This window comes from Eucalyptus grandis, chromosome 4 (assembly GCF_016545825.1).
Source record: "Eucalyptus grandis isolate ANBG69807.140 chromosome 4, ASM1654582v1, whole genome shotgun sequence".
Lineage (NCBI taxonomy): Eukaryota > Viridiplantae > Streptophyta > Magnoliopsida > Myrtales > Myrtaceae > Eucalyptus > Eucalyptus grandis.
Window position 1 is genome coordinate 30,950,010 of NC_052615.1, and position 60,948 is coordinate 31,010,957.

The 60,948-nt window shown below is 40.2% G+C and overlaps 5 protein-coding genes and 2 non-coding genes across 9 annotated transcripts; 5 read left to right on the forward strand and 2 right to left on the reverse strand.

Annotated features, from left to right (window-relative positions):
• The first annotated feature begins 2,323 nt into the window (after positions 1-2,323).
• Positions 2,324-3,527, forward strand: LOC104443140 (ethylene-responsive transcription factor ERF025). The gene has a single exon (XM_010056487.3). The coding sequence runs from the start codon at positions 2,418-2,420 to the stop codon at positions 3,210-3,212; it is 795 nt and encodes a 264-aa protein (XP_010054789.1). The 5' UTR covers positions 2,324-2,417; the 3' UTR covers positions 3,213-3,527.
• Positions 3,528-8,620: 5,093 nt separating this feature from the next.
• On the reverse strand, positions 8,621-8,736 carry LOC120293057. The gene has a single exon (XR_005550716.1). It is a non-coding gene; the product is annotated as a small nucleolar RNA snoR100 (small nucleolar RNA).
• A 13,008-nt stretch (positions 8,737-21,744) lies between these two features.
• LOC104443141 (dehydration-responsive element-binding protein 1D) lies at positions 21,745-22,806 on the forward strand. Its single transcript, XM_018872747.2, has one exon. It carries the CDS (start codon positions 21,810-21,812, stop codon positions 22,530-22,532), a length of 723 nt encoding a protein of 240 aa, XP_018728292.2. The 5' UTR covers positions 21,745-21,809; the 3' UTR covers positions 22,533-22,806.
• An 8,397-nt stretch (positions 22,807-31,203) lies between these two features.
• LOC104441802 (UDP-galactose/UDP-glucose transporter 2) lies at positions 31,204-34,940 on the forward strand. Its single transcript, XM_010055035.3, has 7 exons — positions 31,204-31,877; positions 32,337-32,365; positions 32,456-32,657; positions 32,836-33,078; positions 33,178-33,279; positions 33,869-33,976; positions 34,215-34,940. Exons 1-7 carry the CDS (start codon positions 31,752-31,754, stop codon positions 34,467-34,469), a joined length of 1,065 nt encoding a protein of 354 aa, XP_010053337.1. The 5' UTR covers positions 31,204-31,751; the 3' UTR covers positions 34,470-34,940.
• Positions 34,941-36,475: 1,535 nt separating this feature from the next.
• LOC104441803 lies at positions 36,476-42,076 on the forward strand. Its single transcript, XM_010055036.3, has 9 exons — positions 36,476-36,673; positions 37,357-37,508; positions 37,703-37,790; positions 38,802-39,189; positions 39,581-39,634; positions 40,007-40,104; positions 41,194-41,319; positions 41,466-41,555; positions 41,782-42,076. The coding sequence occupies exons 1-9, from the start codon at positions 36,617-36,619 to the stop codon at positions 41,896-41,898; spliced, it is 1,170 nt and encodes a 389-aa protein (XP_010053338.2). The 5' UTR covers positions 36,476-36,616; the 3' UTR covers positions 41,899-42,076.
• Positions 42,077-43,323: 1,247 nt separating this feature from the next.
• TRNAG-UCC lies at positions 43,324-43,395 on the forward strand. The gene has a single exon. It is a non-coding gene; the product is annotated as a tRNA-Gly (tRNA).
• Positions 43,396-45,827: 2,432 nt separating this feature from the next.
• On the reverse strand, positions 45,828-49,650 carry LOC104441804 (calcium-dependent protein kinase 26). 3 transcript variants are annotated; one of them, XM_010055039.3, is made up of 5 exons: positions 49,429-49,650; positions 48,194-49,209; positions 47,799-48,095; positions 46,615-47,052; positions 45,828-46,522 (listed from the first exon to the last, which is right to left on the reverse strand). In XM_010055039.3, the coding sequence occupies exons 2-5, from the start codon at positions 48,789-48,791 to the stop codon at positions 46,260-46,262; spliced, it is 1,596 nt and encodes a 531-aa protein (XP_010053341.2). In that variant the 5' UTR covers positions 48,792-49,209; positions 49,429-49,650; the 3' UTR covers positions 45,828-46,259. The 3 variants fall into 3 exon arrangements, with proteins under 3 accessions (XP_010053341.2, XP_010053340.2, XP_010053342.2); XM_010055038.3 differs by having other exon boundaries at positions 49,424-49,650; XM_010055040.3 differs by having other exon boundaries at positions 45,828-46,516; positions 49,424-49,647.
• Between the last annotated feature and the right edge of the window lie 11,298 nt (positions 49,651-60,948).

The window sequence follows — 60,948 nt, forward strand, 5'->3', positions numbered from 1 at the left end:
CTCCTCAAGTATCGAAACAAAGGCAGAAGTCAAGATGTGGTTTTGGGCGAGTAAGTGAGTCGATGGGAGCAAGAGAGTGGACCCAAAAGCAGTTGCTATAGTTAGGACTAAGCCTACTTCTTTTAAGCACCCATGTGGTGATTGAGTGCCACATCATAGTCCCTAGTCAAAAAAAATAGTTCGTGGGTTTGGCTTGGGCCCTAACCTACTTCTTGCTACCAACACACCCAACCTTTAGGTGCTCAAAACCAATAATAGGAACTATCTCATTTATGCCTATATAAAGTGGTTTAATGTAGCATGTACATATGTTTAGTCTCAAACCCAATCATGTGCTGGATTGACCAGACTCTATGTTAGCAATACACGATTTTCTTTTCCAGTTCGTCCAGTCCCTTGATGACCAAGCCATGCTAATTCAGGGAATATCTTGACCTGGATCGAGTAATAATATCCTGGGCAGTGCTCTCGATTCCGGGTCATCATTGCACTGGTTCTCCACATGAAGGGCAAGGGAGGGGACACCATCTGAGCTTGTCTTGACACGTCTGCGCTGATGCATGTGCTTCCGATCCATCCGGGGGCTCGAGATAACAAAGCAGTTTAATCAAGAAAGATAGCCCCCGAGCTCAATTGTTTAGTTACTATCACTAACCGGCCTAGTTTCTTTGAAGCCTAGCCGCAGCTGCTTTTGGAACAGGGAAAACCCTTGAAATGAACCAATGAGCACGAGGTAAAGAGAGGCATGTCGATTATGGAATTATTAGGCATTATTAAATATGATCCGGCCGATCCGACCAGTGAAGGATTTTGTGATTTTTCATTCGCCACTAATGGAGTACTCGTTTTCTTTCGCAAGTGGTAGTAAATCAATGACCCGCTTGTCTCACAATTCATGAAGTGACTAATCAATCATGTCCATGCCGCAAGAGAGGTGATAAGTGTTTTTTTTTTTTTTTTTTTTGTTAGGTGATTCGCAGTCATAATTGCAGAAGTAGTGTGATTATGTTATGACCTGTTGGAGTTATCAATATCGTGCGCGGTTATGAATGCCATTCTAATTGGCCCCCATGAATAGAGGAGGTTCTCACCGATCAACCCATGACTTGTGATCCCAATCATATCCAACGTATCCGCTATTTGCACAGTGGCATCACAACCCCTTTGCGGGCTTCTTAGCAAGAAATTGATGCGTTCCATTAAAGACAGCCCGTCGTATAAATTGTTTTGGATGAGTAAATCAATCATGATCCAACATTAATCCCCTCCAAGTTACTATCGAAAACTCATCAATTCGCGTCAAAGGAACGGCCCCATATCCTTTGACTTCCATGTAAAAGGACACGACCGGCCGACGTTAAAAAAATCGACGGATGAGTTGTGGTCCAAGGTGCAATGCCAACCAAAACATACTCACATAGAGACTTCGATCCAAAATTCGAATGTCTTAATATCTTTAATGTTAAGTTGGTTCTTCGATACCAACTCCTCTAATGACCACGCTTGTCCCTCTCCTCCTGCCCCTCGGGCCCCACTCTCTCTCTCTCTCTCTCTCAAGAACAAAACAGCAAGCGAGATGACGATTAACTGAATTATGCTTGCCAGTGAATTCAATCCATAAATTAACTGTTGAGCGGTCTCCCCTATACCATGAGCGATTTGGTATTGAGTTGACATATTCTTGACACTAAATAGAGAGAGCCAAGTGCTAAGGATGACCCTAGCGGGGTTCCACCGCGCTCTAGTCATCGAGCACCCACCAAGAATTTGACAAAAACCGTACCTTCCCCTCACTGTGGAAAATATCAAAACCGCGGCTTTATACGATAAAATTAATACCATAAGATAATCAAGTAATACAATCAATCGATACAGCGAAGTCGATCGAAAGGAACCCCCGCAAAATGGGTGCCCTTCGGATTACAGCTAATCCCCCGTATCGAACTCGATCCTAATGTGTGCTCAATGCGCGTGCCGCTCACTATCGGGGCCGTCGTCCTTCCAATCGCCCACGATGCAAAGAACCCCCACAAAGAAAGAAACACACACACACACATCACTCGGCAAATCAAGTTCTTTCAGAAAAGGCAAATCAAATTGGGGGATTTAAAACAAGTAAAAGAAACATGTGAGAAAAAAGCTTAAGGAGGACCGGCTAGCTTTCTGAGTGACTGGGCGTCACGATTTGGGGAGTGTCCCGCGAATTCCCCACGCTTTTAATTGCCCTTTTTGACTAACAACAACATATATATATAACATATATAGAGTTATATATATAGATATAACTATATTCACCTTCGCTCACTTGACCTACCCTCTCCAGGTCATCCCTTTCCTGATCTCTGTCCTCCTCTCCTTCTCTCGCTCTCTCGCGGTCGCTCTATCTCCCTCTCTCCTTCTACCTTAATTATATCCATATGTCGGACCCTAGTTCTCCTAAGTATGAGGCCCATGTGGTCCAATCATCAGCGGAGCTAGACCCTCCACCGCCGCAGCCGCTTCCGTCGCCATCACCGCCGCCGCCTCCTCCTCTTGCACTGCACGCGCTAGACCAAACCCCGCATTCCCTTCCTGCTTACGCGGGCGATGCTCCGTCCCCTAAGGGCAAATCCCCCTCCCCCAGGCATCTGCAGAGGTCGTCCCCGAGGAGCAACCCCTCCGGCTCGGCCTCCTCTGGCGGGAAGCACCCGTTCTACCGTGGCATCCGGAGCCGGAGCGGCAAGTGGGTGTCGGAGATCCGGGAGCCACGCAAGACGACCCGCGTGTGGCTGGGCACCTACCCCACCCCGGAGATGGCCGCTGCCGCCTACGACGTGGCTGCCCTGGCCCTCAAAGGCGGGGACGCGGTCCTCAACTTCCCGCACTTGGTGAAGTCGTACCCGGTCCCCGCATCCACCGCGCCCACCGACGTGCGAAGGGCAGCAGCTGCCGCCGCTGCCTCGAGGAAGGCGGAAACGAGCGGCGGCACCGATGATACAGCATTGTTAGGTCAGGAAGGCGATGAGGGCAAGACTAGGAAAGATCATCGTCCTGATTTAAGCTCAAAACCACCGGAAGCCGAATTCATCGACGAAGAGGCACTGTTCGATATGCCAAACTTGTTGGTGGACATGGCGGAGGGAATGATGGTGTCGCCGCCGAGAATAAGCTCGCCCCCCTCGGACGACTCGCCTGACAACTCCGACATGGAAAGCTTGTGGAGCTACCCTTAAAATTGTTTCCCCAGTTGCGTGTTTCAAAAACTTCCTCAACCAAATTAAACATCTCCAACGACACGAAAAATTTCACAGATGATTAAGAGGGCTTGTGAGTGTGTGTGTGTGTGTGTGTGTGTGTGTGTGTGTGTGTGTGTGTGTGTATGTGTGTGTGTGTGTGTGGACTAAAACGACAGTGATCAATATTCAATACTAGATAGCCAGGACATGATTGTTCCTGGAAACTACATTGAGCAAAAGAGGTGGGGAAGAAAAAGGAGAAAAATTACAGGGCATGGGAGAAATTGTCGCAGTGCAGTGATAAATTTTGATGGTAGCAGCTGAAGGAGGAAGCTTTCAAAGGAAAGTTAAAGAGCTAGGGTTTGGGTTTGGCGTTTTATGAACATTTTCTTTTGCGGTAGCTTGTGCTGCTTTGCAGTTCTCTCTCTCTCTCTTCTTTCTTTATTTGTCTTCCTTTACATATGCGGCTATGATATTCCGAACTAGTTTCCTCGCTGAAGTTTTCTTCTTTCCTCATGTGGAGTCTGCTGGTGATGACGATCGTATGTCTGCCTTCTGAGTGCGACCCATGTGTGTTTTTCAAGAGAACGCTCGTGGAAGCTTCATGGGAAACTAGAATCTTGTCTGAATGAAGACGTGAAGAACTTTAATTTATTTTTTACGGAACAAAGAACCACTTCAAGAATAGCAATTTAACACTAGTTCATACAGAGAGAAACGATGTCGCCTAATTGGGTTCTGGGTGTTCTCTCTCTCTCTCGCGCGCGCACGGAATGGAAGATAACAATACCAACGTGACGACGAAATTTTGCATTCTCTCCGGAATTTGGGAACTATCATGAGTCAAATCTCTCAAGAATGGTCCCATTAGACCATGAAAAAACGTTAAGAGTTTTTTTTTTCCTTAAAAGAATGGATGTAGGGATGTCAGGGACTGAGATTTAAACGATGCATATAATGTCCTGATCATCAATGATTGAACTTTTCTCTCATCGTTTGTCTAAGAAGACGTCGCGGCGGATTTCTCTCCAACCTTTCTTTTCCATCTGTCTTTGGGTATGTTATTATGAAGCTTTTATCTTCTCCCCACACCCCGGAATTTCTCTGGGTCTTTTCAAGGACTCGTGCTAATAATGGTAAGTTAGCTCATCTTTTAGACCAACTTGCAATATGGCAAGATTAATTATTAACTTTACCTTGAAATTGTCACAACTTTATGATCAAAAACTTGAATCAGTTGACCCAAAGCAAAATGCGGAAGATTAATCATCATAATCCCCTTCTTCTTTTCATCCGATGTTGGTACTCCTCAGACAGAATTGGAAGAGGATCATTGACACCTTTCTTGGGATTCATAAACCACAATTCATCTCTGACACGTTCAACTTCTTATGTTGAACCTGATGATCATGAGTCGCTGGAGAAAAACATTCAAACGAGGACCTACACGAAGCAAGTTCTTTCTTTCTATTTTTCCTTTTTGCTCCTGTTTTTTCATGGAGACAAAAAACATCTTCCTCTCTTACTTTAGTAGGCCCTCATGGAAACGTGCACAGCACTCCGCTTGTGGTGTTGTTCTTTATTTTCTTTCGGGCCAAAGAAAAAGAAAAAGGGTCCGTCGAAAAATTGACTCCTGTTTACGTCTAGATACGCAAATCACCAGAAGGGGTCGTATATACGGGTATATTCTGCACGTAGAGAGAGCTCATCGAATCGTCTGAAATGATCAGCAACTTGTTCCCCCTCTTGGCCAAAAGAAAGGATCCGCACGTTGACAAATAACTGTTCCATTGACCAGAAATATTATTTTCCCTCTTGCTCAAATGAACCACGAAGTCAGAGGTTCTTGTATGAAAGATCCCAACTTATGAGCTTCACAAATGACTGATGCAAAGAGAGCCGCCCTGAGATATGCCTGATTTTCTTGATTTTAAAGCCAAGACTACATTACGTGTATTTTACTGTAAAGGTGATAAGGTGATACCTGCCCTCAATTTGAATATAATCAGATTTATTAAGACGGAAAGTATGTAAAAGTATATGCGTCGAACAATTCACGATATTATCATCACATAAAGTGCTCATTAAAGCTAGAGATAAAAGTTAGAGGATCGACATATGAATTCAAGAACAAGTCCAAATCAAAACTCATAAACAATCCGCATACTAGGAAAAATTATTATGATCCTTCCTCACAGAGTGCAAACGGAAGAAAAGCGTTTGAGACAATCTTGTCTCGTGTGAAGAATAGAAAAAAATTAGAGAAATAAGTCAAGACATAAGAGTGATTTCATACTTAATAATCCAAAAGTAGTGATATTGACTTAATGGGGTGTAAAGGAGTTGTACCGAATCTATGCATTGTACTGCTGAAATCTCACCAGGGTACGGTAGTCAAATATCGGATGCAAGCCTTGATTTAGTTTGATCTCCCGAGCTTTATTCAACCCAATTTGATTGGATTTTCCATGAAGAAGAAAATCTAAACGTGCCCCTTTGAGTATAAAGAGAAATGTCCATGCTCCTCATCTACATAATGCCAATTCGCTCTCGGCTTTGCGATTTTAGAGTCGTGCCGATTTCAAAATCTTTGGAACACTCCAAACAGTTGTAAACCTCCTACGACACGAGAAAAGGAATTTGAATTTCGGCCAGTAGTTTTCATATTCCCTGTCCGGTTGCGGGGAAAAACAATTTCGGCACATTTCTGAAGAAGGGTGGAAAAGACGGTCGCAGGTCGGCCAAGGAACTGGTGGTGATGGGGCCTCTCAAAGGTTGACAAAAAGTCGTTGGACGCCTTTATATGTGCCTTTGTTTTCTAATGAGTACCGTCATACTATTCAAGAAATCAAAAAAGGCAAGGCCTTTTTGTCTGACGAGGCATAATATATGCATACATTTGTTGCGGCCAAAATCTTCATCTAGCTTTGAATCATTATGTGAGGTTTGACCGTGGAGAGACCGCCAACCTGGCCGACATCGTCCCCTCTCTCTCTCTCTAACTGTACGACGGGCGCCGTTCTCTAGTAGTCTAAAACTTTTAAAACAAACGGCCGCGCATCAAACTAATCCGAGTGCTGAAGTCAAAAATGTCAAAGTTCGGCGGCATACCCCTCCATTTTTGGAGCAGATGTTTCGAGCATCAGGAATTTGCAAATCAGAACTTAAAGTCGTCTATTCATATATTACCGACATCGTGTAAACTGTTATGAATCAATATCAAAGATTTAGACTTAACCGGTTCATAATCTTATAGGATGGGGCCTCTAAGATTGCGTACTTAAATTATAAAATGAAAAATTCGGCTTTCATATTTTGAATTTTGAGATTTTGAACTTCATAAGTGTGTACGAGTGTAAACTGTTATGAGTTGATATCAAATGTTTAGATTTAACCGACTCGTGATCTTACAAGGTGAAACCTCTAGTTCACACATTTAGATTATAAAAAGGAAAATTCAACTTCGTACTTTGAATTTTGAGATTTTGAACTTCATAAGTGCGTATGATATTTTGAAGCTTATTCACATCGGGCTAATCATACATTAAAAAACTATGAAAGAGGTACATGTCTTATAGTTAAAATTGAGGTGTCATTGCTTTTTATATTTGAGTATAATTAATTCACTTTATACAATAGAATAGGTGTGATTAATAATCTTTCGGATATTGAAAGATGACGTGATTCGTGATCATGCATGAATAATCGTCAGAAAACAATGTCTCAGAAGCCGCTACGGAGCAAAATAACTTTTATTTTCTCACAACCAACAACCGTTACGTAACAAGAATAAAATTATCAGTAGGATCAACTGTATATCTGTGTGATTGGCCAGAACTTTTTCAAGAGCAACCAACTTGCTAGGGTTTTCATTGTGCTTTTTCTATACGCGGAGCGCTGCTTTCGATGTACAAAAGGCTGGTGCATATGTTTTGTTTATGTCTCTCTTGCAGATTCTACTTTCCAGAAAGGGAGATAAAGAAGATCACGTTGCCTTCGATTTGTCGAATTGATTAATTTGAGGCATACCCTATTTAGAGTAATCGAAGATACCGCCTCACCTGCCATTGACCCACATATAGACATCGCGTAGAGAGGGACAGAGAGAGTATTGCTTCGTCATCAAGCAGCGAGCGCTTCATCTAATCGGGTGCGAGTTCTTTAGTTAGTATCTCGTCAGAATCCGGCTGAGCACATGCGTTGTCGACCTCAAGGTTCAACCTAGGGCAAAGTGCGTCTCCGGTTTTAACCTACCTTATCATGCAGCGTCTGGTGGATACGAGAAAGAATGAGACTTTAGCGAGGACGCCAAATTGAATCGATGTACCTCATGTCTGCGACCACGTATGCGTCGTCACCATCAAATGTCCCAGTGTGTGTACCATCATAGTACCACTATTATTGCTGGCAATAGTAATTGGCGTGGACCATCAGGACTCATGAAGACTGACAAGGTAAGAAAATAGAAACTCCCAGTCTTTTCATGGAATCTAAAACGTGGATGCCCGGATTGGCGTAAGATATGTCGTCAAACAAAGAAATTATGCAGTTGGGTTTGGTTCCTTGGGGATCTATGTTGCTCAAGAGCTTTCACTTGCGTAAGTGCTTGCACCAAAAATTGGTCAGGTCGACGATGTGGAAAAACATGGGACTAAAGTGTGGAGTATTAAGTATGTGACCCATTGTCGATGACAGCGAGAATTATTGTGGATATTAGCATACATCGATGACCATTATTGACTGGTTGCGATAAATGATGACAAATGGTTAACAATAGTCGACAAAACTATCGATTAAAAGAGACCACATATTAGATTATTGGTTAAGGGAGTTGAACGCATAAAGGGCATCAGGATGTAGTTACAATAGTTGCTAGAGAATAGAGCAACTAGCACGGGATTTTAAAGGAACAACCATTTGAAGACAAAATCATGACATCATGAGAGTATGGCCACAAAACTTTTGGAGTTGAGGGAAATGGCTACAAGTACAAGTGGACTGCTCAAAGACGATTATGACACAACCATTACAAATACTATCGTTTGTTTAATGGAGACTGCACACCAACAAACAAATTTACTATATTTCAATAATCTTAACTTTCCTACATTATACTTTCATTTTCCAAACTCATGTTGTCAATTATATTCTGACGTGTTTCTTAATTATAATTTCCAAATTCGCATCATTGATAAAATTTCAGCATATATCTTTATCTCGAGTGTTACACCATCAATTAAATTACGATATTTTATCTTTGTGTGCTCAAGTGCTTTGTCAATAAATTTAGACAAAGTTTGCGTTTGTATAGTTTTATTTGAAATAAATTTATTATTATTTCTTGTCCATCTGTAATTTTATTTTATTTTTTTGGTGAAAAGGTAAGTACAAATCATATGTTTACAAAATGTAGGTCGCAACCAGGCCCTCAAATCAGAGCCTCAGAGACATCAGGGAGAGCAGACAAGTTGTCCATCTGTAATATTTTATATTTGGAGTCGTCACAAAAGTTATTTCCTATAATAATACAAAAAACGATTTTCAGTATAAAATATATCAAAGCTTCTGACATGATAAGAACTAGGGTTTCCCGTCTTTTATACGACTAACATTCATAAAGAAACGAATTCTATTGTCCAACAGATAAGGTAAATAAACTAATCCTTAAGTGACCAGATTGTGTGAATTCAGCGTTGGAGAACATCCATCGATATCATCATGTGAGAACGCGAGCAGACATTACGGCTGGTGGGGCATGCTATCGAATCTCCTTTCGATTTTATTTTTTTTCTTTTTGAGTTGTACAAACAAGAAAGTGATGTGAATTTCAAAAAAAAAAGAAATACAAAAAGGTACTAATAATATAAAAACGATAATTATAAAAGATGAAAAGACACACCCTTTCTCCCCTCTGGTCTTACAGGGCCCCTCCTCAAGGGCAAGATGATAGGAGGGTTTCAAAAGTTCAAAACCAGACGAGTGGACCACCAAAGATGTCTCCCGGCCCCCTCAATTATCCATATCATTATTGCTCCATTTGGTTTCCCCCTCGTTTAGCATGAGTATACAAGTATAATTGAGCATTAAACGTAAATATGTACGTATATATTCTTTGTTCCTAGACAAATAAACCGTTTCACCAAATTTTCACTTATTAGACAAGAGGCTATTGCTATGCACATTTTGCAGCTAAGCGGCTCGCTATACTAAGAAAATACCGAGTCAGTTTACAAAAGAATTTGACACACTTATGTGATTATATATGTTAATACTTAATGGAAGCAGCTAAGAGGAATCTCTATCACACTCCTTTATAAATCAATATATAGTGTATCAGTTTTAGCATTTCTAGCTAGCACTATTCAAATTTAAGACAGAAATTACGATTATTTTGAAAGAGGCACTTTTGCTTTCATTTTTAAGGTTCGTGGCAAGGATCTTGCAGTTGTATGCCTTATAGTTGCTTTTAGAAAATTGTGTAGTATTGAGATGCATATGCAAGTTGTATTAAAAGAAAAGTCCCACATCGAGGAAATTTTGTGGTTTTGCATGGTTAATCTATCCAAGTTAGCCATTAACTATTAACTTAAATTTTTAAATGAATATGAGTCCAACTAAGGGAAAGCATTAGATTTCATTTGCATGCTCCAGCAATAGTTATCACAACAGATGATGGATTGGTGGACCCCCAATCTGTTCCGATGTTTGGTGAATATCTTAATGAAGGAATCCCATGATCAACAAATTCACAACGGATTCAAGCTAAGATATGTTGATCCAAAAATACACCCAAATCGAAGGAGAGACTATTCAGATGTACGTTTGTGTTATGCTAAAAAAAAGTCTCATACCACATAAAATTTAAACTTTTGAATGAATGTAGATCCAACCAGAAATGTTGATTGATTCAAACTTTGGCTTTCTCTCGACGATCTCTTCTAGGTAAAAGTATAAGTTTTCTATTGCACGATCCCACCATGTTTCTCACTTGTAAAATGTCAATGTCTTTAAAAAAGAGAGTGCCATCAACCACATGATGTGTTAATACAGCAAAATAGACCCCTGTTAGATTATGGGTCCCCTACGCCTATGACTAGCTTGGACCAATCCGAGTAGCACTAGCCGTTAAACTACCCTTAACTGCCTAAATCCAGTACATTAAGTAGACTGCAAACTAAGATTATGGACATGATATAGATACGGATGTGGTTAAGATGATGATATAGAAACTTGTCCTGCACGCTGATGTGTATGTGAGGAAAAAGAAAGATAGCAAGCATCTTGATTCTATCTGCTCCCTAGTCAAGTGGCTCACATTATTCATTCATGTGCGCCAAATTTCTTGGACAACCCCAATCACGAGAGACAAAAAGACGATTTTTTAGGGCAAAAGGAAGGAGGGAGGGAGGGAGGGAGGGAGAGAACATTATCATAGCTTAAAAGTACATTTTCGAAAGAAAGCAAATTTTGTCCGTACCCTTTTTTATGGGAACGATGAAAAAGGCCTACTCGATTTAGCCAATATCAAGAAGTTTCTGAATCTGATCATGTCAACATATGAGTTCCATCTGCATTAGCCGCGAGCAAGATTGACTGACCAACAAAGATTTGACTGATTCAATCAATTTTGCCGAAGGTCAATCGAGCGCCAAGACCAATTTGAATACACGATCATTGAGGCTCATGCAGAATCATTCCGAACTTGAAGAAAAGCAATCTTCCTTTATTTTCCTCACCTTCAGTCAAAAGACTGAGAATCTTTTAAAAGGAGGAGCATGATGGGGCAATCTTGGTTATGAAACTTTTCCCCAATTAAGCTTCAATTAGCCAAGGACGAGAGGAGTCATCATTGTAATTGAATTCACTGTCATTACCTTTGGAATAGTCGATTGCGTTGCTAAAGTTACCTGAATTCAGCATTATTGTACCTTTGGGATTCAACATTGATTTGAATGCTTTTCGTCATTCTAGAATTTACTCAATAACTTGAGAGAAAGGATGTTGGACCCCTTTAGTACCGCCCATAACATAAATAATTGCTGCGGTCGTCCTTTTTAATGCATCCAGGACCAAATTGTCACGGCTACATGCAACTTAAGATGTGCTACTGACTATTTTGACCAAACTTGTCATTGTCAAACCCTAAGTACTGTACTGATCAAGACCTAAATATAATATAGACTTGGAAAATCTTAAAAAGGATTTACATGTATTCTACATGGTTTTGGAGAAAATAAAACAAAGGAATTTCTAAGAGTCCATTTGTTTCATGGAAAACATGCTATCGGAAAACATTTTCCCCATTTGGAGGTATTTAGATTGCTTTAGAAAATTAGTCAATAGAATATTTAGGGTCCGTTCATTTTGCAAAAAACAATTTCCGGGAAAACATTTTCTGGAATTTCCAGTGTTTGGATAGCGGAAAATAAACGGTCAAATAAAATGTTTTCCAATCAATGGAAAATCTCCTCCTAAGATTGTGGAAAATGATTTCCTCTTTTGAGAAGATGAAAACATTTTCCATAACTTATTCCACCTTATTTCTTTTCTCACACATTTATGCTTTCTTTTTCTTTTTTGTTTTTTTTAAATCGAGTTTTTAATTCTTTTCTTTTCTTTTTTTCCATTTCATCTTCTTCCTTAGTGGCCGGTCACCAGCCACGGCGGCAACCGGCGACCAGCCACGAGCCAACTCGAGCCTCGCCCCAGGCCGACGAGGCTCCGCCTAGCCCGATCTGGCAAAGCTGAGCTTGGGCCTCGCCAGATCGGGCGAGGCAGAGCCTCGCCGGCCTAAGGCGAAGCTCGGGCCTCACTAGATTCGGCGAGCTGGGCGAGGCTCAAGCCTCGCTCGAGCTCGCCAAAGATTCGCCGAGCTCCCGGGATCAGGAGCCCGAGCTCTACCACCAGATCCGACGAGCTCAGGCGAGATCGGCCGAGCCTCGAGCTCGCCAGATCTAGCGATTGGGTCTTGGTCGGCCGCCAGGTAGCCAGCCATCATCAAGCATGCAACGGCAGAGGAAGGAGGAGGAAGAAGGAGGAGGAAGGAAAAGAAAAAGGAAAAGAAAGAAATAATAAAAATAATAAAATTTTGATTTTTTAAAAATACAAATCGTTAAAAATTCATTTTGTAAAAAAATATAAAGAAAATAAAACTATTTTTTTGGTCAATTAAAAATATTAAAATTCAATTTTTGATAATTTTTTCAAAACAATTAAATTAGCTAACGAACGGTGGAAAATATTTTCCACTGGAAGCTTAAGTTTCGCCGAACATCGAAAAATAGAGTCATTTTCCTGAAAAATGACTTCTAGAAAAATGTTTTCCGGAAACATGATATTTTCCGCAAAACGAACAGGCCCTTAAACTTAAATTCAGAAAAATGACTTCCTCTTTCAAAATTAAAAATCTTCTCATATACAATTAGACCTCAATGCTTGGACTTTAGACCTTGGTGCTTGGGCATAAGGACCCTGATGATAATGACTAGTCCATAGCGGTTGGGCCTGGGTCCACAAGAGGCTAAACCCGATTCTCTTAAGGTTGGGTCTAAGACGCCAATGCCCGTGCCCAAGTTCCAAGTGGCCGTACTTGGGACAATCCCCACGTCCAAGTCACCGATGCTCAATCTTGCATCCACCACTGCTGAGCCTAAGTCCTTGGCGCCTATGCTTAGGTTCCTAGTAGTTGGCCTAAGAAACCCTAGCTACCACGGTCAAGTCTGAGTCCTTGTAGGTTGAGGTGTAGTCCGTTATGCCCGAGTTGGGGTTCTCAACACCTAGGCTCGAGGCCCAAGGCGGTTGAGCCCGGGTCCCTTAAGGTTAGGCCCAAGTCCATAGTGCTCATGTTCAAGTCTTCAACAAGAGTGCCAAAGTCCCATGCTTGTAGGCCTAAGTCCCTTACACGTGGGCTCAAGACCCTAACAGTCGAGTTCAGGTCCCCCGTGGCTAAGTCTAGTGTGACATCTGGAAAATTCCTACATTTATTAATACATAAGAATTTGGTTGTGATCAATTAATATGACTGTTATGTTTGAGGATGAGTTAGAAATTTACTAAGTTAATTATTTATTTATGTTTGGGAAATTTTGCCAAATGTTTTGACAGGTTCAAAAGTAAATTATTAACTTATGTTTGGAAATTTTTGCTAAACGTTTTGACAAGTTCAAAATATTTTTTGGATTTATCAATATTTAAAACAAACACTGATTTTCTTATTTACGTATTGATTCCCATAATTCTTAAGTGTTCCAACCGTAAAGGCTAGTTTGAAAATTTAATCTTTTGGCTCATTCTTCCATTGGTAAGTGAGACCTTGAACCCTATATTTATTTCCTTTCCTTCGTCGGCAGGTTGAAACATTGAACTTAGCTTTGTTGATGTCATGCGTATTTAATCTATGTTAATTTCTAGTTCATTAGTGCAAGTGGTGACTCACACACTTACTTGGCCAAAGGAAATAAATCTCTCCTGAATATCTCTTCTCTTGGCTTATGAGGATGTGCCATGTGCCTAAGCTATTCATTTAGGGGCCACATAACCCTTTTGATTGGAACCTCTCTACTCTTTGATTCAATGATTTCAACCTATGAGCATTTAATTCTCTAATCATGGTTAACCCATCTCCTCTTTTATTTTTCGTTATGGCTGTATATAAAATTAAGAGGTAGAGAATTTCCAATATAATGCCCAATTTCATTACTTCACCAATCACTCTCTTCTTTTATTTCAACTTTCACTTTCAATTTCAAGAGTAAAAGCAAAAGATCTCACGTGCTTATTATATTTAAGTCTTGAGTTTGCTTCTAGGTTTGAATGAGGTAAACTCATTTATTTCCTCTACTCCTCATAAATGGAATTGTTGTTTTCAAGACAAAAATCATTGATTTTGGTTTTGTTTTACTTTTAAAAAAAGGACTAAGGCTTTGTCTTACTCAAGCTATTATTGAGGTAAGTGAAAACTCTAGGTGCTAAGTTAGGTTATTCTAATGAGTACCTGACTTAGTTGCTTAGTGGGTGTTTACTTTAAGTGGGTTTTATGAGCATGTGTGAAAAAATTGGTGATAGCATGTTGGGTTTCTCACTTGTGTGAATTTTGATAAGTATGAGCTAATTCTTTTGATGGTTGGTGGTATTTTGGTGAATAAAGAGTGTAAAAAGAGCAAAAAATTTATGAAGTTACCGATTCCAATGGGTTACCAAAAATGGTAGTTACCGATTATCGATTATGACAAGTTACCTAATATATCAGTTACCAATTACCAATTACTGATTATAGTGGTTTACCTAATCGAGAAAGTTATCAATAATAAAAAATAAAAATAATTAATATTTTTTTAAATCATTTTCTCATGCTTTCTGTTTTATGGATATCTTAGTCATTCATTTTTTTAGCATCATTATTTAACAATTACTTATCCATTTTATTTAGGGAAAATATGTATGGAATGTTGATATGGAATATGTTAAATCGGTGATGGTTAAGTGAAACGATATAGTGCATTGAATGCTAATGTTGATCATCTTCATGTGCATTAAAGTTGCATAATAACATTGAATATTGAAAAGGAAAAGTATCATTGTCTACATAAGGGTGGCCATGTTGCCTCATGTGTCGAGATGTCTTAGAGAGTGTTTCGAAATGCCCCACATTTAAGATTATATATGAGTATGGCAGGATGCCCCGTGAGTGAATGTTGTGGGATGTCTCGAAGTTGAGATACCCCGAGTATTAGGATACTTTGAGAGTGTTTGGGAGGTGGAGTAAATAAGATTATACATGCTCATGAATATACATATATGTATGTTGATAAAGTACCAAATGATACTAAAAAAGCTATATAACATACGAGTGCATTGAATGGATCGTGCCACTATGACATTTGGATTTTTGCTCGACAAAATTGCAAGCCCCGAATGTTTGACGGTCCACACTACGTTGGCGAGCTCGCCATCGGACTACACCATTCACATCCTCACGGTGTCGTCAACGAGTGACCCCATTTCCACTTCATCCAAGGACGCGTCTACATCACCAAGCCGCCGCATCCTTTACATCAACAATCTTGAATTTTTCCCCATTATTGCCGATGAAAACTTCTAAATTATCCTCCATCATTTGCGGATTCTTGAACCATCCCCTCACCGTCACATTTGCTACAAAAGGGATAAGGATCCAGCTAGCCAAGGGATGGGATAAATAGTCAACAATTGTTGCTACACAAGATAGGGACTATGGCGGTGGAAGGGGCAGCGAATGAATGAGATGGGGGGGCTGCTTTTTACTGGGGAACACATGCCACTCTTCATTTTTAGTCCACCGACAAATTCCCCACGCCCCCCTCCTCACTTTATTCTCTCAGGCTAGTTGCTGCCAACAAACCAGCAGCGGAAGAGACAAACAGCTTCAATGTCTTCATTGCTCGCCCTTAGAAGAACATCGGGCCAGCAACAAGCCATCTCCGTCGACTCGAGACCGTCATACACGAGAACTCGAGGCAAGTGGATGTCCTCCATTCTATTTTATATTAATCGTTTGTCATGTGACGAGAATAATTTCATAGAAATCCAAGAACATTGTTGAGATTTTCGTTAAATCAAAGTTTCAACTACATTATTCGTTTAATCAGAAGTTTTGATTATGTTACATAGCTACGTTATCAAGTTCGAAATAGTTGAGCTTGTGGTTAGGTCATAGAGGCATGGATAGTTGATATATGGTACATGCAAGGGCCGGAACAGCAAAAACTTTGAAGGAAAGCCGTGATTGGGCTGAGGGCGGGTTCAGTTCTAGCCCAACCCAGAAATTTGGTAATTTTGTACCGACTTATCTGGTGAAAATTTCATGGGGTGTTCATCACAAGAGTTGTCCCTTATTGACTGTTCTACAACATACTTTAATTTTAGAATTCTTGGAATTCATGTGACAAAAACATATTTGAAAAACTTCAGGATTCAAAATCTGTTTTTGGGTTGCTGGACCAACCTCTTTCTACTTTTCATTTTCTACATATTTCTCGATCCAGAATTATAAAATATGTTATTCACAAAAGTTGTAGAGAACATCTCAAGATACCACATATTAAATTTTCATAAATTTTCAGTCTCATTTGATCAGTGAAATATTTATTTATCTACTCAATTTTGTTCTGGAGATTTTGACTGTTTTGAGCCCGGCTTGCAGAAATTATTCAGAACTGTATGAACTGAACCGGCTTTCAAGTTCTTCACAAAAGATTTTCCTTTAGGTCTTATCCACCTCATACTAAAGTTTCATAATTTTTGAAGACCGATTACCTAGAAAATAGCCATCGAATCTAAAGATATGCGGGACGCCTTATGAGGCTAGTTTAGGCCTAGAATGTGGGACCTTCCCCACAGTTCACTTAATATATATATATATGGATGAGTTTGTATTAGCCTAAGGAATGAAAATGAATGATGATCCATTAGATGCATGCTTGAATCTTTGAATGGTAATGGTGTTAACGTACTTTTGATTGAATTATAAAATTGATGCATCATAGTGTGAATGAGCGACTGAGAATGCCGTCGGTCCTTGGGACGATGATGCCTCAGATTGTAGTAAGGATGCCTAAAGGGGCAATTGGGTTCCTCCATATGCCTGTGGGGTGTAACACGGTTCCCCCAATGCCTAGCGATGCCAGATGGGTGCAAGATGCCCGGGGGGTAACGAGGTTCCCTAGAAATGGTAGCATGAAAATATATTGATTATGACTTTGTTATTTCTAAATCGAACTATTGGTCATTTGCTGGGAAAATTTATGACTTATATTAATCAATCATGTAATTTGAAAAGGTTCTCAAGCAAGCTGCTGTGCATGTGATTTATGAAACTTTCTCTTGAGATTTTCTTTGTCATACGATGATCGATTTGTATGGTATAGGCCAGTGGACCTTGTACTTGCTCAGTTGTGACTCACTGGTTGTTGACTTCATCTTTTCAGATCATTAGAATGTTGACCCCACTTACCTCCTCAATGATTTGCTCCGAGGTGCCGATGGACTTCACTTGGGAGGAGGATAGGTTCGCAGACCCCGATTTTCCGAATATTGTCTTCTTTCAGATCAAGTCAAATATGGTCATTGATGTAGGACCCTTGACGGAACAGGTTACTCTTGAGTTCGTTAGGATGTATGCTTGCGTTAACGATGGGTCCACTCCCATTGTCCTTTGAAGGGTAAGGAGGCGAAGACAGCCCGGCAACATAGGAAGGAGGTAAGAGAGGACAAAAATTTTGGAGTTCGAAAGATTTTGATGACATCAAGGGCCACTGTTAGGCGACGCTTGTACAGTTAGGTGGGGAGGGGTAACTGATCTAGAGTCCAGTATAGTCAATTTAGTACTGACCTTTTATACTTCCCCATAGCACCCCACCTGTCATCCGATGTATATGTATAAATAAATAAGAAATGAAGTTGCCATGTTTATAGAAAATCGCTTATACCCCATAATTTTCTTTAGTCCCTCATGCTTCCGCATGCTTTAGAAAATTAAAAAGAAGAAGATATTGGCAATAGTAGTTCTACAATAACCGTGACGTGCTAGGATCGTCACAACCATGCATTCGTGTAAGGTATTTGGAAAAAAGGTTAGGCGTATGCTTATGCATTGACCATATTGCCTCAAATGTTTGTGATTATTATGCTATGGCAGGTGCGAAGGTGAACTCCTACTTTAGACTTAGAGATATCACTTACTAGGTTTCGGTTCATTCCTTTATTTTTCATAAACGTAAGATGACTCCTCCGCCACCGCTACTTTTTGGAACCCTAGCACATATAGAGTATGAGTATGAGGAGGTTGTGTTGTGTGATATGGTTTTTACGTATATCAAGTGTACTACTATAATATGGATCGGCGTAGGACTTGCTGAGTGGATTACCCATCAATATGTAACTCGGTACGCAATCTTCGATGGTGACTGATTAGGACCGCTTAAAGGTTTTGATGGTCCTCCTAGTTACATTGTCAAGGAGCCATCATTGTGGAAGGTTATCGATCCTTAGATGTTAGGTCGATGTTGTACAATTTGCAAAATGCAGCCAAACATGGGACAATCAATTTCATTAAAACTAAGCTCCTTTGAAAATAATTTCCAACAAAGTTCATTTTTGGTCAAATGAACAAACGGAGCCTAAATTAAAAAAAAAAAAATGGCTAAAAGGAACCTCTGAACTTTTCTTAAATAGATCTAGCTCCCCTCAAAAGTTTAAGTGAATAGGAAATAAGTCTGCAATGTGTCCATCCAACATATTACGTAACTTCCTCCTTCACTAATCACCTCGAAAAGATAACCAAGGGATAGAAAAATCACGGAGATGGAAGCGAGATCCATTGGCCTAGGCATCGGCGATCTCTCGTTTCCGGGATCTCTAAGGCACTGTTTGATAACCATCCAAACAAAGTGCCTAATTATGATTTTTTGTTCCCGGGATCAGTTTGAGAACAGAATCGCGTTTAGTAAAAATTTTGTTCCCAGGAACAAATTTCTATTTTTTTCTTCCCGGAAGTAGATTTGAAACAAAATCAAAAATAAATAAATAAAAAAGTTTATTCTTGTTCCAAGAACAAATCTAAGAATTTTTGCTCCACGCGTTTCCCTCTCGGGTGATTAGCCGTTTCTAGTCCGACCTTTTTTGGTTGTCATGTCGTCGTGCTTGTCTGGCGGTTGTTCATGCTGTCTGGACCTCCTTCTTTTCTTTCCTTGCGCTTGCCACTTGGCCTCTTTCTCGGCTTCCTTCCACTCATAATGAGCCTGTTCATCTTGAGTGCAAGTTTTTGAAGTCGGTTCGTTTTGTTCTTTTTGGTCTCCCCATTTATATATTGTTTGCTTTACCAAAAAAAAAAAAAAAAAAACAAATCTAAGAATCAAAACTAATTCTTCTCCTTCCATTTTCTCTTCTTCTTCTCTTTCCTTCTTCTTCATCGACTGCCATCCCACAGTTGCCATCCGTCACCGTCCGCTGCCACTCACCGCCATTGCCGCCGTCCACCATCCACCACTGCTAGTTGCCACCGTCCACCGTCGGCCGCCGGAACTGGGCTCGCGAGCTCGCCAAGGGCAAGACCCGGCCCACCTATGAGCTCACCGAAGGCCGTCCTAGCCACTGGCAAGGCTAGGCGAGCCTCGTCGGTGGCCAAGTGGGCCTCGCCCAGCCCCGACGAGGCTCGCCCAGCCCCACTGGTGGCCAAGCGAGCCTTGCCCAGCTGCCAGCGAGGCTTGGCTGACGAGAGCCGGCAATGCTCCGATGAGGTCGCCGGCTACTGGAAGAAGAAAAAGATGAGAGAGAAAGGAAGAAAAGAAAAGAAAAAAAGAAAAAAATTATTTAAAAATTAAAAGAAATTGAATTTAGAGCAGAATCAATAAGTACAGTACCAAACGCAATTTTATTCCAAAATCAGAAATTTTATATTGTTATCAAACGGTTTAAAATGCTTAGAAATTATCCCCGGGAACAGAATAAAAAATAATTATTTATGGTCGGAATCTATTTCCGGAAACAAAATCGTTACCAAAAACGCCCTAAAAACTTTACCCAACGCAAGAACCAACAAAAAAAAAGTAAAAACTAAAGAGCGAAAAAAAAAAAGAAAAGAAAAGGGGCATGGAATCCTGAGCTTGAGGAACCTTTGGGAGGCACATTTGACAATGCTTTTTCCGCTCGGTCTCCCGCGCGGACCCGGAACCGGCAAAACGTGAAAAAGGAATCGAACCACTCCCACTTTCAAAGCCGTGTCTCTTTAGCCGGCCCAGCAAAGCAGGGTCGATAGTCTCTGCTCAAATTCTAAAGGGCCCCCCGCGAGCAAAACCCCCGTGGGCGTGGCGGTTACTCCCCTGCAGCGCCGCCGTACACGCGCAGTCAACGCTGCTAAGCAACCCCGGTCCACCCGGCTTGACGGTTCCGGGGCTCCGTCTCTCTCTCTCTGGGCTCTCGGAGCTCCGTTCACACTTCACACTTACTGTTCCGTCCTCGCGCCCCCACGCAGTGACGTCAGACGGCGTCACTCCCTTCCTCAACTGGCCCAAGCCGAATTCTGGTACTCACGCACTCTGCCCACGGAGATCGCACGGACGCGGGGCCCCACCTCATTTAATTTCCAAAGCTGATGAGATTTTTTTTTTTTTATTGCTTGCCTTTCCTTCCTAATTAAGAAATACATGCCGGGCAAGAAAAATTAATTTTTTGAGCGCGTGAAAAAAGGATAATATTTTTTTTCGGGATGAGAGAAAATTCATATTTTGAAAAACATTTTTGTAAAAATGATTAGTTATATTATTTAGAATAATTAGCCAACAAAAACGTTTCGCTACATATACCATTTCATGCATATATATTTTTGTAAGCTATGCAAGCGATAATTCTTAGAAAAATATTATCTAAACAATTTATTTTTGGCAAAATAAAAGAAGTTTAAATAGCAATTGAGATCATTTTTTACCTAGCTTGATCGATTATTCGACGCAATGACGCACCTAATTTTCTCAACACCATGCCACGTCTAGATAGTGGTCGCATGCATTAATTGCAAAACTACGAGGAAAGTACAAGACTAGCATATGAATGATGGTTGGTATCAAGAATGATTCACCAAATGAAACGAATTGAGTCCCATTTAATTGTTGGAAAATCGGCATTCGTTCGAAGGCATAGTTCTAGTAACCAACTTGATCAACTAATTTCATGGCATATCTAATCTTAATTTTAGTATTGTGCAATTGGAATCGAAATGTAATAAACCGTTTACAATTGTGAAGTTCACGAGAATTTAGTAATCACAATAAATTTTAATGTCATAAAATATATATATATATACATATATTTGGGTACATATATCACCGTAGTCATAGTTTATGATTTTTTGTGACTTTTTTTCTAAAATTTATTCACCGAAGTCTCGAAGTCTCACGAACATTCCAATCCACAAAAATATGGATTACGTGGGTAAAACGTTTTTTAATTGATCATTCGATAAATTCCAGAAACTTTCGGCAACGACAATCCCAGAATTAAAAAAATAATTAGCCACGTGATACTTCCGACGGGAAGAGACGAATCCGATCTTTTACCGTCACCTCATTGGTCCAGCGCGAGCGGGGGACAGCGAGTGAGTCACTTTCGCGCGGTCCTTCCGACCAATCAATCAGTTCCTCTCGTCAGGATCCCAGCTGGGCCGCGACACGCGCAAACCACACGTGCTGTCTCTGGCTGGTGCCTCGCCACGTCGCCACTAGGAAAGCACGTGGTAAATGCCCCGAGCTCGCGCTGCGCTCATACTCATTGCTAAGCAGAGCGCTTTAAAGTTTAAACCACTTAAGCACTCTCGGAATGAAGGGAACATCGTAGTTTATCCGCTGGAAGAACCGTGGGCTCCAGCCTGGCAGTTCCTTAATATCCCCCATCCCGTGTGCGTGTGCAGTGCGTGCCACGTGCCGACTCCTCAATCTCCACGCGCAAACCTATAAATACTCTCTCCCCTCACTCGTTTCGCGGCTCAACAACCCAGCGAAAGAAGCCGAAACCCGAGACCCGAGACCCGACAAAAGCTTCGAACTTTTTTCGATCCCTTCTCTGATGGACGTTTGGGGGCGATTCTTGGATCCCGCCACCGCCGCCGGCCCGTCCTCCCCTCCCTTCTCCGGCTCGTCCCAGCGGCGTGCCCACTCCGACGAGGATATCGCGCTCGCCTCCAGCAACCCGAAGAAGCGGGCCGGGCGGGTCGTGTTCAAGGAGACCCGCCACCCCGTGTACCGGGGGGTCCGGCGCAGGAACAACGGCAAGTGGGTGTGCGAGCTCCGGGAGCCCAACAAGAAGACCCGGATATGGCTCGGGACGTACCCGACCCCCGAGATGGCCGCCCGGGCCCACGACGTGGCTGCGCTGGCGCTCCGCGGGCGGGGCGCGTGCCTCAATTTCGCCGACTCGGCATGGCGGCTCCGCGTGCCGGGGTCCACGGACGCAGCAGAGATACAGGCAGCGGCGGCAGAGGCGGCGAGGGCGTTTGGCAATGGGGAAGCAGGGGAGGAAGTGGAGGAGGCCGAGGGGGCAGGCGGTGGCGGCGAAGAGATCAGTGCGAAGGATTACGAGGACGGCGACGTGGTCATGAACAGTTTGAGCTCGCCGGAGAACCCATTTTGTATGGACGAAGAGGCGGTGGTTGGCTCGGATTTGGACTCTTCGGAACGGTGGATGGAAGGGCCGCTGCTGTCTCCGCCGGCGGCGGAGAGGTTTCACATGAACTGGGAAGAGGTGGAGAACGATCATACGGATGTGTGTTTGTGGAGCTACTCCTTATAAGCGAGAGACGAGAAAATAGTCGAGATAGTGTGGTTTTCCTTGAATTTTTGTATTTAATCAATTTCGGGGATTTGTATATTTCAATTATTTTGCAGCAAATTGACAGATTTGTCGTAGCAAAGATAGGTAGGGACCAGTTCGTGACAAAACCAGACATTCTATATGTCTGGGTACTATAGAAATTGGCAGACGTGGCAAGTATTTTTTGTTGTCGTGCCATTAGAATTGTGTTAAGTGAAATTAAAGTTTATGAATATTTACATTGTGAAAAAAATGATTGACATTTGTGGGTGATTTTCTTAATTTTTTTCCTTTTTTTAATTAAAGCTGATTTGGCATAAACTCGTCAAATAAAAAATAATTTTCTGAGAATGCAACGCGGGTGCCTCAAAGAGGAATGAAGTTCAACGGTAAACGGACAACGGAGGAAAACCGAAAAGGTAAGCAGTTCATTCGTGAAAACTTGCTAGATCTTATAACTAACGCGGCGGTGTAAGACTGTCAATAATAACATCGTGTTATAGTTACGATGCTTATTAAATAACCTTTTCTTACATAATAGTTAACAACTTTTACAATAAATATTCCCCATCTCACATGTACATATGTAATCTTCTTTATTTTTATTTATTTCTTCTTCCTGGGTTCAATTTTGGACTTTGGGTTGGGCTCTACAGTTACTTCACCAACTTCTTGTAGCTTTAAGGCCTGATGGTCCTCATCTTGTTCTTACAGGCCCTAAAGCTTGCTTCCTTAGTGATCTCCTTTGCTTTTCCTTCCCCTCCCTTTCGTTCTTTTGTTTGGAGCACGTTTTATGTTATGAAGATCGGATTAGAAGAGAATCTCAATATCAGAATTTGGAGCATTAGGGAAATTGGATATAACATAATGGGTATAATTGTAAATTTAAATGGCCGAGCAGATTGGTCAATTGATTTCGCCTATGCTTCACTTTTCGAAATTGAACCTTCCTCCCTTATATCTTATGCTCACTTACAATTTTTCATAGATTAATTTGCATTTAAACTTTGGTCTCTCTAAGCATGGATTTAGCTTTAGTTTTCAGTGCACCTGCTCTCTCATCTTACATGTAATGATTATTATTATTTTTTTATGACCAAGGAACCCCGCACGGCCTGCAGCTAGAGGTAAACCACTGGGGGCGACACATGCTAGCCATCACACACGTGCCACCAAGTAAGTCGCCAAGAGTTTAAAGCTAGCCTTCCTGTAACTTGCGTTGTAGGAACTTCGAATACTAGACCTCCTCGATGGAAGTTCATCACCTACCCAGCTGAGCCACCGAGGTGGGTGGTATGTAATAACTATTATGTTATTCCTCATTCAACATGATTTAAGAAGTGACCATTGGAGTGCGTTAATAGAAACCTCTTATACAACGAATTTTCTAGTTTTTTTTTTTTTTTTAAGAGATGGGGTGAGGTAGATCTGATTATGAGCATAGCGGCCAACAAGCCCGACTAGTTCCGCATGATCCACATAACCCTGAAGTGTAATAAGGCCCAACCCGATTGGGCTCCGGCCAAAAAGTCATCCTTCTTCGCTTTTGTTTTATTTTTATTTTGTTTTTTCGTAAAAATAGTCTCAATCTCCATCCATCAACCCCGGCTAAATGGAGGTTTTCCCACGCCTCGTCTTTTCATTTCTCACTCAAAGCGAGAAGTCAATGTTTTGTGATGTACTCTCTCGGTGACCCCCTTATTCCATTGGCGTATCTCGCCATCTCCAGGTGTCCTTTCTTCTCTCGGATGAAAGAAGGGACGAATCTCGAAAGCGGAGGGGGCCCCTCTTTTCAATTAGCTTTGTCCGCGGCTGCACATCGCAATTCGCAGCAAAGTGAATTTTTTTTGACGACGCTCTTCGAGATGGGGAACAGCCCTTTCCATCATCACGAAGACCCGTGCCTGGTACGCTTTCTCAACCCGCTTCTCGACCGCATTTTCAGCGCTTATAAATTCCATGAATCATTATCATTCTGCATCCGCAGCTTTTCGTTGGATTGCTCTTGCGGATGGACCAATCCAGCCCCACCCACATGTACCTGAGAAGGTCAATGCCGATTGTAAGGCACATGTCCCCGCCATTTTCAAGGTTATTTTGAATGGGAAACCCTGTGATTTAAACATGAAACTTGATTAATTTAAATCAAGGATTTCGATGAAGACTTCAGGATTAGTCTCTTCAATAAATACAAAAGCAACATCATCTTTCTATTGATCACTCAAAGAATATGATTTAATAGAGATTTGTTTCCCCGGAATAACAAAAGCTAGCATGATTACTCGATAAAATTTCTCTAAAAGTCCCACCAATGATCATGTTAAGTAAAATTTATCTTCATATTAAGGTTGTTGTCTACAATCAATCACTCCCTCTCTTCTCTCTCCCCCATCCATATTTAACACTCATTGTTACAATATTGTGAGAATTTAATTCAAAAATTAGTTTCTATTTCCATGTAATTCGCAGCGCAAAACATTAGTTTTCATTAGAGAGAGGACTTAACCACGTCTTTTTCGCACATGAATCCCGGTATTCGTTAGATATATACTAAGGTCAGCATACTAAATAACGGAACCATACATTGCACATAGCATTGTTTGATTAGAAAATATTTAAAAATAATAATTTTAAAATTAAATTTATTTAAAATATTTAAAAATAATAATTTAAAAACTTTAAAAACCTTTAAAATATTTTAAAAAATTAAAAAAAAAAAAAAAAAGGTTTTACGCCTTGTGTGGAAACCTAGCTTTTTTCTTAAGAAAAGACAACACCGGTCTTCATGCCCAAGATCGATGCTGCTACCACCGTATATAGATTTCATTGGAGGAGAGATTAGGACGATTAATCTCGAAATTAGCGATCGACAAATAAGAAATTAAGCTTTCGCGAGAAGTTAGCAACGCTGGGTAGACGTGTTTATATCCTAATATTTAATCTCCTGACATATTTTTGCCATTACATCCTTTTTTTATTAATACATTCATCGCAAATTCCCATGTTGCTTTGACCTAGGTGCTAACGAAAGACCGAGACGTAATATTTTCTTAGACTTGCCCAAAACATTACCGACCAAATCGCACGGCCGTGTAAGGCACTTTCAGTTATTGTCTACGGAGGGGGTACTACTTTTAGAAATTGTGCGACTCTAATGGTTAATTTATGGAACATAGATCTCGTGCTCCTCTCATGATTTTTGTACAAGTCTTACTCAGCAAGTCATTGCGAGCATGCAAGCAGGCAATGCATCTAGAATATCAGGTTCTCGTTCTTGATCGATGGAGTAAAATATGCTGAGAATTCACGGGGGTACAGGAAATTTCTGGGTTGAACAAACGATCCTGCACGTTTAGACTTTCAAGTGACATGAATTGGCGTGTTTAGAATGAACATCTAGTGTGCCGTGATGAATAAAACGTCATTATTAATGGAACGAATAGTTTGGTAATAATATATAGAATGGATTGACTCGTATTAAATGGGCAAAACTTTTGTGATGATTAGATAATACATACGATGGATCCGGAATATACGACAGGTAGGTTTTTCATTTGATTTTGTTTTCCCTAACTGACCATGAACTGGGATTTCTTAGAAATGGAATTCGAATATAACAAATTCCAATTGATAAACGAAGCAAAAGCGGCTAATCATTCACGAAAGCCATCGGATATTTTTAGTTTGTGCAACAGCGATGAGGGGACACAATGCTTGAGATGGGATTAGCTCTTTGGGGGCATACGCCGGTCGGGTGATAAGTCATTTTCTATGGTTGATAATAGTCATCTCAGTAATTGAGGGAGAGATAACTAGTAATCAATCCAAATGTACAAAATTCTTCAAGGCCTTTATGGGAGATCATTATGGAAGATTGCGTTGACTTCATTTAGGACTAAATCGATGATAATAAAAGACTCAAGAAATAATGTTCATATAGCTGAATAGTTTCTATGGGAAATTTTAGTTGCAGATTGTAAACATTGCAACAGACCAAAAAAAAAAAAATGTAGTCCTATCGAGATAGCACATAATAGTTGTTCATGAGCTTACCAAGTATATGGAAATTGATTGTCATTTCGTTTCATTCAGTATCATGTAGGTAATAGCACTTTTTGACTTGTCTCTAATTCATTTGTTGACTAGATTGCCGACATCTTCGCTTGGATACATCCACCTTGCCTTTTTTTTTGGATTTTTTTTTCAAATTTCAATTGATCTCTTTGGAGTCACCTTGAGTTTGATGGGATATTAGATTAAATTACAATTGATTTAGTGCTTGTGTACTGTAGAAGACCCCTCGAACGAACAAAACAAAGCATGTTATCTTTAAATTCCTATAGCATAGTTGTAGTTTCCACATACTTCATTGTCGATTAAATTTCGACGTGTATCGTAGTTGTAGCTTTCAAGTTTTCGTTGTCAATTAAATTCTAGCATTGTATCATCAACTGAGCCAAACCGTGAGATTAAATATGGTGTAGTAATTAAATTCAGTTTTTCCTTACACAATTGTACATAATAGATGGAAATGATTGACTCGTAATCAGTAAATTTAGCAATGATTTGGTAAAGGTTTTCGATTTGAATCCGCTTTTCGCCTTTAACCCGCAAAAGACCGTGAATTCTTAGAGATGGAATGGAACATCACGATTTCCAATCGATAAAGCATTCACGAAAGCCATCGGATTTCCTCATTTTTGTGCAGCATCAATCAACGAGAAGACAGCGCTTGTGATCGGATTAGCTCCTTTCGGGGGCAATCCGCAGTCGGGCGATAAAAGCATCTTCGATCATAATTAGTAATCAATACATATGCGCAAATATTCTTCAAGCAATCAATGACAAAGGAGAAGTCAGGGGACCGTTATGGAAGAATCGTGTGCCGAAATTCATTGAGTCCACCGATAACTAAGGACTTAACTTTGAGCAATCGATATTGACAAAGGAGAAGTCGGGGGACCGTTATGGAAGAATCGTGTGCCGAAATTCATTGAGTCCACCGATAACTAAGGACTCGTTAAATGGTATTAGATGAAAAGATTCACGAAACATAACATGATCAGGTGAGACAGGCAATTGGCCAAGTTGATCGAGACTTACTCCGAATAGGTTGGAAGATGGAACCCCACTCCTCGGTCACGTCCAAATCTCCGACTGCCCCTCGATTTTGAGATATCCCGATTCGTCCATCGCTTCGCCTTCACTCTAACTCACGTTGGGCGGGATACCGTGTCTGCCCAAAGTGAAAAGTCAGAATGATTTTGCGCATGTGTTTTGGGGGCAACGGGACACCGCATTAAGGGCAATCGGGGAGAGCACCTGGAGTGTAAAATTGCCAAGGCTCGTGAACAAAGGCACGGCCACAAAAGAAGAGACGCTCCGGAGCGAGAGAGGAAGTATCAAGTTGAAGAGGAACGCACGAACGCACCGTGCAAGCCACGATCCCAGAGGCTCCCCCCCACTCCCCGTGAATTGAAGTTCTCTTTCAATGCAAACCTTCTTGTTCTTCTTTTTTGTCAGTTTTTTTTTTTTTTTTTTTTTTACGGTGCTTTGATTGAGAGAAGGGAATGGAGGAAACTAGAGATGGGTGTGAGTAATTTAAGAATATTTATACTTTTGTGTAGGAAGAGATTGAAGGGAAAATGTGACGATTTTTCTTTGCCCGCCCCGATTTATCCCCCGCCGCCGTCTCTCCCTCTCTCTCTCTCCCAAAAAAGGCATTAGAGCGAGCTATGGCCTAACGAGTAAGGATTAGGACCGTTAGATGGTGGGTGAGATCAGATTCGGGCTAACGGAAAATGGTCACACTCAAATTGACACTAATTTACTTACTCACACGCAATCCATACATAACCCGGCTCATCGAAAATCCATCTCCACCAAGCTAATCCATTTTAAACTCTTCATTTGTATATGTTTATTTGGATAAATTGCTATATGGACTATAAGATGCTAAAGAATCCTCTCTCTCTCTCTCTCTCTCTCTCTCTCTCTCTCTCTCTCTCAATTGACTCATTTATATGCTATACAAATTTAGTGACTCATACCTGATCCATACATGACTCGATTCATTAATTAAATACTTTCATATTTAATCAAACATATGAAAATCCATATCCGTCTAGTTAACCCACTTCAAATTCTTCATGTGTACATGTTACTTTGATAAAATTGCTATTTCTTCTATGGACTTTTGATTACAAATCAATGTTGAAATCGGTAGGTTTTACCTAGAATTAGCCAACCTTTTCTCCTCATTTTTCCCTATAATATTTGCATGGAGAAGGTACGTTGTCCATCAAAAATAATATATTTGAGCATGGGATTGATCAATCTGCTAGAAACTCGACTATACAAGTCTTCTTAATCATTTTTGCTAATCATGCGCATATAATTATTAATAGTGTGCATGAGCAATGTACATGACTTATAGAAAAAGTATTACGCGTTCAATATTCTCACACATATCGAACATTTGTAGACATATGTGTCTTTGTCAACTGTCACATAAGCTTAACCATGCATAAAATAAACTGGCAGCCCTAACCACCAAGTTCTAATTTAGAGACTAAAAGTTCTATTTTAGAGATTTGAACTTTTGTGTAGGGAGAGATTGAAGGGAAAATGTGACAATTTTTCTTCTCCCGCCCTGATTTGTCCCCCAGTCTCTCCCTCTCTCTCCCAAACAAGGCATTAGAGCGAGCTATGGCTTGATGAGTAAGGATTAGGACTGTCAAATTTCAGGCTAGTAAAAAATGGTCCCACTCAAATTGACACATTTATATACTACACTAATTTACTTACTCATGCCCAATCCATACATGACCCACCTCATCGAAAATCCATCTCCACCTAAAGAATTCTCTCTCTCTCTCTCTCTCTCTCTCTCTCTCTCTCTCTAAATTGGTCGAAAATGATCATATCCAAATTGTGATCATATCCAAATTGACTCATTTATATGCTATACGAATTTAGTGACTCATAACCAACCATACATTACTTGATTCATTCTTTAATTAAATACTTTCATATTTAATCAAACATATGAAAATCCATATTCGTCTACTTAACCCACTTTAAATTCTTCATGTGTATATGTTACTTGGATAAATTGCTATTTCTTCTGTGGACTTTTGATTACGAATCAATGTTGAGATCAGTAGGTTTTACCTAGAATTAAAAAAAAAAAAATCTCCTCATTTTTCCCTATATAATTTGTGTGGAGAAGGTACAATGTCCATTAAAAATAATTTATTTGAGAATGGGATTGATCAATCTACCAGAAACTCAACTAATGCAAGTCTTCTTAATCATTTTTGCTAATCATGAGCATGAGAAAATTGCATATAATTATTAATGGTGTGCATGAACAATGTACATGACTTATAGAAAAAGTATTATGCGTTCAATATTCTCGCACACATCGAACATCTGTAGACATCTGTATCTTTGTCAACTTTCGCATAAACTTAACCATGCATAAAATAAACTGGCAGCCCTAACCACCAAGTTCTATTTGAGAGACTAAAGGTTTGGAGAGGAGACAAAAAAGATTCCAAGGATAAAATCTTAAATGAAGGAAACAAAAGACCTGGCTCTGGCTGGTTGACTTAAGTCGATTGCCATGGAGGCGTAACATGCCGGAATTATTCAACAAATAGTATATTATTCACCTTAAAAAAAGAAAAAGAGAAAGACGATGACATCTAAGTCGAATAAGGCCAAATCATGCATACCTTGAAAAAATCGCCCAATTAGTCCTCAATACATTGTGCATATTGCCAATTTTGTCTTAAACTTTTATATTTTGCCAGCCTCAAATCCCTGCGTGAAATTGCAATGTAGTCTATATGACTAATTTTTGCCGGAAATTATTGACTTGGGGATCTAACAATTGTCAACCATCTTATAAGGCGCATTGCCACGTCAAAGACTCCATTGGAATATTACATAACTGTTAGGGACTAAATTAGTAAAATTAAAATAATAAGACCAAACCGGCATCCATAATAAATTCAAAATCAATTGATCAATTTTCCCTACATATCTTAGTCAACGGGTATAATTTGAATAATTGAGCACATCTAGGAAAATCAACTTGCATTGAATTGGTCATAAGTAAAAAAACTGGCCTGCATCAGTTAGGCATCAATCATTCAATTTGCACTATTTTATCCCCTTCAAGTGGGGTTAAGCTTGAACGAAAGATCCATCTTAGCTGTCTCTCTAATGAAACATTGGAAGCTTATGCAAGGTTTAACCCCAAATTTGGCCTCCGCCAATCCCTCAACCGACCTCGTTTCATGACCCAAAAGTATGAACAATTAATATTTTCAGATTCGTTATCGAAATCTCTTTTTATGAATTATCTTCTTATGCGTATGGAGAATAAAATTAAGCATATCGGGATGGAAAGTACTCAAACCGAAGTAAAAATCAGATTATACACTTCAATTTCGATCGGTTCATTCGTATATTTGAATTTTCTGGTCCGAATTTTAGAAACATAAAACAGGCCAATATAGAATAATAAGCATTTGACTATATTTCGTTTTTTAATGTCGTTTTTTGTCATTTACAGAATCGCTGGACGAATGGCGTGCCGTTTCTGCTGGTCGCTGGCTGGCTACTAGCGACACGCTTCCCCACCTGCTACTTGCCACACCGCGGGATTTTTTTCCCGAGAAAATTACTGCGAGGAAATCGCGATTTTCACGGAAAGTTTCGAAAATCTTCCTAACCGAGAAATTCCATATAAACCCGCTTCACTGCCAGGCCGATGCATCGAGCGCCAATCCCCCCTCTCTCTCTCTACTTTCTTGCTCTTTCTTGACTTTGAATTTTCCTCGCTCCTGCTCCCTCGAGAAGAATTCGTAACGCCCAAAAAGCAGATCACCGCAAAAGCGTCTCTGCTTTTGGCGGAGCGAGAAGGCGGAGCGAGAAGGCGGCGAGGAGGAGCAGGAGGAGGAGGAGGAAGAGGGACTCGCGCTTTACGCGTCTTTCTCGCTCGCGATACTTTCCTTGCTCGTGTAGCGCTCGCTCACTCGCTCCCGTCTTTTCGCGGCGTGGACCGGCTCCCTTTCGGCGTGCATGCGAGTTCGAGCAAGCAACGCCGATTCTTCCGCCGCTGCTGTGCCTTCGGTTCGCGCGTGATCGATTCGGGGCGAGGGAATCGAGAGACGGCGGGGGAGGGAGATGAAGGGCGAGGATCAGGCGCGGTCGCTGTTCGGGATTTCGCTCTCCGATCGCCCCAGGTGGCAGCAGTTCCTCATCTGCTCGGCCGGGTTCTTCTTCGGCTACCTCGTCAACGGCGTCTGCGAGGTGCGTTTACTCGTTCGTCGCCTAGATGATTTTTCGTGATCCCCAGTGCCGTTTGTCGATTTGTCGGGGCTGTTTCCGAATGGCTTTTTTTTTTTTATTCATTGTTCGACTAGCTTTTTTGCCGGAATTGTTAGGAGTCTGGTTGGTAGGACTCTTTCGAGCGTGAAAATGATGTTCGAGTCTTAATATTGCAGTTCGATAAGTTCTCTGAATTGTGCGCGGATTGCGAAAGGCATGTTTTTCCATAGGCTCGTTGAGTGCGGTAGAGCCAATCGAAGCATGCGGCGTTCGTGTTTTCATGGACGTTCTTTAGGATTCACTCTGACATTACTGTTCTATTGATCTCCTTTGCTTAGTTTTTACTCAATCGGAGACAAGTTTGATAGTTTTTAGTTCCAACCGAAGAATCGGTATCATCATGGATATCTTTCATACCTTCTACTGTTCTCCTATTTGCAGGAATACGTGTATAATCGGCTCCAATTCAGGTTCGTGCTCTGTTACACATGCTCTGCAAATCTGGCTTTAAGCTCTTTCCCTTACGGGTTATTGACTTGTATTTTTCTTTGGTTTTTCAGCTATGGTTGGTATTTCACCTTCATACAAGGATTCGTGTACCTGGTACTCATATACTTTCAGGGTTTCACCACCAAGCAAATGGTCAACCCATGGAAATCGTATGTGAAGCTCTCTGCTGTGCTCATGGGTTCTCATGGATTGACCAAGGGATCTTTGGCTTTTCTCAATTATCCTGCCCAGATCATGTTCAAATCCACAAAGGTAAATTGCCATCTCTACCTTTCCTTATATTCGGTCTTGAGCTTGGCCAATACTCAGCCCTCTATCAAAGCGGTGATTTTTTAGTTAGTATATTCCTGCTTTCAGTTGAATTTTATGGTAAAAACGTAGGGATTCTAAGTGATTTATACTTGTTTCCCCTGTTATTGTCAATGAATAGGTTTTGCCAGTCATGGTGATGGGAGCATTTATCCCTGGCTTGAGGAGAAAGTACCCAGCTCACGAGTATATATCAGCTCTGCTTCTAGTAGTTGGTCTGATTATGTTCACCTTAGCAGATGCTCAGACTTCTCCGAATTTCAGCATGATTGGTGTTTTGATGATCACTGGAGCTTTAATCTTTGATTCATTTCTTGGAAATTTGCAAGAAGCAATATTTACCTTGAATCCTGATACAACGCAGGTGCTGAGTTACATCATCAGTTTCCTTTTGATGCTTCTTGGTTATGAGGTAATAGATTGTTTAGTTTCCTCATCGTGAGTTGTGTTACTTCTTTCGCAGATGGAGATGTTATTCTGTTCAACGGTAGTCGGCTTGCCTTTCCTTGTTCCACCAATGATCCTTACAGGGGAGTTGTTTAAGGCTTGGAATTCATGTTCTCAGGTGAGGGGAAAATTTTTTCTTTCTGTTACGCATTATACGAAGTACAAATCTTATCTAGCATCATGTATCTATTCCATCTTTAGAACTTTTCTGTTTGCATTTTGCTTAAGTATTGTTAAGTCATTGAGTTCAGACATAACATGCTCACTATGCCCAACTACCAGCTAAAATTTCCTGTCAGTTGACTATTCTATTCTACTCTATATTATATTAATGTTGATCATACATTCCCCAGACTTGGTATGGTAAGGCTATTTGATAGACATAGGTTGAGCACTAAGAGTGGGTATTAAATTATTTGAGATCCAGAGCATCAATAGATATATTCAAAAGGGACCTGTAACTTGTGCGTTGAGATGACGCACCTCTGGCAAGTTATTAAGTATAGATGAAGGGGACAGAAAATCCGCAACTTGCCCACAGAAAATGGAGAAATAATATTGGAAAGAGAACAAAGGGGTAAATTTGATTGGCTATCTTCTAGTCTTTAACGTGTTGTCTATGTTTACTGCATCTAAATACTTATTTTGCAGATTATTTGCAGCTTTTTCATTTTGACTCACTCTTTGTTGTCTGTAACCAATTGCAGCACCCATACGTGTATGGGGTGTTAATTTTTGAAGCCATGGCCACATTTGTTGGACAAGTCTCTGTTTTATCCCTCATAGCCATCTTCGGGGCCGCAACTACTGCAATGGTAAATACTTATACCGCATTCATTTCAGAAAGTTTGGACTTCTTACAATTTAACTTTTTTGCTTTTTTTTTTTTTTCTTTTGGTGGGGTTAGAATGATTAGTTACAAGACTAAGGATGGTTGGAATTTTCTTGAGTTTGCACCAGAGACGGGTTTCCTGAAAGCTCTAACAAGATCGTAAATGGCAGTGTGCATTTATCTGAATGATCAGCTAATGCTTTTGGTTAATCTAAATGCAGGTAACAACTGCCAGGAAGGCTGTCACTCTCTTGTTGTCGTACTTGATATTCACAAAGCCAATGACGGAGCAACATGGAACGGGGCTTCTGCTCATAGCCATGGGGATCATATTGAAGATGTTGCCAGAAAACAAACAACCTTCCAGGGGTACAATGGCAAATGTTGGTTCTAAGCATGAGAAATCTCCACACCGAGGACAGAGCAGACTTGTTGACAATGGGGAAGCTGAAGAAGAAGGAAGGCCTTTAGTATGATTGAAGGTGGCCCATGTTCTTTTCCTCTTGCCCTTGTTTTATGTTCTTTTCGCAACTTTTCACTCTATTTTCTCTTAGCTTGCAAGATCACATGTCACAGCTAAAGTAAGAAAAAGATATACCTGATAGAGCTAGAGAGTGCTGCCTAGACATATTCATTGTCGATAGATCTGTAGTTTCAAAGGCTTCTCAGCGATTACACATCCACCAAGCAGAGAGATCTTTACATCATCTTGCCGAGAAAGGCAATGGTTAGTACTAGAAAGCAAAGGGAGCACTCATATAGCAGTGTTTTGTCAAATGGATGCTCTCTCTTTTGGGATGTTCCTAATTGTGAATGAAGAGGGTCCATTTATTTTTCTCTCCTGGCGGTGTCTTTGTCGATGATGTACATAATTCGGGTGCCTTGTTGAACAGATTGTGCATTCCTTTTAAGTCAATTTAATAAGTTCACCTCTTATACCACCCTCATCGAGATTACAGCAGTTCTTTCTAGTTGTGCTATCCGGATACATCAGTGGAATCGCTTTAACGACTTTTGCTAATTTTCCCGCCCAAATGCGATATTATGTCTCTTTAGTCATGTTAAGATTCTTGTTCTCGATTAATCCTGGGCACTTGGGAAATTTAATGTTTAATTTTTCAAAGCATCAGTTGAGCATTCTCGTAGCATTATTATTCTTTAGGCTTCACTTGGTCCCGGTTGGTTACATCATGACAGGCTGGAGAATCAAATTAGCTCACGTCCGTAATCCTCGCCAATATGAGTAAGATCTCTCTCATTTGGAGGATAACCAATTTCGAAACTATAGTGGCTTTCTAGTCCATTCCATGAGCTCGGATCCAAGCATCTCTAACACATAGCGAGAACCAAGAATTGTCCTCTATCCGACAATTCGGTTACCTGGTTCGCTAGTGTTCTGTCGAAGTCATTTACATCTGAAAAGTGAAAACTGCTTTATTAATGCTCTCTGCTTCAGCGCCCATGCGGTTCCTTGGAGAAACATGGGGTGTTTCAAAAAGTCGAACATTGGCATTGACATGTTGGTACGCACCAGCCTTCCAGGCGAGGTATGAGCAAGAGACTACCACTTCTGGGTGCTACCTAGGCCATTTCCGGCCAAGCCAAAGGCCAACCCTAGTACACGAGCTCGTGCTCAAGGTGGTCCATAATCAGACTCTTACCTATTGGGATGGCAAGTACCATTACTATTCTAATTTGAGTTGATTCTTTTATATTTTGTGGATAGCATCCGAACCTTTCGACTCGACTAATTCTTTACATATAAGGCTACATAAATTATATGAGCTTCTATCACCTATTAGAGGCGGATGTACATTTTTATTTCTTTTGTAGACGAGTTTAAGAAATTCCCTTTTCAACCTTCAAATTTGTTTGAGCTTGAGCAGAGAGCTAATCCATATCAAAACTTAATAACTCGGAATATGCGTAAAGGGCAGACGGACGACGCATACTTAATTTCTTTTGAGGGCATTGAATATTATAACGGTATCCTGTGATTTCTTGTCTAGTTCTACGTGCCTATTTTGATGTAGACTGTACTGGAGATTTCAGTTATCGGTATTTCCTGAAAAGATTTAGGACTTTCGGAATATTCCTTTTTCCGATCGCCTTGTCAAAATACATGGACCGAGCCTCTCCCCATCCCAGCCCGATGACTGGTGGGTCGGCCCAGCACATCGACGGGGAGTAGGCTGGGCCCGGCCCACGATCATCTCTACTTCGTATAAATACACGTACAGTGTCGTCCACGGGGGGCGGCCGATACGACGCCACAAGCGGCGGAGGCGGGTCCCACGGGGACGGGCCCACCGCCGCGCTCGGACAGAGCGAGCCACCCACGTGGCCCGGGCGGAGCTTGCCCCTTCCCTTGCCGAAGAGGAACCGATCGCGCGGCTCCAATTGAATTTCAACTTCACCACCTCATCCGACGGCCACGATCAGCGCGCAATTTTGCCTTTTTTCGTATACTCTCTCTCCCCCTGTCTGGGTCCGCTTCATTTCACTTCCGGTGTGAACAGAGAAGAATCGCAAGATTTGCAGCAATTTTTTACGAACGGAACCCTAATTGATCGCCACCTCGTCCCGCTCGATAATCTCCTCCTCCCGGCGCGGCGGCGGAATCATGAGCAGGAAGCGCCTCGCCCCGTCGGCCTCCAACCCCGACGCCGCCGACTCCGCGGTGAGTTCCCCTCTCGGCTCCCCGAAGAAGAACCGAGGGAAAAAAAAACCTAACTTTGCTTCGGCCCTGCTCCGAGCTCTTCGTCCCGTCTTTCATTCGTTGCTGCTTTGGTGTCGCGCTCGCCGGCGGTACCGGCCGGTCGAGCATTTGCGTTGGCTGCGTCTGTGTTGGGGGTGGAAAGTCGCTGCTTTTTTACTGTTCCCGAGTTCGTTGGGGAAAGCAAATCGTGGGTCCAGCTCTGGAGGTGTTTCGGTTTTCGTTTCCTTCGGGAGCTCGCGGATGAAGTTGCTCGAGCTCGTATCGTGTAGTTCGGGAATCGGTTGTCGCGCCACCGTTGAGTCAGTTTTTGTCCGGAGTTGAGTTTGAGCTGGCCGATTTGAGCTTGCGCACTCGGGACGTTAGCGGCGAGCCATGGATGAAATCTGATTTATCTCTTAGGCCTTTTATCGCTGTTCGTATGGAACGATAATTTATTTGGGAATTGAGTGTGTTATCGGGAACGCGGAAGAATTGTCTGCATTATCTGCTCTTCGTAAGTCCAGAAAGGAAGCGGTGTGTTGTTGCGATTTGGGGAGTTATTATTGTGCTAGGGAGCTTAGGAAGTGAGGTGGAGTATAAGGGGAGATGTACTTTTAAACATGGGGGTCGTTGCTTAGTGTTGGTTCTTCTTTAATTCAATGCAGTTTTGGAATAAAAGAGTAATGGCTGGATCAACTATCGACGACCATAGGGCTGAACCATCTCAGCAGCAGTTCACAGTGACGCCACTGCTTGATATGCACCGGGCTCAGTCATCTCGACAGCACGTGAGAGCTCTCAATACCCAGTTTGCAAGGTCCGTGTTGATTATTTCTGGTTTCTCCATAGACATAAGTCTGACTGACTTATTCTTCAATTGACCGGGTGGCAGATGCCCTATGGAAGATCTCTAATGTTTTAGTTTGCTGAATAACATTGTTTTCCCCTCTTAATTTGGGACTTTAGTGCATTTTACCTTTACTTTGTGCTTATGCCTTTTGTTCTGAATAGTTGGGTGCAAACACAGTTGAAGAATCATCCTGATGAGCTTTGGGAAGATGGCGTCCACGACTACTTAAGTCATGCTTCAAGCATAACGGTACTGTTTCCCCACTTCACTTTACGGTATGGTGATAGATCAGTATGTTTTGTGGGAAGACATGGAGTGCTACTATATGGTGTTGTGCTTGAGCCTTGAAGCATTTGCCCTGGCCATTAGTTTATGGTAAATCAGCAAATATCTGTATTCCACTGGTGTTTTTTATCCTTGAATAGTTGTATGGAAGTTTCTCTGTAAATTTGGATCTTTTGGAGAATATGTTGGCATGAATTATAATGCTTTTCTGCGGTATCTAGGTGCTTCCACTGTCAGAATTGTGTATTGAAATAATTGAAAGTTGCAACTCCAGTACTTAAATTCGTCTTTTATTGGGTAGGCAAATGCTGGTCATCAGTTTATCCAAGATGGTGTTCTTTCTAATCCTTTTGCAAAGGGTTGACTTTTCAGACATGCTTGCTTACACTATAAGTGATATGTTTTATCTTTAAAGCTGGCTGCTTTTGGGATTCTGGTTATAGGCTCGAATTGGAGAGAGTGTTTATTATCTAATTACACTCTGAGATTTCCATAAAGCAAGTTGTGTCAACATGCTTGGATCTACCTTGGTCATTTCAATGAATATATCATTGGCCCCATGCCGACTAGATGCATTTTGGCCCCATGCTTGCTTTTGTAAACTAATCATTATGTTAGAAAAAAGATGATCAGAAGGGAGATTTATTCCCTTGAAGTATTCTGAGCATAATATACTTTACTTGTTTATTTGCTGCACGATGTGAACATCTCTTTCTGTGCATGCATCACACATGGTCGTAGATGCAGGTTCCGTGACGTCTGGTTCATCTTAAGTGTTTCTGTGGCTGGAGAATGAGAAGTAGTATGTACTATGTTAAGACAACCAATAGATTTGTCAACTTTGTTTAAGTTGTTTTCTCTAGTTAAAATGCAGTTTGTCGCTTATCTTGATGCAGAACTGCTGATGATGTGTTCTGGCCATGAAATCAATCCTTACCATGCTGTGATACTTGTTGGTCTATACTGTTGTTGTAGGAGAAATTCAGTGATGTTGTCAACTGGCTCAAAGCAAATCGTTTAAAAGGGGAGAATTCGTCTACTGCAGGACCTCATACTGCTGAAAAGAAACTGATATCTGAAGATAAATTCAAAATGGCAAATTCATCTTTGGACAAGGTGAATGCCAATCCAACAAGTACAACTTTAAGCTTTTCTAGTCCATGGAGCTTTGGAGCATCTTCTAGTAGTCAAGCCAGTACTGGATTGTTCAGCTCCAGAATGCAGCCAGTACCAGAAATTAAAGATAGTAAGACACAACCATCTCAGGAGAAGCCTGTCTTTACTCCATCCAGTAATAATACGAGTTTTGTGAGCCCATGGAGCTCAGGGATATTCTCCAGCAGCCAGACGCCAGCCTTGTCTGGTATGTACTGTTGTTTGTGGACATGTTAATACGCGCACTTTTGGATAGGTCACTTGATCTTGGCAGTTATTTTGGGGAGTATGTACACAATTTTCCATCTTCTAGAATCTAATGACTAAGAGAAATTCCGGTTACAATGATTTTAAAACATTTGATGGTTTCTTCAACTATACTTGGCAATATACTCCATCTGATATGGTCTTCAGAATGCAAGGTGCATTGCATCCCCCAACTTCAGAGGAAGGCTATTTTTGGGACTAACCACGCTAATATGGTGCTAAGGAAATTTTAGATGTAGGAACAAACTTTAGGATTTAACTTAACTGTACGTCCTTATTTTTCTCTTGTAAGGACATTGATATATTCATCCTTGGTCTTTTATTTACATCAGGATTCCAAAGTTCTACTCCTGCAAATGCTGATGCTGCTAATGATAAAGATGGTGGTAAGAAAAATCTTAACTTTATTTGCAAATTCTCATAGCTTATTCAGAAATGTGCTAAATTATCCCATAGCATGGTAACACGAGTTCTGATGCTGTACTTAGTTTAAGATGGCTTAGTTCATAAAAAACTAACTCTTAAGTTAGAATTTCCTAGAATTGGTATTGTGAATGGTAGTATTGGTTTATGTATATTAGTTTTATGTTCATCTTTGATGATAAAACAGATTCTTTTAGTATGCTTGCTTAGTGTGACAGGGCCCATAGAGTTAGAAACTTAGAAGCATATCCATACCAAGTAGAACTAGACAATCTTTATCATGTATTGCACAAAATTAAAATGCGATTGATGTTGTTATTTCTCCTTGTCAACAGAAGATGAGTTGGAGCAGCCTAGCAGCCCATCTGTGAAAAAATCAGAGGAAAAGGGAATCGTGGTTGTCCATGAAGTTAAATGCAAGCTTTATGTAAAGGTGGGTGTCTGCTTAAAGCTATTTGATATTAATATATTGCATGGAACCACTTCATTTTGGATCATCTTCTATTCATGGTACTTATTGATTACTCATTTGTTTGTGTTTTTGGCTTTTGGCCTTGTCTTGGGATGGCTGTAGCCATTTATGACAAGTGTCTATTGAGAGCAGTGTGATCATCTCTTACTTGAATAGGCCTTGGCTTGTTCCCCTCTATGACTTTGTGATGGATTGAACACTGACAAATTTCATCCTACTTTGGTTAGATAGATGGCTTTATATTTTCTTGCTAAGAACACAACTCTGTAGTTTTGCTGTTGGAATCTCCAGTGCATTTTCTTTTATGGATGTCTTTTAAGTCTGGCCAAGATACTTTATGCTACAAGAAAAATATGGTCAGAATGAATTATAGCATTTGACTAAGCTCATGTTGTGCAAAAAAAAAAAAAAAAAAAAAAAGGGCCTAGTCTTTAGATAAATAGGTAAACTTGCTTAGCAGTGCTGGTTTGTGCTTAAACTTTCAGATTAGTAATCGGCTGATGAACTGTGACTCTTAACTTTACCACCTGGAAATTGTCTCATTTAAGTGTTGCAATCACTAATACGGGTGACAGGTAAGTGATTTGACAGATGTATCAATACCCAAACTATATGCTCTGCATAATGCTGAGCACTGACAAGCAATGCAAGCTTGGATCGCTGGTTCTGTCCCCTGATCACTTCACACGTGGCAGTAGAATTTGATGGGGCCGATTTTGTCAGAAGTGTCATGCTCCAACTGTAATTTTTTATGACTGACTACTTGGGAATTTTGTACAACTTCCTCACTTTTATTCACTTTCACTATAGCAGTGCTACCTCTGAATGCAAATTGGAGTTGAAAGCAAGTTCCACTTTACCAACAAATGTATTATACCAGTAAATGCCGAAACGGTTCTTCAAGTCTTGGCATATCTAACAAAATTTATGCATAATGGATAACCTTGGCCAGATTTGATTAGAATAGCTGATTTCATGATATGAGTGCATGCATAAAACTTGGGACATGTTCTCATGAATATTAATAATGCTCGCTCTTGACATGTCTAGTCCACCGATCCTGCTGATAAGGATGCATGGAAAGATAAAGGTGCAGGGCAGCTTTCCATCAAATGCAAAGAAGGCGTAAGCAAGGGAACAAAAGAATCCAAACCAACAATCGTGGTTCGGAATGACGTAGGTGTTTTCACTTCACATGTTTTGTTTTCTAAGCTGTCTCAAATGATATTGCAGAATGCCTGTGCCGAGTATCACTTGACCATATACATCATGATCTCCTGTACTTGTTGTGGATTTTTTTAATCTTTTCTTGTTTACCGCAGGTGGGAAAGGTGTTACTTAATGCTTTGATATACCCGGGCATCAAGACAAACTCTCAAAAGAATTCAATTGTTGCAATATTCCATACTGCGGTACTACATTTTTCCTGTTGCATACATGAACAGTCTTGAGTTCTGCATAATTCTTGGTTATAGGACAACCCTTGATAGTCTATTTTGCACCTCCTATCTTGGATAGTTACAGAAATGAGTCTTCAAATTTCCAGTGATTCCGGCCAATTTTTTCTAATTATTGTTTCGGTGTGCTGGTGAACATTATCTGGCGTAGTTCATATCAGTTTGCCATTTGTGCTTGTAGGATGATGGAGGCAGCAACGAAAAAGTTGTGGCGCGCACCTTCTTGATCAGGACTAAGACACAAGAGGAACGCAATAAATTGGCGACGGCAATCCAAGAATACGCCCCTACTTCGTGACAGCTACCGCATGTACCAATATATATTTTGATTTACTCGGGAAAGTTGCATAATGTGCCCCCTGTTCTCAGTTCCTTTCATTTTGACCCCCTGAAACTTGCAATTATTGCACATTGAGACTGTGCTGTCGACTCTTTTAGCATCAAATAGCAAGTAGAGCCAATTTTTTTATTGCGAAGTTATCATTATCAGTAGCCATGCTTGTGGTTGTCCGAGGAGAAATTTAGGTATCAACAGCGCATAATTAGGAGGTAATTTTAGTGGACATCCCAACAATCGGCAATTACTTTGAAGTAATTATATTCCCGTTAAGTTTTGGCATTTTCCTTTAGGATTGGGTCGAAATGTGTGTAAGGAATGGCTATTTTTGGGCAAGAAAGTTATTATTATTATTTTTTTTTTTTCATGTAAAGGAGAGCAGGGATAGCATCCGTTAGCCGTGAAAGGGAGTAGATTTTAGAGGAGTTTCTTGGTCAAGTGGGTTTTATCGGCTTTTACTTCGCTATATTTGGGAAGTGGATAGAATGAAAATTTGAGTGGAAAATTTCGAACTAAGTTTTTCGTCACAAGGAGGGGAGCAACTTTGAAATTATGGGTTGTTTTCTTTTTCTTTTTCCTTCGCCTTTTTTTTTTTTTTTTTTTTTTTGATCCTTCGCAATTGGTCCCCTGAAAATAGCACTTGTTTGGACAATATGCAAATTAGAAGCGTCAACGGGTTGATTCGGTTTGAATTTTCAGTTAATCCGAATTGAATCATTTCGGTGTATATGATTCAAATCGAATATAATCCAAATCAAAGAAAAGAGGTGACTTTTAGTTTGATTGGTTAATCAAACAGGAATTGAAAATGTTAATTTTTCATTATAACAGTAACCAAATATAAAATGTCTAAAGTTCTGTTTCCATTTGAGTTAGGTTTCGGTTCAATTTTCAAGTTCAATTCTAATACCCTCAATATAAATGTCATGTAATACGACGAGATTTTTTTTTTTTTTTAAATTACATGCTTCACTATCGAAATGCGATATTTTATTTTACAAATGATTCTTGAAATCTCATCTCTTGGGTATTGAAAATAATTGGCTAAAATTAGAAAATAGTGAGAGTCAATTGTCAAAGATCAATAAGTTTTCAATTGTAGCTCACTCAAATGGATAATTATTTTTCCAATAACTCAAGTTTCTCAGGTTATAATTCATCATCAAGTTTGATTTACAAATCATATTATGGCTATTGTTGCTTAAATTTCTTTTTATAGAAATGAGGCACAGTTAATTCTAAATAACACAATCTCAAATTGCGAATCATACTAAATTGAAGAAATTTTTTTTAATAATACTTATAATCAAATGTTTTTCTAAGTGAGGGATGTAGAGTGCTTTTAATAAGAAACATATATATAAATCGGGCAGCTTATCCCGAATCGCGTTTGTAGTCCAACGGTTAGGATAATTGCCTTCCAAGCAATAGACCCGGGTTCGACTCCCGGCAAACGCATTTTTAGGGGTTACTGGATTAATGGATTTTGTCGCACTTGCTGTAACTTCTGTAGTCAAAAGTTATCTCATAGGCTTTTTCTAATCAAAAGTTGTCTCATCCTAATCCTCTAATCTATTGTAATCACTATGCTTAAAGTAGATAAGGCCCATTTGGTTCGAATTTGAAAAAATAGCTTTAGAAAAATATAAACATTTTTGGGGTAAATGAGTTTTTCAAATTGTTATAATGTTTGATAAAAGAAAATAATTTTGGCGTAAATGCCATTCGATAAAATCCACATTTATAAAAGGTTTTTGCTAATTTTTATTTAGTTTAAAAATTAAATCCCGTGAAGGTCGATCACTGGCCAACCGTCGGCGGCCAGATCCAACCACCAGAGAACCTCCCTTGAGATCGCTCAAGGTAGCCTAAGGTCGTGTGAATTAGGCGATGTTGCTGGAGATCACCTAAGTCATGGGTCATGTCACCCTAGGTAGTGGTCATCCTTGACAACCCTAGGCGGTGGTGGTGGTCATTGGAGAAGCCTCACTCTTGGGCAATGAATCGGGGAAGATGAATAGTCGTGGATGAATAGGGAAGAAGATGAACATTGATGGATGAACAATGGATTTGCAATTTCAAAATGCTGAAAACCCAAAATAAGTCCCTACTTTAAGTATTCAAAATGCTGAAAACCCAAAATAAGTCCCTACTTTAAGTATTCAAAATGCTCGCATTTGGCCAAGAGAGTCTCGAAAACACTTGTCAAATGCTTAGTATTTTTCGCAAAGCCCCTTGTAAAAGTTAAACCAAATGGGACCAAAGAATTAGAAATACCCCATTTTGTTATAATCGCGACGATTCACTCCCTGGTCATTTAGCACTGAAGCCATCATCGAGACAAGACTTGATGTAGCGTGTGACGAGTAGTGAATTATTTTTTAATAGCCAATTAGGCCAACATGAGCGTATCACCAACACTAAAATCTTCTTAATATCGGTAATAAATGGTTGGAAAATTAGAGATACCCCATTTTTGTCATAATCATAACAATTCATTACCCGCTCATTTAGCACTAAAGCCATCATTGAGTCAACACTTGATGTGGTGTATGACGAGCAATGAATTATTTTCTAATAGCCAATTAGGCCGACGTGTGTATTACCAACACTAAGATCTTCGGAATGTCGGTAGTATGCTGATTGAACATAAAAAATATCCCGTTCTGTCATAGTCATAACAATTCATTCCCTGTTCTTTTAACACCAAAGCCATCATCGAGTCAACCTCTAATGTGGCATGTGACAAGCAATGAATTATTTCCTAACAGCTAATTAGGCCGACATGAGTGTATCATGAGCACTAAGATCTTGTGAATGTCGGTAGTAAGTTGCCACCAAAACCTATTAAAGTTTCACATGGCTTGACATCTCACTATCAAGCCTTGAACCAGAAAGAGTCCAAAAAGACTCTTCAATTTATCGCCTAAACTGTCTTGTCTTAATTCTTTAATTTATCATTGTGCTTAAAGTGAACACAGAATAAGAGATACCCCGTTTTGTCATAATCATAACAATCCATTACCCGTTCATATAGCACTGAAGCCATAGTCAAGTCGACACTTGATGTGGCATGTGACGAGCAATGAATTATTTTCTGATAGCCAATTGGGCCGACATGAGTGTATCACCAGCACTAAGATCTTCTTAATGTCGGTAGTATGCTAATGAAAAATTAAAAATATCCCATTTTATCATAATGATAACAATTCATTCCCTATTCATTTAGCATCAAACACATCATCAAGTCAACATCTGATATGGTGTGACAAGCAATGAATTATTTTCCAGTATCCAGTTGGGCCGACATGAGCGTATCACGAGCACTAAGATCTTCTGTACGCCTGTCGTAAGCCACTAGAAAACCTGTTCATGTTTCACATAGCTTGACATCGCACTTTCAAGCTTTGAACCAAAAAGAGTTCAAAAGGACTCTTCAATTTATCGCCGAAGCTGTCTTATCTTAATTCTTTAATTTATCACTATGCTTAAAGTGGACAGAGAATCAAAGATACCCTGTTTTATGATAGTTGAAATAATTCATTCCCCATTCATTTAGCACTAAAGCCATCATTGAATCAATATCTAATGTGGTTCGTAACAAGCAGTTAATTATTTTCTAATAGCCAATTGGGCCAACATGAGTGTACCACGAGTACCAAGATCTTTTTTTTTTTTTTTTTTTTTGGTCGTAAAAGGGAAATTCATTTAAGATAAAGGATAGGTACAACCAACGGCCAAAGTGTCCGAGCATAGTAGATCTAGCAATAAGGAAGGAGGCGAAATGGCCCAATTTTGAGGTAGGGTGCCATTTTTATGGGCCTTTGCGGCCCAATCAGCTCCGTAGTTGGCCTCACATTTGCAAGATCTTTTGAATCTCAGTAGTAAGCTGCCGACCAATCTATCAAAGTTTCACATAACTTGAGATCTCACTATCAAGCTCTGAGCCAAAAAGAGTTCAAAAGGACTCTTCAATTTATCACCTAGGTACACAGTTAGAGAAAGCCATCTAATGTAATTATACAGACTTACATAAGCACTTCAAGAGTCCGCGTATCCACTCAAACTTCTTCATTAGTAACTACAATCTACATATCATCCAAGTGAACTTCTACCATCACTCAAATGCCAAATAGGCATAAAGCACAATCTAGCCAAACATGGTTATCCAAACTTCCCCACTCAAACCGAAAAAAATCTCGGACTCCTCAGGTTGAAGCGAGGTCGCCGTCAAGCTCGACGGTGTCTCATTTTGTGTCACCAAATGCCAGCACACACGACTGCTCTCTTGCGTGTCACCATTACTACGTAGTTCGGGTCTGCTAGCAAACGAGCGATAATCTAAGAGAGGGAATAGTTGGAATGTGCGTGCAAGATGCCCAGCGAATGACTGATTCAGCCACCACAAAATCAATTTGATCATGCTCGCCAAACCCTATTGTGTGATTCCTTTTACTGTGTTTTCCTAGTGCCCTGGATCCACCAGTCCCAGCTCTCCGAGTTTCCAACCTCTGCTCCGCTTCTACATCATGTTTACCCAAAACGGAAGAATCCGGCAGTATTAATGGTTTGGCAAAGCCTGATTCCGCATTCACAAACAAGGGGGAATATTGAGTTTCTGTGAATATTGAGAAAGGGTAAATTTCCACGAGTGTAAAGAGGAAAAAGTGCCCATACCTCCATTGCTCACGGTAGTAATTGACATGTTGGTTTGACATTCCAACAGATCATTCCGTTGTTCAGCAGCAGGACCGAGACCGAGACCGAGCCCAAAGAAAGTAAAACTTGGCATTGATGGAACACTTGAAGGGAACCCTGGGCCTGAAGGACTTGATTTAGAGGCACTAGTGAAAGAAAACCCCTCAATTGAAGATGTGGAACATTCATCACTGACTAGGTAAGAAGAGAAAGATGACTTGCACGTGAATGCAGGTGATTGCTCCATGGAATTTGCACCAACGGCATGTGATTCATAGCTGAAGCTATAATCCTGAACTCTAGCGATAAATGGTGTAGAAAAAGAACTTCCACCCACTTCCAGCATTTCCCGACCCAGATTCCCTCGTGCGCTCGGTTCTTGAACGCCTTGTTCACAGAGTTCCATCCAGGGATGATCTGTAAAATACCACAGTCGAGAAAAGAATTACCTCTACTCTGAGTGTCCGAAGAATGTAACAGTCATTAAACTAATAGACTCTAATAAATTGATAAAAATGAATGGATATTTGGAGTTCAGTCAATGCATGACAATATTGGAGAATCAAAGGAAAGAAGCATTTAGTACGCCCAAATATTTTCCTATTAATTTTAAAATTTTCTCTATTCAGTTCAAGAATTCCTTTGAGGAAACAAGCATTTGATATATTAAGTTCAAAGACTTCTCAATTTATACAAAAATTTGAAAAGCACGAAAATAGAAGCACTCATCTGTTGGCGATAGAAAGTTTGCATGGAAAAGATCAAAATTGGAAAGCAAACTTCCTCTTTTACAAGGCAAAAATTTCTGTAAGTCTTAGCATTACTCCTGATATTTATTCTCACAGTATCATGCAAAGATCTTTAAAACTTCGCCTGCCCCATTCCAATAATAAGTTTCTGAACCAAATTGCGTTTTCTTCATAAGATGCCATCTAATTTCAACTTTTCTACTTTACTATCGTAGAAAGGACAAACATATTTTTTCTTTCAAGTAACGGCTGATGTCATATTCAAGGGATGTCGTAACAAGTCCCAACTCTATCGGTCGAAACTTATGCTGAGTATTTCCAAAATGTCTATATTTACGCTTTATAAGAATGCAAAAAACAAACATATATCGCAGCAGGCCTTACTGTTAAAGAACAGATATGTAGCCATCATACCTATAACCTCTGCTGCTGTGAGTCTCTTGGTCGGATCTAATTGAAGCATTCCGGCAATCAAATCCTTTGCCAACGAAGATATGCCTTCCCAATGACTGGCAGGAAACCGCAAATTTGCTGCTCTAACAGCCTCGAATATTTTTGACCTAGTCTTTCCCCAGAATGGGGGCACACCACTAAGTAATATGTACAAGATAACACCAGCGCTCCACACATCAGCAGCCTGACTATAACCTCCCACAAGCACCTCTGGAGCTATGTAAAATGGACTACCAACAGTGCCATGCAATCTCTGCCCTGCTAAAACATAAGATCAGAATTGTCAATAAAGGGGGAAAAAGAGCAACAAAAAGATGAGAGCAAGGACAAATTCCATGGAAGCTGAAAGCTCTTACCCGGCCGAATATAGGTTGCAAGGCCAAAATCTGCTAATTTAATAGGAGAAGATGAGGATGTTGAAACCAATAGGATGTTCTCTGGCTTCAGATCTCTATGGACGATGCCATTATCATGACAATACTCAATCACTTGCATCAACTGCTTAAAAAGAACACGAGCCTCCTTCTCGGAGAAGCTCCCGTGTTTCTCAAGCCGATGAAAAAGCTCCCCTCCTACGCATAATTCCATCAACAAATGCACACAGTCTTCCTCCTCATAGACCGCCTTGAGATTTACAACATTCGGGTGCCCGGATAACCTGTTCATGATCTCAATCTCCAGCTTCACGCTTTGCAGGTCATCCGGCCTGACCAATCTATCTTTGGCGATGGATTTGCAAGCCAGAACCTCACCAGTCAACCTATCAGAACACGCCCTGATAACGCCGAATTGCCCCCACCCTAACTGTTCTTCGAGAACATACCGGTCTTTCAGACAAGCAACTTGACTCGATCCCAAGATCGTCTCAGTAAGGCTACTAACTTTGTAACATTTGCGGAGTTGGACCGAAGAATTACTAAAGCCGGTGCCGCCATCACTACTTGCTATTTCCATACAGCATAAAGATCTACTTAACACTAAGGTCAACGCACAAACGTTTCGGCGACACTACGCACTTCAAACGAAAGAAATCCAGAAGAAGCGCCTTACTCCACAAAAATCGAGCTCCTCCCGCAAGTCGCGCCGTCGTGCTCGGGCAAGATCGCCGACAACCGAGTTCAGTCAAGAGCTTCAGAGCCAGAATGAACTCGGCCACGAGCAGCGCCCGCCGACTTCAAACGGTACGCTGGAATTCTCGGTTCTGGAATCGTGAAACGGAAAGGAACTGCAGATATCGCGTCATTCCATCTTCAACTCCAGTGACCGAAGGAGCCGAAAACAGAAGTGAACCGCAATTGAGACGAACATGGAAATCTCCAAATCGGCTTCGACTTCGACTTCGACGAGATCAAACAGCCGAGCAGAACTGGACCTGTGATTTCCGCGCACAAAGAAAGAAACAAATCAATCGACCGAGAACTACAAGAAGCCAACTCGCCGCGCCGGCGCGGCAGTTGGCGGCGGACGAAGCGGACAAGACGACGCGAAGTAGCAGCGCGACTCGAAGACAAAGCAGAGATCGCTCAAGACACGACCATGTCCCGGGAACATCCGACGCATCGGAAGCGAGAAATCCGGAGACTGACCTGACCTGCTCCGAGGACGGCGGCGCCGGAGAGACAATGTCGAACGGAGTCCGCCGCGAATCAAACTCTCATTCTCTCTCTACCGCACCACTTCTCTCTCTCTCTCTCTCTCTCTCTCTCTCTCTAAGCTGCTCCTGCTCCTCCTCCTCCTCCTCCTCGAGACCGGAAACCGGAACACCAGGTTCGGTACCGGCGCACCGAGGCGACGGAGAGAGCCGGGAAAAGTCGAAGAGCCGCAGCCGTAGAATGGGAGGGACAATAGGAACGAGGGGAGCGGACTGACACGTGTACGTCGAGGGCAGCGTAGTTGTCGCTGACGCGGTCATCCGAATTTCGCGGAGAAAGTCTCATCTCGACCCAGTCTGAGTGAATCACAGCCGTTGATTCTGACAGTATACATACAGTAGCTCGCATGGAGTTTATAACACCCTAGGTTCGTCCAGCCTACTCAAACCGGGTCCAATAGAGAATCACATCTTCGATTCAAACTCAATTGATCAAGTGAATTGCAGTCATTAATTTCATACGACATATATGATGGCTCGTATGAAATCTATAATATCTGTAATTATAGTTCATTGAGCTTATTCGACCTAAGTGGAATCGAGAAATTGTGGATTTTTTTTTATGATCAAAAGAAAGACACCATTTATACATCTAAATTATACCGGAGAGATACATGAAAAAGTTTTAAATGCTGACAAATCCTGAAACTCAGTGGCTACAGCCCCATCCCATCCCATCCCAAATGACAATATGACAGCAGCGTGTGAGGACAAAATGAGCTTTCATTCGATGGGGAGAGGCCAATTGGATTTCTATCTGGTGGGAATATTTTATGAGATCTTTTTTTGGGTTTGGGAAGAATATATGTTGGTGGATGGGGACACACAACGGCATAATTAAGGGGAGCAATCCGAGTGGAGGGTCCTGAGATGGAATAGAATATCAAACGTGACATGTTGATTGGACATCCGACCATTGTCCAACAAAACCGGTTTTCGGAATTGTTTGAAGAGACCGTAATTTCTTTTTTTATTAGAAGTCACTCTTAGCCAAGGCAAAATTCAATATGACATCACCATTCTATATTTCACAAGATATAAATGCGTGAAATGGAAAGATATCTAAAAAGTCTTTAACTTATTGTACGATAGTCAGTTATAAACTTTTCAGTTGTGATAATTTAATTATAAGTTTTTAAACGATTTGTAAATCTAGTCTACATATTTTGACAATTTGTCAATTTAGTCCAATAAAAAAATTAAAAAAAAATGAAAGAGAAGAAAAAATCATAAAATTAACAAATTTATTCACATCACCTCTAGTCATACAACAGAGGACGATCGGCACCGACTAAACCACCACGTTAACAATTTTCATACTAAATTAATCGAAACAAAAAAATGATTAAATTAGTAAATTATTAAATGATTTATGACTAAATTGTAGCACAAGTTAAAGGTTTAGCATTATGTTATTATAACAAATTTGAGACTTTTTAGAATAATTTTTCCTGCGTGGCTGATTTATATATATTATCTGGACAAGTGAGGGCGATATAAAGTGGTGGGACACGAAAGCCGAGTTCCAGTGGCTGGGGGCATGATTTTGTCACCATGATATCCAATTAGGTGATGGTGGCCGTGGGGGCCCTGAAGAACTGGGTTTGCGCCACGTGGACTTGTTTGGGTGGACACATGTAGCCATTTACTTTTTTGTAATGTCTGCTCCATATGATGGGAGACACTTTTCGAATGCATTGGATTCATGTGTGTCCAGTCAATTCTAGCCTTTAGATCGTGTAAAGCGCCATACGAAATTCATGATATCAAAGGCTCGTATGCATCGGGTTCAGATATACCATGATCGTATAAGGAAGTTTCATTTCATTTGTGGCGAATGAAATTCGTGCGCCTTAATTAATTTATGAGCCCATGGGAAAGAGGAGGGAACTTGGAATTAAAGGCAGATTCCAGCTGATTCGATGAGCTGGTACGCGTCCATGGACACTGCCCATTCCCTGTAAAGTACGCCAATCATGCATTGGAAGAACAAAAAAATGACCAAATAATGTTAGACATTGGCCATTGCGGGAACAAGTCTTAAATAAGGTCCGGTGTCAAGCGTGTCGTTTTTCTAGGAAAAGAAAAAGTTTTGATTGATTGGCTTAATGATGTGGAATTTTTCTCAAAAATTGATCACTTGTTCTCTAAAAATAGTTGGTTGTTGAAAAGTATTTCTATTGTCGACAATAACAGGAAAATATTTTTCGTTCGTTCCTTTTTATAAGTAATTCTAGGGATCATTTTTAAAAAAAAAAGATATATATATATATTTTTCAAATAATACATTTTATACGAAACAAACGGAACTTTATCATTTAGTTGGAGAAATCCCCCCAAAAAAAAAAAAAAAGAGTTACCAAATCCACCCATTACACAGAAAATAGAAGAAAGAATAGATTGGACACGCAATTTTCGGGCCAAGCTGCCAAGGGCTCCACCGGGCAGGTCATATGGAAAAGTATCACTCGGGCCCAAGTGGCATGGGCGGGCCTGTGGGCTACCGGGCCCATGGGCAAATTCAAGTTAAGGCGAGCCTCTGGGTTCGTACACGCGGGGCTCGACGGGCTCGTCCTCACGGGGGAATAGTTATAACTAAAAGTGTGCATCTCATGGCGAGTGTGAAGCTCCCGTGTAGCACGAGAATTCGAGGAGCTATTAATACCGATCATCACTTTCCATCCCGAAACCATTTGATATTGACAAAATAAACTTCCATGCACATCGAATCGAATGGTGATCGCACAAAATCGTCATGCTGTGGATGAAGGGTCGAATGCTTCCATGGACGAGGGCGTGCAGTATAAAGTCAGGCTAAGTTGTTCCTCTCCTTGTATGCACCGCTTTTCGTTTCCGTCTTCTCTCTCCCACAATGCACAGACACGTTCTTGGGCCGAAACGTCAAAAGCCCAATGGGCCCAAGCTTCCGGTGGTCCAAGCCCATTTATCTCTTCTTGCTTCCAGCGGACAAACAGAAGGGGCGATGTCCTGGCAAAGGAGAAAGGGAAACAAGACAACATGCGATGTGAAGAGAAATCACTTTCATGGGCCGCTTTTCAAACCCCGTGTTTTGAGGCCCTTTTCTCAATATGGCTGAGCGAGCAGATTCTAACCAATCCGGCACGTGGTGACAGGCCCAAAAGACTTCATCCACATTGTCCGGTCTAAAACTATTATTTTCTTAGGATTCCATCCTTTCTTTCTTTCTTTCTTTTTTCTTTCTTTTTGTCATCCTTGTGGGGTTGTAGATTTTGTCATTTAAGGTTCAAAGAGCATAAGATCTTTAATTCGCACTGGGGAAATTAGGTCCGGCTTGGCTTGCCCAATTCACTGCGCCACTCCGTGCTGCTGACATGCCGAAAATGGCCGTGGAATTAAATGTTGCCTACTTGAGTCGCCATATCCACGTGCATTGACGTGGACTGTGGTTGAAAAAGGGTAAATCTACGGCTAAGGAATGCTTTTTTCGTCATAGAGAAATTTACCCATAGCTTGAGAACTAGCCTCACGATAATGAATGGAACCCAACACCTACACCGCCTCTTTCATATGAAAGCTTGTACGTTTGAAGAGTCTTTCACCTACGACAAGATGATAGGAACCCGGTTTTCCAAAGGAATAATTAGACTCGTTTTTTAGGAAAGTTTCTTTAACACTCTTGATCAGCAGCATGCGAGCTAACCTAGGCCTTTCACGCGATTTCGACGCTTAGAAATGCAACCCATCATAATTAAAACACAAAGCTAGATAGGACTCATATTGCTCAAATCATGTCATCGATAGGTTGTGGTACATTGGTCTTGCAATAAACATCGCATGCTTTTTCCTGTCTCGAGGTGATGGCCCCATCCATATGGATCCTTGGTACATAAGACGAGGAGGGTTTTGTCTAGTGCTCTCGTATGCATTGTCGGCATTTTCAAAATCGAATCTTGCTTTCCATACACTTAACCAGTTATGTGAGGAAACAAAGGCAAAACACTATGTGTCGGTCGACCAAATGTCGGTGAATGATAACTCCTGGTAGATGGCATAGGTAATTTTGTCTAGTGCTAATAACTATTCTATTCGCATCAGCGACTTTGTAAAATGGTTTAGGGAAAAATGATCAAGTAAACGTGATATGCACTTGCACTAGTAATGGCGTCCGGATAGGGAAAAGGCTGTGTAGAAAAAGGTTGATATAACACGAGTAGTGATGAATGCCCTTGTGCTGTCGATCCGAAAAGCAAAAGTAAAAGAGGCTGACTTGAGGTGCAGATCTTCCGTATCACCGGCCTTTCTTTGATCTTCAAGCACTTTACTCTCCGATTGCTTTCTCACCATACTCCTTTTCTCAAAAGATTTTTCCTTTTCAGGCGTTTCCGGATATGATGTTTGGTGAAAGTGGATGAATAACCTGATCCACCAAAAGAGAAAAGAAGATACGGAAGATATCTACCAAACCAATAGCGGATGGTGAGAACTGCAAGAATCAAAGGTTTAATATCATCAAAAATTTCAAAACATTCACCTTAATTTAGTTTCATGCCGCGAAACATAGCAAACTAGTGCCCTGTGACGAATTTACCATCGTTTAGCTTATGTCTGATGTCCATGTTAATCGTGGAAATAGAGTAAGAAACAACTTGGATAGTTCGACACGTGACGTGAAAAATTCAATTTTAATGGATCTCCTAAATAACATCATTTTGAAGAAGCCAAATTTGAAGAAGATAAACAATGATTGGGAAATTTACTCTCGCATTTTGAAAATCTACTAAAATTTCCTAAGTTTACTCTGATAGTTAGAAGATTCGTCACGATTGTACCGATTTTATGATTTTTCTGTAACGCGAAAATTAGTTTGAGATTAATGAAGCACAATTCTACCAATTCGGGATATTTTTGCGTTGTGTTAACCCCTAAATCAAAACACAAAATCGCGGGTTTGGTAAATTTACTAGGGGTTTTCAAGAAGAACAGTTGAGCGATGCTAATGGTGCGTGTGAGATGGTTAATTAGGCAGAATCATAAGAAATGTTGCCAATCCAAGGTAATAATCCAAAAGAGCGGACAACCTTTTAGCATTCTCCCGAAGAAAGCGATGCACGGAAAGGTCGCCATCACATTTTTAACTTTGGACTCAGTCCCCATCTCTTGATTCAAATCTTATCATTGCATCGCGGAAAGGCCCCTTCACAGTATAATTGATTCTTTTTCTTTTCTTTTTTTTTTTTTTCTTTTTTTTTTGGGTGATTTTGATGAGATTCTAAATGATTTTTCTGCCGCCCGCACTGTCCCGACCGCCGCTGCCCAGCGGCGGGTGGGGGCTAAGCAGTCTCAATTTCAGGGGCTGAAAAGTTGGCCCTAATCTTTCTTACACGTGCTCTCCACTCACTCATAAAAGTAGCATTACATATATAATACATATATATTTAACAGAGACTATGACTATGAGTCTATGATGCCTCTTAATTATGTAAATTATTAAATACGTCTAAATTAGTTCAAAAATATTTACGCACTTTACGGAAATGATTAATTCATTCAAAATCACAAGATCGTCAATTGACTATTTAACAAGTATCCATTTTCAAGTATTCGTCCACTACATTCTTTTTGACATGATTCTTGAAAAGTACTATACATTCTTTGCGGTTTTTAACGTAATGAACTTTTTTTCATATCATGTGTAGTAATAATAGAGGTCACTTTTAGGAAAAATTAATGCATTCGTAATAAATTACTATTATTTAATTTCCATTAAATTATGTTAATATTATGAATAACTATAAACCGATGTACATGTGATAAACGGATAATAAAACTCCCAAACTAACATACCCATCAATTATCGTGTGATATTCAATTCGGTAGTTTAATAATAAAATTTAATGGGAACTAATGAAAAGTAAATTTATCACATGTGTATCGTATAGAGTGTCAATTTGAGATTTTCCATGGTATTAATCATAATAATAATTTTATCTTCATTTTCTCTCTCATTTTTTTGAGATATTATAATACTTTTTTTTTTTTCCAATTGTTTGACGTTGTTGTCGGAATTCTGATTTTTTGATTGGCCCAAAAGGAACTCGTGACTTCACATAGATTAAATAATGAATCCTCTGTCTGTCTGTCTGTCTCTCTCTCTCTATTATTCTTGGGTTTGGGTCCTAGGGGTGGGGTGGGGTGGGGCCGGTGGAATCGGAAAAAGGGGGCAACTTTTGTTTGGCAAAAAGTGATGGAGAAAGCTACGATTACAAGGCGAGAGACGACAAATTCCCCCCCGCGCTTTTAGACTATCGAAGCTATTTTGCGGGTATAATTTATAGCTTCCTTGAATTTGCCAATTTACTTGGTTTTCCATCTTTTCGATGCACCATTTTCAACGCCAATGATAATCTACGTGGACTCTTTTATTTTTATTATTTTTATTTTTATTATTATTATTGAGCTCTAGGCCCACTTGATTGGAAATTCGGACACCCTTAGTTCAAAGGTCTTATTCAGGCCCCATTTGGTATAATTTTATCTTAATTGGATAACTGGAAATAATAACCAATATTTTTGGTGACATAAGAACCACGTGGACTCTCTCGTCTTTTTTCTCACGAAATTTTTTTATGGGATGTGATCAAAAACCCCTTGCAATATGTGAATAATGCATGATTTTTACCAATGGCATCGTAAAAAATTATCTTAACTTTTGTGCCACGTTCAATTTATTATCCATGTGCAATCAAGAGCATTCTCGAGCCTTCTTGATAAGGTTCGATATGAGAGTTGAGGAACTATATAGAATTGTATTGTAGAGTCTTTCTTATTGCGTATAAGTTTACAATAGTTAAAGAGAGTGGATTTCTATTACAAATGGAGGCATGAGTTGTGGGGCCCTATGTTTTGCAATGTCGCATTACATTATATCACGTGCACGTGCATAGAGACATAGCACATTTTGATTTGTCTAAATTTTCATCAATAACAACTTGCAATTGAAAATATCTATTATTTGACAACAACAAAAATAAATAAAAATAAAAAGTATCTATCACAACCTTTTTGATGAGTACGTGATCTCTTAGCTTGAGTCCTGAATATAATATTGCTCTCGTGTGATGGCGTGGAAGATCGAATTTGCATCTTGTGCTTGATCCTTGACTTCTCTTTTTAAGCCTTGTCGATCTTAAGGAAATCATTAGAGAAAAAACATCACCGGGAATAATAATAATAAAAAAAAAAACTTTGCACGACTATTTTGGAACACGGTTAGTTATCTCATTATGTCAGTCGGTCAGAAGGCACTCAATTCGTGGTGCTACTGCTATTGTACCGTATCACACCTGATATGAAACGTCGCAGCTAGGATTTAGCAGTCCTCTCCTGGCGTATATTTAGTTGAGATTCATAAATGAATTCTGGCAGCATTTAGTGCGTAGTTCCAAAATTGCTACAGGCCAAGAAAATTTAAATCAGATGTTTCTCTTTTGTATTTATTTGCACCGAAAGAAAAATATAATTTTGAGTCCCTCCCCCTCTTTATTTATTTATCGGAATGTACATATCGAAATATATTACCACCCGCCGTGGTGGCTCAGTAGGCGCTAGACTTCCATTGAGGAGGTTTAGTGTTCGAAACTCTCTGCAACTTGCGTTGCAGTAAGGCTAACTTTGAGACTCTTAGTGATTTGCCCGGTGGTACGTGTGTGGTGTTAGTACGTGTTGCCCCCAGTGGTTTACCTTCGGCTGTCGGCCATGTGGATCCTTGGGTCACAAAAAAAAAAAACATATCAAAATATATTTGATCGTAATTTTAACACAAAAAAATTTATCTTAAATACTCACTTGCAAGTTTTTGATGAGTGAGCCAATATATTTTTCGTTATCGTACGTTGAAGATCCTAATCACTCGATATAACAGGTATCATGTGAACAGAAAATAAATCCTACTCACTCGATATAACAGGTGTGATGTGAACAAAAAATAATTGATTAGCTGCTTTTATGTCTATAGTGTAGGAATCAATCATGTCTCATTTGACTTTAATATGATATCACATATTGTCGACAGATTCCTAATCACAATCCCTGTTCAAACTATGAAAACTTATTTGCAATGAACTAACTCCATCTATGTCGGCAAATTTCAAAAGAGCGTTCAAATGGGAGGTCCTTCAAATGGGTCTTTCCGTAAGCAGCGTGATCACAAAGCTCTTCTCCATTCATTGCAGACACTCAATTATTTTCACATTTCCTGTCGAAACTTAGTCTCCACATTTTTGATTGGCTACAATGCCATGATACTATTTATGTCTCAACATAGCTCAGTTGGCGCTTGTGGGTCCAAGTGTCCGCGAGGAATTTTCAAGTGGGGAAAGCCTTCGAGGTGGGTCTTGACTCTTTACTTTGGTGTTGGTACAGCAAGATTTAGCAAATTTTTTTTTTCCCGATAACTCATTATTTAGCAAGATTTCTCCTAAAAAATGAAAAGAATTATTTTTATTAAAGAATAGTCCCACCTCGGTCTGAAGTACCATGAATTGTCATTGCTAGGTAACCATATAATTTAAAGAGAGATGATCATAGCAGTACATCGGAAAGATCGGGAAAGATAACAGGTGTTAATTATGCCCCTGAATGAAGTGCAGAAAATGTCTTCTAAATCTCCGCTGTGTTGCAGAACCTGCTCCCCTCCTTTTAAGAATATTTTATTCTTCATATTTATCTGATTCGGATTATTTAATACGTTAAATATTAAGAAGGGCTGCTTTTCGGACGGGCCGGGCCGGGCCGGGCTTCGGGTTAGGTACCGTGCGGCCGAACGAGAAAACTACAACAGGCCCGAAAGCAGGGCCTATTCTGGCTCGTGAATTTCGTTCCGGGCCGGGCCGGGCTTTTGGTTTTCGTTCTCTTTTTGGTTTTTTTTTTTTTTTTTTTAATTGCGATTTTGCTATCCAATTTTGACTGTCAGGATCACGACATATTGTCATCAGAAAAATAAGATCCGTATCTCCTTTTACCTATCGAATAAGACGTATTTACAAATTACATGTGAATTGTCAAGGTAAGAAAAAAGAGGAGCGTAGTGCACATTGGAATTGGGAACGCAACTCGGTTCGTCAAATTTTCGTGAAGAAAAAAGGGAACTTTCAGGAGGGATTAAATGATAGTTGACCGGCTAATTGCACGGAAATAAATGATCTCGAACGTTGCTGATCATTCAAAGCGAAGCTGACTAGCATGAATTGCAGCCAAATTTAAGGCAGGCAAATCCCAAAATTGGGTAGTACTTAACGGCAATACTAATTAAATAATTCATTAATTTTTTTTTAAGAAATATTTTAAAATTTAACAGTCTTCTTGAAAAGTTAATGTTGGAGTAAATATGGAGCGGTGAAAAGCCAATTGTAGAACATGCAAAAAGCGCCCGAAAAGAGGAGGATTTTGGGGGGAGAGCTTTGCTGCCTCCTACGCGATCGTAGCTGCAGATTCTCGTGGATTGCAGCTCTCAATGTTTATCGTTGAGTTTAATTTTTTATTTTATTTTTGGGCGATCCTTTTTTATTATCCGGGAGGAGGTGCAGCTTTTGACGGACCACTTTATGAGAAAAGTTTATGCAAAGTACAAAAGAATATCGAGAAAATCGGAGAGGATTTTGACTGCCCCCGGAAATTGCATATATTCCGAAACTTTCAATTATACTTGATTTGCTTATTGATAGAAAAAAAATTGGTCCCACCCCACAAATAGGAAAAGGGAAAACGGACCGATGCAAGTTCTTTGCCTTGTGCAACAATAGCTATGCGTTTAGAATATGAATATGATGTATTTCTTTTTAAAGAAATTCAAGAATAAAAATCTTCAGAGAAATGAAAAGGTTCAAGAGAACGATGCATGAAAAGTTATCCTAGAATCTTTCTATTTTATGGAAATAATTCAAAAAATGGCCGAATCCTTTAAACTTTCACTATTATGCGAATGCATATGCAAATTTTAAAAAAAATAGTAATTACATAGTAGTGACTATATGTGAGTAGATTCATTTTACGATTGTATTTAAAAGAATGAAAGTGCAGTTTTTTTAAGTCTTCAACGCCTTCTCAAATTAAAATTAAACTTCATTTTATCTTATGATGATTCAAATTATTGTTTTCTTACGACAATTCGATGTGACGGAGGATTTTAACTGCTCTGTAATTGCATATATTCTAAAACTTTGAATTATGCTTGGTTTGCTTATTGATAAAAATAAAATAAAAATTGGTCCCACCCCACAATAGGAAAAGGGAAAATAGACCGATGCAAGTTCTTTGCTTTGTGCATCAATAACTATACATTTAGAAAATGAATATGACGTTATTTTTCTGGGAAAATGATTCAAGAATAAAGATCGAGAAATAAGAAAGTTCAAGAGAACGATATGTATGAAAGTTACCCTCGAATCTTTCTATTTTATGAAGAGAATTCATAAAATGGTCGAATCATTTCAACTTATGTTATTATTTAGATGCGTCTATAATTTTTGAAAGATGAATTGTAATTATACAATAGTAACTATCTTCAATGCATTTTCAAATTAAATTTAAACTTCATTCTACCTTACGACTATTTGAATTATTGTTTCCTTAGTAGATCAAGTTGTTTAATATTATCTCTTTCTCAGCACTTTGATATTTAATTAGATTTTTCCCCTTTTTGTTGATTTAAAATAAATGGAGAATGGGTCCCCCTCGTTCTTATGACCTAGACGGGGAACAAAATTGGTCCATTTTCCAAATTCGATTCTCTGTGTGCTAACGATTTAAAAAAAAAAAAAAAAAAAATGAATGACTGGGGGCAAGTTGAGTCAAAGCGGTCATGAAGCTTGTGTGTACATTTTACGCAACTCAAGCAACCGTTTTTTTTCGACAAAAAAAAAATCAACTTTTTTCCTTTTTTTATTATTATTTTCGGCAAACATAAATAAAAAGGACCCTGAAAATATCTCTTACTACAAAACAAAGAAGACAGAAATTAAGTCCCAAGCCCCCCCGTATTCGCCAAGCCCGAAGCCCCCGTGCTTTGACATTTATGTCCTTCACCCGTGTTTTTCTCGGCCTGGCCTGTCGGAAGTACGTCCTTTTCTCCCTTTCACCTTTCGGAAATTTGTCGTTTCAACCGCCACGTCATCAGCCTCGTGCCGTAGAGTTTACTTTTTTTATTTTTCCTCATTTTCATCTTGCGACGACTTCTAACTTTTAAATTAGTCGATAATTACGTTCAATCTAAAATGACTTGAAATTGATCGGTGCCTATTGTTCTCCTTGATTACTTGCTTGCGATCCGCCCCTAATTTTATGCGGAATGAATAAAATAGAGCACTGAAATATAAAAATAATCATTTATTGAACCATTCAAGTGAGATTTTAATGAAACCAATAACAATCACTCATATGGGAATAGAATAATTAATGTGCTTACATGTAATAGTGAAGGAC

Coding starts and splice junctions, on each gene's coding strand:
- LOC104441804 (XM_010055039.3), bottom strand. CDS start 48,791: ATGGAAATAGCAAGTAGTGATGGCGGCACCGGCTTTAGTAATTCTTCG. Junction 48,096..48,193: donor TGCAACCTATATTCGGCCGG/GTAAGAGCTTTC, acceptor ATGTTTTAGCAG/GGCAGAGATTGCATGGCACT. Junction 47,053..47,798: donor CACAGCAGCAGAGGTTATAG/GTATGATGGCTA, acceptor GGTATTTTACAG/ATCATCCCTGGATGGAACTC.
- LOC104443140 (XM_010056487.3), top strand. CDS start 2,418: ATGTCGGACCCTAGTTCTCCTAAGTATGAGGCCCATGTGGTCCAATCA.
- LOC104443141 (XM_018872747.2), top strand. CDS start 21,810: ATGGACGTTTGGGGGCGATTCTTGGATCCCGCCACCGCCGCCGGCCCG.
- LOC104441803 (XM_010055036.3), top strand. CDS start 36,617: ATGAGCAGGAAGCGCCTCGCCCCGTCGGCCTCCAACCCCGACGCCGCC. Junction 37,791..38,801: donor GTCATGCTTCAAGCATAACG/GTACTGTTTCCC, acceptor CTGTTGTTGTAG/GAGAAATTCAGTGATGTTGT. Junction 41,320..41,465: donor CAATCGTGGTTCGGAATGAC/GTAGGTGTTTTC, acceptor TGTTTACCGCAG/GTGGGAAAGGTGTTACTTAA.
- LOC104441802 (XM_010055035.3), top strand. CDS start 31,752: ATGAAGGGCGAGGATCAGGCGCGGTCGCTGTTCGGGATTTCGCTCTCC. Junction 32,366..32,455: donor TATAATCGGCTCCAATTCAG/GTTCGTGCTCTG, acceptor TTGGTTTTTCAG/CTATGGTTGGTATTTCACCT. Junction 32,658..32,835: donor TCATGTTCAAATCCACAAAG/GTAAATTGCCAT, acceptor GTCAATGAATAG/GTTTTGCCAGTCATGGTGAT.